At 38.4% G+C, this 56,641-nt stretch overlaps 2 protein-coding genes across 5 annotated transcripts; both read right to left on the reverse strand.

Moving 5' to 3' along the window:
* Positions 1-318: 318 nt before the first annotated feature.
* On the reverse strand, positions 319-14,609 carry LOC122975635 (NACHT, LRR and PYD domains-containing protein 12-like). The gene is made up of 6 exons (XM_044344160.1): positions 14,247-14,609; positions 9,228-9,519; positions 4,739-6,596; positions 3,260-3,433; positions 2,351-2,438; positions 319-330 (listed from the first exon to the last, which is right to left on the reverse strand). The coding sequence occupies exons 2-6, from the start codon at positions 9,505-9,507 to the stop codon at positions 319-321; spliced, it is 2,412 nt and encodes an 803-aa protein (XP_044200095.1). The 5' UTR covers positions 9,508-9,519; positions 14,247-14,609.
* An 18,275-nt stretch (positions 14,610-32,884) lies between these two features.
* Positions 32,885-56,111, reverse strand: cradd (CASP2 and RIPK1 domain containing adaptor with death domain). 4 transcript variants are annotated; one of them, XR_006400521.1, is made up of 4 exons: positions 55,883-56,098; positions 54,334-54,544; positions 49,283-50,051; positions 32,885-32,897 (listed from the first exon to the last, which is right to left on the reverse strand). XR_006400521.1 is itself a non-coding variant. In XM_044343139.1 (3 exons), exons 1-3 carry the CDS (start codon positions 56,027-56,029, stop codon positions 49,756-49,758), a joined length of 639 nt encoding a protein of 212 aa, XP_044199074.1. In that variant the 5' UTR covers positions 56,030-56,111; the 3' UTR covers positions 49,239-49,755. The 4 variants fall into 4 exon arrangements, 3 of the variants coding, with proteins under 3 accessions (XP_044199074.1, XP_044199073.1, XP_044199075.1); XM_044343139.1 differs by lacking the exon at positions 32,885-32,897 and having other exon boundaries at positions 49,239-50,051; positions 54,349-54,544; positions 55,883-56,111; XM_044343138.1 differs by lacking the exon at positions 32,885-32,897 and having other exon boundaries at positions 49,239-50,051.
* Between the last annotated feature and the right edge of the window lie 530 nt (positions 56,112-56,641).

The raw sequence follows: 56,641 nt of genomic DNA on the forward strand, positions 1-56,641 counted from the left end.
CTCCAAACAGTAACGCCCCTCAGCCACAAGCAATCAAAGATAGCTATATCAAATTATATCCAAAATTCTATAGAAAACCAATCATTAGCCACTGTGCGGTGGGAGCTGACCTAGTGTAGCTCATACTCCCCTGGTAGTTCCTGAGCAGCCAGGAAGCCAGGGTGGCAGAAGCCCATGGTTCCACAGAAGCCCACCACCAACCAGTTCACATTTTGAACAGGTTCTCCAAACTCTGTGACACACCCGCTTAGAAACCAACTCTGATTATTGGCAGCTCTATAGTCAGAAACGTGAAGTTAGCAACACCAACAGCCATAGCTAAATGTATTCCTGGGGCAAGAGCAAGTGACACAGAATCACATTTAAAACTGCTGGCTAAGGATAAGCGTAAATATGATACAATTGTTATTCTTGTTGGCACTAACGACTCACGATTATGCCAGTCAGAGGGCATTAAAATCAATGTTGTGTACATATGCAAAGACAATGTCGGACTCCTTGGTTTCTCTGGGCCCCTGCATAATCTGACCAGTGATGACATGTATACCTGCATGTATAACTGCTGGCTGTCTAGGTGGTGTCCAGCAAATGACATGGGCTTCATAGACAATGGGTGGACTTTCTGGGGAAGACCTTGTCTAGTTAGGAGAGACGGCATACATCCCACTTCGGACGGAGCTGCTCTCATATCTAGAAATATGGCTGAGTTTATTAGTAAACCAAAACCATGGCAACCTCTAGAGTTGAGACCAGGATGCAGAGCTGCAGTCCTACAAGTTTCTCTGTGCTTCAGTCAGAGCAGTTACCCACCCAAAACCACATAGAGACTGTGTCTGTCCCCTGATCACTTAAATCAATTCAATCTAAAATAAACAAAAGAGGGGTCATTCATAAAAATCTAAAAAAAATAAACACAATGTCTGCAATTGCACAACAAAATAGGAGAATGAATGTGGACTCTTAAACATTAGATCACTATCATCTAAAGCCATATTAGTAAATGATCTAATCTCAGATCATCATATTGATTTATTTAATCTTACTGAAACCTGGCCATGTCATGAAAAATATGTAAACCTTAATGAATCCACTCCCCCCAGTCATATTAAGACTCACAATCCTTGAGATACTGGGCAACGAGGTGGAGTTGCAGCCATCTTCAACTCAAGCCTAATTATCAACCCTAGACCTACATTTCAAAAGCCTTGTTCTTAATATCTCTCACATAACCTGGAAAGCTTTACAGCCAATTCTATTTGTTATAGTGTACCGTCCTCCTGGCCCATACTCTGAATTCTTATCTGAATTCTAAGAGTTCTTATCAAACTTAGTCCTTAGTACAGATAAAGTAATTATAGTAGATGATTTCAATATTCATGTTGATAATGATAGTCGTAGCACTCTGTTTATCTCATTATTAGACTCAATTGGCTTCTTTCAGAGTGTAAATAAACCCACTCACTGTCTTAATCACACCCTCGATCTTGTTCTGACTTACGGCATCGAAATTGAGCATTTGATAGTTTTTCCACAAAATCCTATTTTATCAGACCATTACTTGATAACTTTTGAATTCCTATTATTCCTGGATTACACGCCATTAGATGAAAATGTCTTCATTAGATGTCTATTTGATAATGCTGGAAGCAGTTCCATCAGTATTGAATTCAGTGCTATGTCTCAATACTACACAGGACTCTTATGCTAATTTTAGTCCCTCCCAAATTGATAATCTTGTTGATAATGCCACAGGCTCATTGTGAATAACACTTGACTCCACTGCACCTTTAAAAAGGAAAATAATAAAACATAAGAGATTAGCTCCATGGTTTAACTCCCAAAACCACAAATTAAAGCAAACATTGCAAAAATTTGAAAGGATTTGGCATTCCACCAAACTAGAAGAATCTTGCTTAGTCTGGAAGGATAGTCTTAAAACATATAGGAAGGCTCTCTGTCATACCCTCTGCCTGTTACTCATCATTAATAGAGGAGAGTAAAAACAGCCCAAGTTCCTTTTCAGCACTTTGGCCAGGCTGACAAAGAGTCATAACTCTATTGATATATGTATTTCTATAGCTCAGTGGTAACGACTTTAAGAACCAGTCATCTTTCATAACTGCAGAAAAAAATTGTACAATAAAAAATGAAAATATGGAAAAAAGAAAATTGACTTCATGGATGTAAGCTCTGAATGTACATAAATTAGGTTCAGTTGTTAAGCATTAATATCAACAATAGTAACAGACAGTTAGTGAACTGACCCCAGAGTCTTCAGTCTACAGTGTGGACTCTCCAGAAATTCACACAGCTGCTTCACTCCTGAATCCTTTAGCTTGTTGTGACTCACATCCAGCTCTCTCAGATGGGAGGGGTTCGACTTCAGAGCAGAGGCCAGAGAAGCACAGCTGATCTCTGACAAACTACAGAAACTAAATCTGAATAAAGAAAAAATGATGTAGATTAAATCCATTTCTAATCAACTTTACTATTTCCTAATCAATGAGCTTTTCCCTAAAATGAGCAGAGTAACTTTGTCATTGTGTTATTGTAGATCATTATAATGTCAGCCTTCTACAGACATCATCCAAATGTCACCACAACATTCAGACACCTATTCATGTCAACACTGATTCATAAATTGCTGCTGAACTCAGTCAAGTCTGTAATTAGAGGTTAAATATAAAATCAGACATGCTTGACTGAAAACCTGTTCATTATTTATTACATGATCTCCTTCTTGTATTTGATAGTTTAGTAGGTATGTGTAATTAAAACATGTTATTGGTGGCAGTAATCTTTCCGCTTGTCCATAATGACTATGAAGTGGTCTCTTCCTAACACAGCTACACTGCAGGAAATGAGTTTGTAAGTTCAGCCAAAGCTAATATAAGGCTTTGTCTGGTAGACACCCACTTGATTTGTCTCACTGAAAATTACAGAATATTTAGTACAAAATTCCCTCTTTGAGTTACGATCCCTCCACTGCAGCTTAACAAGGAAACACTGAAGAAACAGAAAGATATTTACTTGATATGTGTAACTCAGACTGCTGAAGCCAAATTCTAGTTTAAAATTTGGGAGTCATGTTCACACAGAACAAGACTGTGGATTTTGAATCCCTGAAAAAATTTAAATTCTACAGATTTGTGCTCAGGCAAATCCTGAAAATTTATGAACTAAACATTTGAAACTTCAGTGAAGGAATTGAATTGAATATATAGAAAAAAACTACCAAAGCTACAGCCAGTGAACTGACCTCAGAGTCTCCAGTCTACAGTTTGGACTCTCCAGTCCAGCAGAAAGCAGTTTCACTCCTGAATTTTGTAGGTCATTGTAGCTCAAGTCCAACTCTCTCAGATGGGAGGGGTCGGACTTCAGAGCTGAGGCCACAATTTCACAGTGAGTCTTTGAGAGTCCACAGCCAGAGAGTCTGTCATGACACATATATTACAACATATGTGATTGTGAAAGAGGACACTTTATTTGACAAAACAGTTTGACATTCCCTATTTTGATTAACATTTGCTCTTCACATCAGTGGTTCAGCTCATCATTTTTATTTATTTTTTATTTTTTTTGTGTGTGTGGGGGGGGGGGGGGGGGGGGGGGCATTTTATCCCTTTAATGGAAAGCAACAGTTAAGAGATAACAGGAAACAAGAGGAGAGAAAGACAGAGAATGACATGCAACAAAGGTCTACCACCAGAATCAAACCACAGACGTGGTAATATGGCATACATCTTAACCAGTAGGCTACCAGAGCACTTTTAATCTTTGTTTTGCTTTCATCTTGCAGATGAAGGGAGAGAAAGGAGTTACTTTGAGGTTTCCATGATGTGCATTTCCTGCTACTACTCTTCTCTACACCAACAACAGAGAAAACACATGAGAGTTTCTTTCTGTGACCAACAGAATATAAGAAAGACTTAAAAACAAGACTGTGTAACACGACTTCCATCTTTAAATAAAAAGTTGAATTCACAAGAAATGAAAGGCACCATTGCTTGGTTCAACACACTCACAGGTTTTGTCTCATATGACCAGTAGTTTATGGAGGCTAATGTTGGTTAATGTTAGCAAACTTTAGATATTGTTGCATAACTGACATTACTGAATCAGTTTGCTGATTTGCTGATTCCTCGTGCTCACTATGAAATGACTCAGAAACCATTAAGAAAATAATGATGAAAGCAAATCTCTCTGACTTCAGAAATCACCTTTGGAAAATGATACAGATCTTATTTTAAACTCTTAATCATAATGGTAAAAAACTTATTTGCAGAACCTACTCATGTAATAATAACTTTACTGCAGTCACTGATAAAATACTGATATATGTTGTGCTAAAATGCTGCTGTAATAAAACTTCAACCACAACCTCTGAAGTCCTTCATTTGTTCTACTAGGTTTGAACGACACCTCCGTCACCCAAAGGAAGATAAATAGAAGAAAAAACTGTAAAAATCCAATAATTCCCAGAAAGAAATAGAATAACTGTGTTCATTAACTTAACAACTATAAACACAACACACAACACAACTGAAAAATCAACATTATTTACACTCACAATAAACAGCTCAAGAACATCTGAGATTTAATATAACTTACATATTATTTCAGCTATAAACAAGTAGAGCACTATTTTAACAGTAATAAGAATTTTATATTATTTATATTTGAAGAACTAAACTACTAATCTACATTGATTTATAATGCCAATCACATCTGGACTTACTGAGCATTTCTGCAGTTCCTCACAGCTGGGATCAGTCTCCGTCGTCCCTCCACGGATGTGTTGTACTTCTCCAAGTCCAACTCATCCAGAACCTCCTCTGACATCTGCAGCATGTAGGCCAGAGCTGAGCAGTGGATCACAGAAAGTTTCTTCTCTGACCTGTTCTCTGACTTCAGTAACTCTTGGATCTCCTGATGTACTGAGAGGTCGTTCATCTCCATCAGACAGTGGAAAATGTTGATGCTTCTGTCAGGAGATATGTCCTCAGTGTTCATCTCCTTCAGGTTGTTGATAACTCTCTGGATGATTTCTGGACTATTCTCTTGTCGACCCAGCAGGTCTCCTAAGAGACTCTGGTTGGACTCCAGAGAGAGGCCATGAAGGAAGCGCAGAAACAGGTCCAGGTGGCCATTTTTACTTTTTAGAGATTTCTCCATGGCTCCCATCAGGAAGACATCCAGAGATGGGTCACAGCTATCATTGTTTATGAAGTAAGCTGAAATCCTCTTGAGCAAAGACTTTGGTTTTGATTCCCTGTGTTTGTAGTTTTCTCCCAGGAAGACCTCCAGTACCTCTGTGTTGCTGTTGGTGTAACAGTGGTACACGTAGACTGCAGCCAGAAACTCCTGAATGCTCAGATGAACAAAGCAGTAGACTGTTTTCTGGAAGATCACTTTCTCTCTTTTGAGGATCTCTGTACAAAATCCTGATAACACTGAGACCTCTGTGACATCAAGACCACACTGCTCCAGGTCTTTCTGGTAGAATATGATGTTTCCTTCCTCCAGTTGTTCAAACGCCAGCCTCCCTAGCTTCAGAAGAACTTTCATGTCAGCCTCCGTCAGCTCCCGTGGTCTCTTCTCATGTCCCTCATCATACTTTTGCTTCTTCCTCTTTGTCTGAACCAGCAGGAATTGTGAGTACATGTCAGTCAGGGTCGTGGGCAGCTCTCTTCGTTGGTCTGTAGTCAACATGTGCTTCAGAACTGAAGCAGTGATCCAGCAGAAAACTGGGATGTGACACATGATGTGGAGAATCCTGGATGTCTTGATGTGTGAGATGATTCTGCTGGACACCTCTTCATCACTGAATCTCTTCCTGAAGTACTCCTCCTTCTGGGCATCATTGAAGCCTCGTACTTCTGTGACCCTGTCAACACATGTCAGAGGGATCTGATTGGCTGCTGCAGGTCGGGAAGTTATCCAGATGAGAGCCAAGGGAAGCAGATGCCCCTCGATAAGGTTTGTCAACAGCACATTGACTGATGACTTCTGTGTGACATCAGACACAGCCTCATTGCTCTTGAAATCCAGTGAAAGTCTGCTTTCATCCAGGCCATCAAAGATGAACAAAACTTTACAGTCCTCGAGCTTCTCTGCTGTGACCTTCTGTAATGTTGGATGGAATTCATGGATCAGCTTGAGGAGACTGTACCGCTCATCTTTGATCAAGTTCAGCTCCCTGAACGAAAGCAGAATCACCAGACTGACATCTTGGTTTTTCAGGCCCTCTGCCCAGTCCAGAGTGAACTTCTGCACTGAGAAGGTTTTTCCAATGCCAGCAACGCCATTCGTCAGAACGACTCTGATGTATTTCTCGTGGTCAGGTAAGGCTTTAAAGATGTCGTGACACTTGATTGAAGTGTCAAGGAGGGTCTTTGTCTTGGAAGCTGTCTCAAGCTGTCTCATTTCATGTAGGGCATCACTGTGTATCTCTGTGATGTAGAGCTCAGTGTAGATCCTGTTGAGGAGGGTTCTACTCTCTGCATCAGGTCTTTCAGTCACATGTTGACATTTCCTCCTCATTCTGATCTTATAGATCTTATATAAATCTGAAACGTCCTGCAGACCACTTTCTGCTGAAAGAGAAGAAAAATGTTGATTTGAACATCTATCAGTGTGTTTACATGCACTTATAGAACCAGGTTACTCAGAGAAACCAGGTTATGTGGGTAATCACATAACATGTTAACATGCAGAGTAGTAACCTTGTTACTTTAAATTTGTGTGTACAAGCAACCGATCAGTGATCAGATCCCTCCTCTACACTGACCTTATTATCAAATCATGTCTTTCTTATTTTATCAGTATTAGTGATAGAATAATGTTTGTTAGTCCTGACTTTTTGTTCTGTTTCACTTTGTGTGTCTGAGTCAGAATTTTTCCTCACAGCTTGAATGTGTCTGAATTCAACAAACAGTAAAATGTTAAGTGGTGGAAATCAACTCATTTTGACTTCTAGAGGATACTTTGTGTTAGTTTAAGTTTTAGTTTAACTTTAAATACAAGGATAAATTACTCTGTGTAATGATCTCTCCTTTCATTCAGCTGCTGTTTCTCCGAGCTGCTCTACAGTCTTTTATTAAGTACATGTTATGTGTTTACATGACAGAGAAATTGACATTCTCCAGGAGAAACCTAGCTGGGGAAATAATTAAAATAGTAAAATAATACATTTAGTTTGTACCGCACTTCTCATTCATAGTGAAACTCAAAGTTTCTCCAATCCCCAATCACCATTACAGAAACCTATAATGGTTACTTTGCTGGACCACCTCTCAGAACTATGTCACTGTCCACCTGACAAGAGCTCATTCATGTTTTCCAGAGTTGCACCCACAATCTTTCAGTAATCCAATGACAACCCCCCAAATTACCCACACAGTGTGAAACCAGCCTCCAGGACTTCATGTGTATCTGTTAGAGTTGTGCCCAAATACAAATAGGTTATTCGGCAAAGCACAAATAGTGTTTTGTTTTTTGTTTTTTGTTTTTTAACGAATATTTGTTTCATACAAATATTTTTTAAATTATTTGTTTTTGGGAAGAAAAAACAACATGTTATATACCAATGTGCTGGTCAGTTACATTGCTATCTCAGTCTTTCTCCTCTGCTCTGTTACATCTATCAGCAGGTCTCAACGAGGGGAGTCACATCCACCTGCTACATGACACACTCCAAATTTGGACATCACTCTTGGAGTTTGGGGCGTTCCCCAGAGATAAAGCTGAGCTACTGACACACAAAGTGCTCCCAAGGGACTCTCCATAACCTGTTGTTCTCCTTCTCCTTTCCACAAAGTTAGGTTTTAAAAAATAGGCAATAATAATAAAAATGGGTTTATAAATAGGTAGAGGTCTGTCTGCAATGAGGTGATGAGTCTATGATCCGGGAAATCCAGTTCGAGACCCAGTGTGGGGAGCTCCTTTGTAAGATAGTTTATTTATGAACACTTGTAATACTTTAATTTTCTAAAATTAAAAGCGTAATAAAAAAAACAGGATTTTTAAGCCTCTTTCCACTTTTAGTCAAATACAATACAAATACAAATAATTTTGCTGCCTCAACAAATACAGATACAAATACAAATACTGGGCTCTCTGCACATCCCTAGTATCTGACCCATTACTTTTGAATGCCTGCAATTTGGGCACTTTGTGTTAAAAGGTCTTTATCTCCCACACAGTTTTTTTCTATGCTGACGTATACCTAATCAAATTAAAGCAGTGACTTTAATGTAGTATCAGTTATTTTATCTTAAATTGAATGTGCTGAAGCACAGAGCCCAAAGGACAAAAAAATGTCTAACTGTCCAAATATTTACTGTCTGGACTGTTTCTCCTCACAGATCTGCTGTCTGCATGTGATGTCATGTTTGTCTCTTTCTGTGACTGACCCTCTGCTCCTGACCTGATGTTTGGCAACTCCCTCACCAGATCATTCCTGGTAACTGACAGAGCAACTTTGTGCAGAAACTGGGACCCTCTTCTAGAGCAAGCCCTGAGGGGGACCTGGAGGCCACACCAGCACCTATCTGGCACAGTCAAACTTGACCCAAAAAACAACATGGGGTTGCCACCATGCTGGCTCATTGGGGATTGTTGCATTGACCTTTGGATGGTGAATGAAGGTTTTTATCATGGTATTTGTGAAATGGATGATGTGTGAATTATTTGGTACTGTACAGCAGCAGTGTTGTGTGACCGAGGCAAATTTCGCTCCGGGACAATAAAGTTTTGTCCTGTCTTGTCTTGTGTAACCAAGTGTGAAGTAGTTGGGATAAGCCCAAGAAGTTGTAAAAAGTTAAATGATCTCTTCTGGGGGTTTCCCCAGTGAGGAAGTTCAAGTATCTTGGAGTATTGTTTCCCAGTGAGGGTAAGATGGAGAAAGACTAACAGATGACTGGTTGCAGTGAGCAACAAGGATGTGGCAGGTAAAAAAGGGGAAAAGGGTTGTTGTTTTTTCCATATTGTGAGCCAGTTAACCAAATTTATCTTAGCTTGTGAATCATTAAAGAAATATTCTTTATCCTGCTACTTTTTATTTTCGATGAAGGTGGTACCATAAAGAATGACAAATCAATCTCGAACATGATTTCTACATATTTTTGTTAACACGTTACTATTAATAGAATACTGTAACTGATAACTCATGTAATAATATATGAAATGCACGTACACTGCTTTTCAGATTCCTTCCCCTAACTTACCTTTTGGTCCTGAGTGGGAGTTTTGTAAACGCTGCACCAGATCATTCCTGCTGATCTTTTCTAAAATCTTCATGGTCAGCTGCAGAGCTCTATGATCCTGATGTTTCTGTACCATTAGATCCACTGTGTCCTGCCTTCCTGCTTTCTCCAGCTGAGCCACTGGGATGCCTTTAAAGCCCTCCAGGATGTCATCCTGGTTCAGGAACCACTTGAACTTCTTAAACGCATCTTTGTGTAATTCCTCCAGAGTTTCCCAGAGCTCCTCTTTAAGTTTCACCATTATGCCCCCCTGCTGAAAATAAGAGAAATTTTAAACAGGAAGAATATGTATTCAGTTCTCATCATGACACTTTACCAGTATGACTTCTGTACATGTGCATGTTAAATGTAAATCATCTACTGCTTGAACAAACAGGTCACAATTTATTTTCATAGTTTCAGTCTTTCATCACTGCAGAACTCATGACAATCCACAATATCAAATGAATTCTAGCTGAATACATTTACATCCTCTGTGAGGAAGCAAACAACAAATGTTTTTCAGCCATATTCCAAGTGTGAGGCTTTTGGTGTCTGTATTTCATATCAAATGAGTATATCTCATTTTTATTGTTGTACTTTCGGTGGACATTATCATGTTTTTATGAAGTGCTGCCCTCTGCTGGTATTACAGCACATTTAAGGATAAACTTTTCTATTTTTACCTCACATACCTCTACAGGAGTTCATGAATGGTCGGCTGATAACGCTGGACGCTGAGGGGAGCTGTTTGTCCTGCAAATACCTGAAGGGAAAATAATAATAGAATAATAATTGAATAGATAGGGAAAAATTATTAAATCATCCCCTTAAACATACTGAAAACAGAATAACTTTTGTATCTGAATATTGTACGGCATCCATGGAAGTGAAACAAATTATAAACAAACACTGGAAAATTTCTAGAATGTGACCCAAGTTTGAATCATTTGTCACCCTCTAGACCTCATTTTTGTTTCAAGAGAAGCAGACATGTCAGAGATACTGTTTTCAGTTCTATGTATAAGGAACCTGCACAAATTAACTGGCTTTCTCAAGTGTATGGACATTATAGTTGTGGAAAATGTGCGCACTGTTTAAATACTCTTGATACCAAGACATTTAATTAACCTAATACAGGAAAGAAATATAATATAAAATAATTCATTAGTTGTCTCTCTACATATGTCATTTACATCCTGAAATGTCCATGTTGCTTGATGTATGTAGGCCAAGCGCCTTCTCACACTGAAAGTTGCTGAGCATAAAGCTGCCATTAGAAATGGGAATATGGATTATGCCATTGCGAGGCACTACAAGGAGAAGAACCATGGGTTGGCTACTTCCCTCAAATTTATTGGCATTGAAAGAGTGCGACCCAATCCAAGGGGTGGTAATTTGATTAACCAGCTCTTAAGAAGCGAGGCATTTTGATGAACCGAATACCATTGAACCTTATGGACTTAATGAAACACAGGATTTGAGTTCTTGCCTGTGATATGAAAATGTTAACTTGTACTCTTTCCACAGGTAATTTGGACTCTTAGGGAGAGATGAACCACTAGATCCTCAGGCACTCACCCTTCCCATTTAGTGGTGTAGAGGGACAGTTGTAGGAACGACAGTCTATTCTGCTAAGGAGTTAATTTTCCTAATGGAGTTTAAATTATGTGAGATGGTGTATTCTTGTAACTTTGTAATATTGACCATGTAATGTTTTTTGAAAAATGTCTTTTTATTAAGTCCTTTGTAAAATGTTCACTTGAAAAAGTGAGGGTTGTGATAATTAGTCATGTGACTCAAATGTATTTATCACACTTGTGAGTATTCATGCAATTTTGCTGAACGAACCTGAAAAAGCTACAGGCAAAACGTGTTGTTTGCTCCTAATAAAGTCTCTCTATTTTCAGTCCTGTATCACCTACCAGTACTTCTACAGATGTTGGTAATAAACACTCATCCTGTTTCCTTTGGTTGAGCTAGATGCCAAAATCTGCAAGGAAGTTTATTTATACAGCAAATTCATAGACAAAGGCAGTTTAAAGTGCTTTACACTATGTATTGAAGCAGAGCATAATGACTGCCTCCTGTTTTCACATTTCCTGGAGTTCACTCAACTTCTTTCTATCAGCCGAACACCAGGAAAGGAAGCAACTATGGCTGCATCTCACAGCAAGTATTTTTGTTCTACAATTAAAATGTCTCTGAACAAGACATTGTTGAAGGATGAACACTCTTATGGCCTTTCTTGGAATGATCTCCCATCATACAATTTTTTAAAAATTATCTAAATTTTTAATCACAATTTTATGTGCCCTTGCTCACAGTTGGCCCAACATAGGATAATTATTTTCTAACCATCCAATCTCATCACTAGTACTCCTTCAGACATAGAATCTTTAATATAGCTGACATCATGACCGTATACCTAAAAGAGCACTCCATCGATTCAGCATTGCTTTCCTATAACATTGATTCACAATGGATAGTTTATAAACCAGGATTGAATTCAATGCAGCAGAACCAGAGAGATCATGTTTTTTATTTCACACGTTGTTCTCTCCTATCAAAACCTGGTGCCCACATTACCCACAGTGCAATACAACTCGATTCACTAGATTCGGATGTGTTAGTAGAGACTAATGTAAATCAAAATTTTATATTATATTATGGCTGATACATAAATGTTTAGCTGGTCATATGTATACTTTTAACTTCTTTTTACACTGTTTTCATCTATATAAATGCATTTTTATTACTAAAAAAAGATCAGATAATCAAATTTGTAGGTAAAATCTTAATCTGCAAAGTCAGTAATTTACTCTGTCAGATACATTCAGTGCAGTAGAGAGAACAATATTCACCTAAGAAATGTATTGGAGTAAAATTATAAAGTAGGAGGAAATGCTGACTAAAAATTGCCATCAAGTACAATAAAGTAACCATAACCATTGAGTAAATCATCTCCAGTACACGTGGTTTTCATTCACACTCAATGAACATATAAACCATCTCCTTCGTCATTATGACACCTTGCAGATAACTGAATCTGAACTGCAACATTTCCAAAAACATGTTTTGCACTCTTAAGCTCTTCTTTCCTGCTCACACAGACAGACAAGTTTAAATTACTGTCTGTCCAGAATGACGATAAAAAGAAATATCGGCAAACCTTTAGAAAATAGTTTCTCAAACATGAAATAAAATCATTTCAGATGTGAATATTTTCAGAGAGGCAGAGTTTAACTTACTCTACATATTCTCATCTTACCTCACCTCTGATTCTTCTACTTCATCAGTCTCTGTTACAGTGAGACGCCCTGAGACTAAACTCTGATAATCAGTCCTGTGTGCGTGTAGGCTGCTGTTTCCTCATAACTGATAACGGATGATGATGAATGTTTCCTCATATTTAAGTTCACAGTCTGACTGGTCTGATGGCAGTTCACTGTGAGTCGACCATGGTTTGACGTTTCCTGTAAATCCACCATCTACAGTGAAGTAAGGAGGAGCCAATGTTCCAGTACTGATTAATGATGCTGATAGTAAGTTATTTCTCTTTGAAACACCTTAAACCCGTCTACTTTAATATGGAAGTACAAGCAGTAGTACTGAGAGGACCTGCTTTGGATTATAATTATAAAGTTATTATGGCAATAATCTCATACAGTTAAGAATGTTGTGAATTTTTATTTATGTAGATCAAAATGACAGTGATGTCCAAAATATACATGTTACACAGAATACACAGAAAAATGGAGTCTGAGCACTTCCAGCTAATTTAGCCTGGAGCTGCTGCGTCCATCAGAGATGAGGAGCTACAGAGGTCTGCTAACCTCACTTCTTTCTAACTCCACACCCACAGATTTTTTCAATCTTCAAACTTGTAGTTTTCACTTTACACCGACTCTGACTTTCACACATCTTCCTCTGGAGAAACAGAAGGCTTTAATCAATGCTTTTTTCAAAATTATTTTTTGGCATTTTGCCTTTAACAGTCAGTGGAGAGAGACAGCTTGTATGTCTGTATCAGTGTGAGTGAGCCATGTTCTGAGCATTAAAGAAAGTATGACAATAATGCATTTAGAAATTGTTTCTTTCCTCATTGAAGTCAAGTGCAAGAGGTAAATTTCCACAACAACACAAAATGGACGTATAAGTTGATAGGACAAACATGTTGACACGCAGTGCCTTTTTTACATAGCAGCCACTGAGCAACATTAGCTTCAGTGTGGAGTGGTGTCTTTGTCCATGTCTACAAATATGAATCTCTTTAGCTGTTCCACTTTATTCACCAGCAAGTCTCTAAATTTGTAAAACCAAAACAATGAGTTCAAACAGTGTAAATAATGTGTAATAATTTACTATGGGTTCATCACTACGTGCAACCTTTCACATCACATGTACAGTCCTCATCTGATCCTTTGCTCATATAAACATGTCAATTATACAGATATGGATTTAATGATTATTTCATCTCATGCCTTCTCACCAGTGCAACTGTTCAAGACCTGCATGGTAAATGCAACTCAAATCATCTGAGACTTTATCACACAGACGACAAAAGCTCCAGTATTTTCTGTTGTTTTCATACTTTTCAAAATAGTTTTCAAAGGTTTTAAAACCTTTTTACTGCCGTTAAAAAATGCATCTTGCTCCTTCTTTAAAAATAAATCTTAACTTACAACATTTAATTATGTCCTAAGTATCCTTATTACCAGAGGAACATACTCATTTATTTACCTTTTTCTTTCAACATTTTATTTCCACAGATGTAAACAACTTGTGGATAATAATAATAATTTCAAATAAACTTCACAAAGGATGAACAGCAAGGATTGGTCAGACAAGACTGGAAAAAGTCATCTTCCCAAATTCAACCTCACCAGAATGCAGAGACAAAGAGAATCACGTATATAATTTAAAGACCATCAATATGGAGGAATTTTATACTTGAGCACAGATAAATGTGTTTTTATATTTATATTAAATAAAACTCACCAAGCAGGATTCAGAGTTCTTCAAATGTAGAAAGATCAACGATACAGTTAAATTATTCCATCTGACACTTCAACTAAAGGTTGTCTTTGAGTTTCCAGATGAAGTTTCTGCTCTTTAGTCACAGAGAGGAAGATACTGTTCTGACCTCAGCTTCCTCTTTCTTCACCCTGTTGAATTCCCCCAACTTCCGCCATTATAAAGCTATGTGCACCTTTCACAAACCACCACTTCTTGTCATCTTTCTGTGTGTACAGGCACACTTCTAGCTTAGTTTCCACATTTAGGTACACTAAATGTGAGCACAGGAATGAAGTATCAAACCACCTCCAGTAAGATATAAAGTAGAAAACAAAACAGAACATAATTCACCTGTATGGTGGGAGATGTGCTTCCTTCTGCTTCAGCAACATAGGCCTTCTTCAACTTAGTTATTACTATAATTACAGAAGCAAAAAATTAGAAAGTTCATCTAATTTCTATGCCACATCTCATCCTTGATAGTTAAAAAGTCAACTACAGCACACTGTGGAAACCACACGACTGATGCTGATGTGCATAGAAAGATCTGACCTCCTTTTTGCAGAGTGAAACTTTCGCATGAGAATTTTTGTTTACCACACATGAAGAAATGTTTAGTACATGTTGTACTTCCTGCCTTTGTCACCTTATCATTATTGTCTATATTTCCTGTAAAAGCAAAGACAAATGTAACCCTTGTTACGATGTAATAACGGAACACAGGTAAGTAATAGTCAATAGTAATAACTGGACCAGTAACAGAAGACACTAAGCTTTTAAGAGCCAGTATTTTGAACATCAATAATGACACAGACAGCAATGGTTTGTGGCCACTTGTTATTTCAAGCTGAAAGGTCAACATGTAATACAACAGCTTTTTGGAAAGAACAATGTATGAAAAATAACAAACTAAAATAATAAAGCCAGCAAAATAAAAATAAAAGATACGCTTTCCCAAAGTTAGTACTTATTGTGTTGGGGCCCTTTTCTGACTGTCAGTGTATCACTATTTATTTTAGTCCTACCGCACAGTCCATGAGAAAGGAGAAACCAAGGAACCCTGCACGCATCTCAGGTTCGATACCAGTGGTTCAGTTCGGCTCACCACCCAGTTCACACTGGGAATCTCTGGGTCTAGGGATCTGAAGCGTTGTAGGAGTCCGGCAGGAAGTACTGGCTGCTCCCCTTTTTCTTTATGTATCACCAAAAACCTGACTGACCTGAGTCAAAGTATGAATGAGCTTTACAGCATTTCACCTAGGCAGACCCATGAAAATCATCCGGCCTCTCACACTGCTTTACAATCCAATGGATGACAAAAGATTTTATTTTCTCTATGTCCCAACAGCACTCGAGGTAGCCAGTGTGGTTTGTTTCATAAAACAGGAAGTTATAACAGGAAACGGATCGCCACTAGCAGGTGGGAGGATGACTTGAGAAAGTGGCCATAAATAACGTAGCCGGATACAATTAATTATTTTGTGGTGTCCCTTGGAGTAGATGGAGCCACTATGAAAAATTACAAGAGCACTGAATCCCACCAGTATCTTCACATATTACTCATCAAGTAAAAGTTGATCTGATATTTCTGGCCAGCAGTCCAGTGCACTGGGCCTGGGTACTGGTGACAAACCAGGGACCAGTAGAGACAGCAGGGTGCTCCTGGACACTGGCCAGAGGAAGTCATGCAGCCACACAGCTTCAATTCTGTGGAAGGTAAGAAAGTAAGATGTTGTTTTTGTTTTGTTTTTTTAAATCTACAATGATTGTCAAGCATATAGTACAAGGGCATAGTGCTCTATTTGAAAGTATAAACTCAAGCCACGTTAACTGATAATCTTTCATAATATACAATTATGAGGTTAAATTAGGTTAAAAAAGCTGTTTTCTTTGTCTTGTCTAATCAAAAAATAGAATATTACCAGAAGACTATTGACCCATGTGATGTTGCATATGAATTGTTTGCAGCTACTTCAATTCAAATAGCCTCTAACAACACTGAAACTGTGTGATAATGTACAATTTATATCATTTGTACTAAAAACATGTTCATATTAAAACAATGGAATAAAATTAAACTTGTAATGTGGGTAATGCTAACATGCTATTTGTTTATCAGAGAACTGCGAGAATGAGAATCATGGAGAATCTGTAAGTATATAGTCAAATCTCATTTTGGTAGAAGGAGCAGGTAAGTGAGCTATGTCAAATCTCTACATCAAAACATGATATATCCAATATGAAATTCCAATGAGAAGTTGAGGGAGAGCCTGAACCACCTGAAGTTGCCTGTAAGAAGCCTGTTCTACAGATGTTGTAACGCTCAGCTCAGAGAAGAGCCATCCCAGCCAGATTCCCTCCCACATGGTGGGCATGATGTTCCCACCACCTGCCAGAAGCGTCTGTTATGTTACAGTACCTTTGTTACACTTGACCTGAGCAAGTCTACAACAGTGGAACACATCACCAAGGAGCAGAGTGCCTCGCATATGTGGCGTGATGCTTGTAAAATTCGCATCACTGCCAGCTCTGCCAAGAAGGTTCCAGTTAGAGCCGTCCTGAGAAGTTCCTCCAAGAGCTAGCTTCCCAGGAGCTCGAAGGCTGCAGCTACTCTGTCAGTCGCAGAAGAGCCATGGCTGTTAGCAAGCCCTGATGGAGTGTTGAACACTGAGGAACTGTTAGAGATCAAGTGTTCAGTCTTGGGAAAATCCTTTGAGTCTCTGGAAGACCTCTTCAGCAGCAAGACCTCAGATGTGAAGATGGTGGAGGGGACATTTCAACTCCAACCACATGGGCCATGTGGTTATTACATGCAGGTGCAGCTGGGCATGTTCTGCACAAGGCTGACAGCATCGAAGCTGCTCATCTGGACCCCATCACAGCAAGTCTTGCTCAGTGTTGCTTATGATGCAAATTCCTGTGCAGAAATGGTGCCAAGGTTCAGGGCTTTCTATTTTAAACATATGTTGCTTCATATTTCCAATGAATTTCAGGCAGGCAGGTTGTCACTGAGTGATGGTACAAGCAGCTTTGTGAAAGCTAGATCCAAACCCACCGTTAATATCTGCTCTGTAATTCACTCTCTCTCATCCTATTGCAGATACCAATGAAGACCTCTGGGCCTTCTGCACCTCTGGAAAGTAGAAAAGAATTAACAGGTCAAAGCAATTTAACAGTAATTTCATTTTAATTTATGTGTGAATGCTTGTGTCATCAATTAAAAAAATCTACACACACTAATGTCCTAGTTTGGTGCTGGTAGTACCATCATGCTTATGTAATGCTTATACTAATATTCCAGCCATGTTGCCTTTGACCATCACCTTGAGGTTGGTATGAGTATTACATCTGTGGTGCTGTTTTTTTGAGTGTGCAGTACTTTCCCCTTTTCTGTATTTATTTTACCAAACTAGGACACTGTTATGTATTGATTTTTCTTTCAACTGATAACTCGAACATTCACAAGAATGTGAATGAAGATCAAATTAATGTCACCGGTGTTGTTTTTTTCTTCAAAGAAATGGTTTCACCTGTATATAGTATATATTTCTGAAAATTGTACTGTTGTTATTCAAAGTTTTTTTAGCACTCCATTTATGGTGTTTTGAAGAAACACTTATACACATTCATAAAAAACCTTCCCTCCCTTTCTTTAAATCAGAAAAACAACATTCTCATTTAATAATCATTAATTCATTTTAGTTTCTTCATTCTTCATGGTATATGTGTAATAAGCACAATGTTTGTTTCTACAAAAACAACACACTCTTAATTTAAAAATGCAGTTGATGAACTGAGAGAAAATGTCTCCTGTTGTGTTTTAGCAGTTATTCCTTTTCACAACATTAGGACAGGTGCAGATGAAAATGTGACACTTTTTTTGAAAACATTATCATTAGTTTCTCAACCGATTAAATGAACCGCAGAAACAAAATTAAAATTGTGATGCCAAAAGTGATTTAATACAATACTTTCGTTCAGCCACTAATAAAAGGCAGCAAGTGCCGGTATAGAGCAGAGAGAGAGCTTCAGCCCTGAGTCTTTGTAGAGAGTGGGGAGGTGCAGAGAGTCCAGTATTTGTATTTGTATCTGTATTTGTTGAGGCAGCAAAATTATTTGTATTTGTATTATTAGTATTAGACTAAAAGTGGAAAGAGGCTTACAAATCCTGTTTTTGCTTTTATTACGCTTTTAATTTTAGAAAATTAAATTGTTACAGTAAGTGTTTATGAATAAACTACCTTACGAAGGAGGTCCTCAAACTGGGTCTCGAACTGGAGTCTCTCAGATCATAGACGACTGTGCTGATTACTGAGCTAAAACTTTACTCTTCACCTCTTAACAAATATTTTTTAAAATATCTGTATGAAACAAATATTCATAAAAAACCCACTATTTGTGCTTTGCCGAATAATGTATTTGTATTCGGGCCCACCCCTAGTAGAGAGGTTCAGCACATTGTGTTCCTTGGTCAGCAGTGGTGGGCAAAGGCATCAGGGGGAGACTTGATCTGTAGCTATGGTCGATCAGTGTGCAGTCCTCCCACTGGGTCCCAACATCTCTCTTGGAGTTTGGCAAATCCAGATCCATGGCTTCCTGCTCCATATTGGGTGTATCATTGTCATTTAGTAAAATAGTAAATTAGTAATTAATTAATGATATATAGCCTACAAACAAATATAATAATTTTCCCGCTGTAGACTACTGTAAATGAGACATTTTCATTAACTAATTATCCACAATGATGGCAATGTTCAGTGAGCTTCAGCTCCTCCCATCAGGCCCACATCTTCAGGTCTCCAGCTGCAACAGTAACAGAGCGAGGAATTCTTTTATCCCATCAGCCATCGCTCTCTATAACACACAGCAGCACATAAAAACTCCTGGTACTCACAGCAGTACTGTAGTCAGTGCTGCACAGTGGAAAGTATGGTATTGTGTATGTTTCTGGGCTGCATTGTGTCTTCTTTCACATTGAATCTTTGTACTCCAGGAGCACTGCTGGACGCTGCTTTGTAGTAGTTTAGTGTGTTTTATGAAGGATGTGCGCCATGTGTGGACTATGTCTTGGATTGCTTTTTTCTTCTTAGTGTGTGTGTTTCTTTTATTGTTTATGTTAAGTTTCGGACACACACTGCAAACCAATTTCCCTCTTAATCTTAATTTTTCTCTATATTTTGACATTTAATAGATAAAATGATTAATAGAGACATCTCTAACTAGATTTACTCTCCTCTCCTCACATGTTTTAAAATGTCTTTTTAATGTATTTATTTCTCCTTGTTGTGTGTGTTCAGTTCAGGAATAAAGAAAACACAGAAAATCTAAAGTTAGTAAATTTCCTGGAAAGAACCAAGTACTTTAGCAGTAATTTATAGGTCAAATAAAGACAGTGTTCAGTTGGTTCACTTCCAATGAATGAATTCCAGTTGCTAAGCTAGCATAAGCTAAAGTCTTTTAGTCAGTTCACAGCAGGTCAGACAAACATGCAAACATGTTTCATCTACAGAAAAACACACAATTCAACATATATGAGAATAAAGTTTCCAATAATAAATGACTGATGAATAAATATGAACTTAAATAGACCAAATTACACAGACAATTCTTTTCTGGAAACTAATTAAAATGAATAAGAAATTATAAGAATAATGGAGCTTTAAAATAAAGTGTAACCAAAAACTCAGATCCACAGAAACAAAACAATGATCACTGATTCAATCAAATATGGTTCATTTATACACAAAGACAGAAAAAATAATTACAATAAAAATAGATGTTATACATGAAGCTGAAGCTTGACACAGAATAAAAACACTGCAAGTTCATTTATTTCCACAGATGTTTATTAGAATTTGGTCTTTGTTTCCCACCATCATCATCCCACCACCCCCCCTTCACAAGTCTATAAAACTTCTCAAAACCAACGTTACACAATGTTTTACACAAAACTAACAAACATACAGGAAGAAAATAAACCAGTAAAACACACATAAAATTCAAATTTAACATATGAAACAAAAATTATTAGTAGATCAGTGGATAATGAAAAAAGGTAACGTCTGCACACTTACTCCAAGCCACAAAAGTTTAATAATGGCAACGTTTTGATCCCACTTGGATCATCGTCAGGCCAGATTGTTTAAAAAATGGAAAACACACCCATATTTATACATCATGACAAACTCTATGGTTAAACATCCAAGAATTCAATAAAGTACACAGAAAAGTAATACAAAAGCTACTACAAAATATCAAACATTCATCTTATATATAAACATTCAATCAGATTCATCATCCCATATATCAAAATCTACATCACCTACATTCAAAAATATATTTTAGTAAATGACAAGAAAGAGAGAAGAAACCTTAAATTTCTGTACAGGAATGAAGTCTTTACACCCTTCTATAAAAAGTTAACTAGATCAAAAAAAAGAAAAGACACACCTCAACAGTTTATAAGTTTTAACATTATTTTCATTATTTTCAAATATATATACAGAGTCCATTTGCATCATTATCACTGTGTGCAGTGTTGTACAAAACATGCAAGATGCTGCACTACTGTAGAAAAAAGATGTAAATGATGTGATTGGATAGGGCTGGATCACATGATCTCACCTACAGGTTTAAATTATATAGTTATTGTTAAAGCCACCTGATTGGCTGACCAGTGTTTACTTACAGCCTGATGCAAATGACTTGTTAAATATCGTTATGAGATATAAACTATTCATTTTGACATCATATTTTTGCATCATCATCATCAACCTTTATTTAAACAGGGAGGGCCTTTGAGAGCAAGCTCTCTCTACAGGGACGAGTAGCTACACTACATATAAAAGCTCATGAAAGTTACAGTAAACATCAGCAACAAATCATATATAAGAACAATAGAAACAATAAAAGTACATATAAAAACAATTAAAGCCACAAAAATAACAGTATCAACAGATTATACAACAGCTGCTTTCAGATTTAAATTGATTAAAAGAGATTAACTCGTCTAATTTTACAAGCTTCTGCAGATTGTTCTAGTTGTGTGGAGGAAAGTATTTAAAAGCCAGTTTCCCAATATCAGTACTAACATGATGATTTTTGAAGACTTAATAGTCTTTGGGACCAAGTACAATGTGACAATGATCTATAGTTAAAAAGACATTTAAAAGCATATAAAAGCTGGATACCTTTAATATCTACACACAGAGCAACTCTGAAATGTCATCTGGAGCCATGAAGAGCCTTTAAAAGTAATCAATCAAATCTTTACAATCAATCCTAAAACAAACAGGTAACCAGTGAAGTGATGATAGAAATGGAGTAATATGATCTCTTTTCCTGCTTTTAGTTCAAAGTCTGACGGCAGCAGTGTTCTGTGCTGGTTTTATACATATTATTTGAATATGTTTTATTGGTGAAAACAGGACTGGACCAGCTGCTGATATGATCATCAAAACTTAGACTGGAATCAAAAAATACAAAGTTTTTCACCACAGAACCAAGATATGATTTGACCTGCATGCAGGTTTTCTGGACCAATGATAAATTCTTTCACAATTGAACTGAATGAAATTTGTGGACATCCAATCTGTCACATCTGTCACATCTGGGCCCGTATTTATCAAGCGTCTCAGAGCAGGAAATCACTCCTAACTGACCAAAAATGATCAGAGTGACGCATCTCTTCTTCTACTTTTAGGAGAAAAAGCCTTTTATCAACTTTCCAAACTTGGTAAATGATTCCTATCTCTGCCAATATTTCGGAGCTGCAGGAGATGGAGTTCAGGCAGAGATATTCCCTGAGAGGAGAAATGTTTTGGGAACGCTTGATGACACTGAGCTTATTAAAAGATTGTTTGGACTAAAACAGAATCATTAGTGAGACTGACTTTGTGTGTGATGCAGAGGAGAACACATGATGTTTCTACACAACATCATTTAAATAAATACAGAACGTCCTCACAATGTTACACTTTATGGTAACGGAGAAAATGCAGCTGTGCAACAGTGACGATTCTGTCAGAAGCAACAATGATGGAAGTCATGAATCAAACTTTGATCTGGCTTAATGCACGTCATAAAGATAATGAGCATGACGAGGGTCCTCAGTTACAGCCCACAAAAAACTTTGATTTACACACAATCATGTCAGCTGCATAATGAAGGATATCTGAACTTCATTACAACAGCTAAAATATTTTATAGGCTTATTTTTTATTGAGGCTCCTTCAAATAACAGCAGAGCTACAGCCTGATATTTGAGAGAGGAGGATGCACCTGAACAATATATGTTTCTATTGTTACGTTGTATTTACCTTCATGTAGAGAACACAAGTTAACTTGGAGTGTAGTTGAAAGAGGAATTGGACAGTGGAAGAGAAGATGTTCTTCATGGAGAGGGTTTGCAACATGTGTGCAATATGTGCAAGATACAGCACTATTACAGGCTGTGAAACCATGTGGCTGAACCAAGATCATTTCACACAGCTGAGTCTAATTACCTGTTATCTTCATTAACATATAGGCTACATTTATCTCTCAGGCTTTCTTTACACTTTGTAAACATCATCTTATAATGAATTTTGGCATCATAGTTTTGTTCCATAACCTTGGTAAGTTACCTGCCTGGTTACCTGCTTATACACATAATATACCAAATTACCACTGTTTCATATTTCCAGCTGAGACTGTGAGAAAACTACAACACGTCATCATTATTTCTACTTTGCTGCTCTGACTGTGGTAAAACAGCCACGTCTCACTCTCTCCCAGGAGTAATCCTTCTCCTGCTGACAGTCACAGTAAATTCTCTTCTGCTTCATTAATTAGTTTTAGTCCTCGTTAACTCTCAGTGTGATTCTGAGACGCTTGATAAATATGGGCCCAGGGTCAGAGTCTGACTTATAACACCTGTTTTTAATCTTTTCTGCATCAAACAGCTCATGTATAACACATCTGTAAAGTGCTGATTCAACAAAATCCTGAGATAACTGTTCAGTTTGTAGTCAGTTAAGAGACTTAAGTGAAGATGACAAAATCCAGATCCAGACTCCGGTCCAGATGGATCATCAGGATCCAGCTGATCCTCTCTCAACACACACTCCTGGATGTTCACTCACACTCTGAGTCTGATTCTAACAGAGCTTGATAACTCCATCTGATGAGAGAAGAAGAAACAACAGAGGTTATAAATCAGTGTTTAGTGAGACTCACTTCATCAGCTGTCAGTCAGTGATGCAGCACATCCAGTATAAAGAGAAGCAGGGACTTCAGTCCTGTTCAGACCAGAAGTGGAACAGCTGTGCAGCGTAGCTCTTAAAAAGACCAATATCTAAAAGTGTATTAACATAGATATGGTGAAAAACTGGTTAGAAACTAGATGAAAAGGCATATTCTGACACAGCCTCTGGCGGGTAAACACAGACGCTGATGCATGCACAGACTAAACCTTTCTAATGACTATTAGGTTAAATTGCAGAATTTGAGCACCATACAACATGGGCAGAAACTCAGGGATATGCAACTACATCCTGGTCTTATTGAGTGGGTGATGGACTTCCAGAATTCCAGGTCAGATAAGCTTCTGAGCAGCACTGGAGACCCCAGTTAACTGGTCCCTAAATGTTCCTCTTTACTCGCTATACCACGGATTTCCAACACTGCCTCATGAAAACAACTTTAGGTAACACTTCATTTGAAGAGGGTATACATAAACATTCATAACACCTACATACGCACTATATGACACCTGACATAAACACACATAACCAGTCGTAAATGTTTGGTTCAACTGGTAATAAACGGTTATTATGTCACTTTCAGTGTCATATTGACATCATCCTCTATGTTAAGTGACATAGTTGTCAGTTGACATACTGATATATTATGACACAAGGGCCGGGTCAAGGTATAGGCCATATAGGTGGTCGCCTAGGGTGCCACCTTGTCTTTGGCCGCTGGTCGCTAAATAAATTGAATAAATAAAAAAATAGATGAATAAAAAATCACCCTTGGACGCCCCTCCTCATATTTTGCCTTGGGAAAAAATACAAATACACAAAAAAATAACCTTTGCTCCCCTGTTCCTCACAATGTTCCATCTGCCCTACATATCTACTGTGTGCACTGAAAAACAGAGATGATGCCTCAGAGACACACAAAGTCCAAACCTTCAGGTGTACAAGGAAGAAAATGGACAAAAGAGGAGAAGGAAAAGAAAGCCCGTATACAGGTATGTCATCTTATGTTAACATTAAAATGCTGTTTTGTGTGTAACGTTAGACGTTTCATCTGTAGCAGCTAGCTAAGTAGCAATAAAGCTAATGATGATGCGATAGCTGCTGGACTATAACATTACATACTGAAGGATATCAGACTGAATGGTAAACCCCTGTATGACACTGTTTACATCAAAATGTGATAGTTCTTATAACAACTGACATTGTTTTGCGTGTTCCTCATTAAGTCAAAATAATATAACAAACAGCCAATCATTTTAGCCACAAGGTGGAGCTCTAGTGGAGCTAAACTGAAAGTACCTCCATCACTAGCCACACACTGCATTGAAATTTTCTCCCTGTAGGATATGATCACTTGTGAAGGTACAGTATGAAATGTCACAGCATCAATTCCTGCAGATTTCTGAAGTTTATCAGAAAAGGTTTGATAGAATATGAGGATAAAGTGGTAGGCTACAGGCTAGATTTTTATGTTATTATGTATTATTATGTCATTACATTTTCAGTAAATTATTACATTATTGGGTGCTATAAGCACCATTGCTCGGTTCAACACGCTCAGGGGTTTTGTCTCGTATGACCAGTAGTTTACGGAGGCTAATGTTGGTTAATGTTAGCAAACTTTACATATTGTTGTATAACTTACATCATTGAATCAGTTTGCTGATCCCTCGTGCTCACTATGAAATGACTCAGAAACCATTAAGAAAATAATGATGATGAAAGCAAATCTCTCTGACTTCAGAAATCATCTTTGGAAAATGATACAGATCTTATTTTAAACTCTTAATCATAGCGGTAAAAACAGTGTCTGGTTAAATTATTATTTGCAGAACCTACTCATGTAATAATAACTTTATTGTATTTACTGAAACTGTAAAATACTGATATGCTGCTGTAATAAAACCTCAACCACAACCTCTGAAGTCCTTCATTTGTTTGAATGGTTTGAATGACACCTCCGTCATCCAAAGGAAGATAAATAGAAGAAAAAACTGTAAAATAATAGTAAACTGTAAATTACTAGAAATAGATAGAATAACTGTGTTCATTAACTTAACAGCTATAAACAACCAACTGAAAAATCAACATTATTTGCGCTCACAACATTTGAAACAGCTCAAGAGCATCTGAGACTAAATGTAACTGCAATGTTTCCCCTATAACAGTACAGGCCTGGCGAGCTGCCAGGCCAAAAAATATTTTTTTAAATGCCAGAGAAATAGAGAACGGAGAAATGTGTGGCTGCATGCTAATCCCCCCTATCCCGCCAGGCCAAACCACTGAACCTAGGGGAAACACTGAACTGACACATTATTTCAGCTATAAACAAGTAGAGCACTATTTTAACAATAATGAGAGTTTTATATTATTTATATTTGAAGAACTAAACTACTAATCTGCACTGATTTATAATGCTAATCACATCTGGACTTACTTAGGCTCTCTGTAGTTCCTCACAGCTGGGATCAGTCTCAATCGTTCCCCCAGTGATGTTTTGTACTTCTCCAGGTCCAACCCAACCAGAACCTTTAACATCTGCAGCATGTAGACCAGAGCTAAGCAGTGGATCACAGAGAGTTTCTTCTCTGATCTGTTCTCTGACTTCAGGAACTCTTGGATCTCCTGATGTACTGAGAGGTCGTTCATCTCCACCCGACAGTGGAAGATGTTGATGCTTCTGTCAGGAGAGATATCCTTACTGTTCATCTTCTTCAGGTTGTTGATGATTCTCTCGCTGATTTCTGGACTATTCTCTGTCCGACGCAGCAGGCCTCCTAAGAGTCTCTGGTTGGTCTCCAGAGAGAGGCCATGAAGGAAGCGAACAAACAGGTCCAGGTGGCCATTTTCACTTTTGAGAGATTTCTCCGTGGCTCCCTTCAGGAAGACATCCAGAGATGGTTCACGGCTATAATTTGTTTTGAAAAAAACAGACATTTTCCAGAGGAGAAAGCTTAGGTTTGATTCCTTGTATTTGTAGTATTCTCCTAGGAAGCCGTTCAGTACCTTAGTGTTCCTCTTGTTGTAACAGTGGTACATGTAGACTGCAGCCAGAAACTCCTGAACACTCAGATGAACAAAGCTGTAGACTGGTTCCTGGTTGATCCCACTTTCTCCTTCGAAGATCTCTGTACAAACTCCTGACAACACCGAGGCCTCAGTGACATCAAGACCATACTGCTCCAGGTCTTCTTGGTCAAACATTATTTTTTCTTTCTCCAGTTGTTCAAACGCCAGCCTCCCCAGCTTCAGAAGAACTTTCCTGTCAGCTTTTGTCAGCTGTCGACTTGTCTCATGTCCCTCACCATGCTTCTGCGTCTTCCACTTTTTCCAAAACCTCTTCTTATATCCCTTATCATAGTTGTGCTTCTTCCTCTTTGTCTGAACCAGCAGGAAGTGTGAGTATAGGTCAGTCAGGGTCTTGGGCAGCTCTCCTCTCTGGTCTGTAGTCAACATCTGCTCTAGAACTCTAGCAGTGATCCAGCAGAAGACTGGGATGTAACACATGATGTGGAGAATCCTGGATGTCTTGATGTGTGAGATGATTTTGCTGGACAGCTCTTCATCACTGAATCTTCTCCTAAAGTACTCCTCCTTCAGGTCGTCAGTGAAGCCTCGTACTTCCGTTACCCTGTCAACACATGTAGGAGGGATCTGATTGGCTGCTGCAGGTCGGGAAGTTATCCAGACGAGAGCTGAGTGAAGCAAATTCCCCTCGATGAGGTTTGTCAACAGCACGTTGACTGATGACTGCTGTGTGACATCAGACACGACCTTCCTGTTGTTGAAATCCAGTGAAAGTCTGCTTTCATCCAGGCCGTCAAAGATGAACACAACTTTACAGTCTTGAGACTCGAGCTTCTCTGCTGTGACCTCCTTTAATGTTGGATGGAAATGATGGATCAACATGAGGAGACTGTACTGCTCATCTTTGATCAAGTTCAGCTTCCTGAATGAAAGTGGAATCACCAGACTGACATCTTGGTTTTTCAAGTCCTCTGCCCAGTCCAGAGTGAACTTCTGCACTGAGAAGGTTTTTCCAACACCAGCGACACCGTTCATCATAACGACTCTGATGTATTTCTGTTTGTCAGGTAAGGGTTTAAAGATGTCGTGACACTTGATTAAAGTGTCATGGAGGGTCTCCATCTTGGAAGCTGTTTCAAGCTGCCTCATCTCATGTTGGGTATTAACCTTTTTACATATTCCCTCTGCGATGTTGAGCTCAGTGAAGATACTGTTGAGGAGGGTCCTTTCCACTTTATCAATTCCTTCAGTCACCTGTTGATATTTTCTTATCAGAGAGATCTTATAGTTCTTATATTCTGAAACATCCTGCAGACCACTTTCTGCTGAAAGAGAAGAAAAATATACATTTGAACATCTATCAGTGTGTTTACATGCACTTACATAACCAGGTTACTCAGAGAAACCAGTAGAAAGGGAAAGTAGAACAGCTGAATGAAAGGAGAGATCATTACACAGTGATTTATCCTTGTAACACAAAGTATCCTCTAAAATTGTAAATAAGTTGGTTTCCACCATTTAACATTTCACTGTTTGTTGAATTCAGACTCATTCATGTTGTGAGGAAAAGTTCTGATGTCACTGCCCACCTGACAAGATTTCATTCATGTTTTCCACTGTTAGACCCAAAATATTTCAATAATCCAACGACAACCCCCCAAATTACCCGCAGTGTGAAACCAGCCTCCAGGAAGTACTGTATCTCTCAGAGCCGCCAGTGTTTGTTGGTCAGTGGAGGAGATATTACCAGATTTACCGTGGGCATCAGGTCATGTAGTTATGTCTGGGTCATTATATGATTGTTTAGTCTGATTTCATGTGTACCTGTCCCACTGATTATGAACCCTTATAATTTGAGCACTATGTGTTAAGAGGTCTATATCTCCCACACAGTTCTTTTTATGTTGACGTAAACCTACTTAACTTAAAGCTGAGACGTCAATGTAGTATCAATTATTTTATTTTACATTGAATGTGAACCTGAAGAACAAAAAAATGTGTAACCATCCAAATACTTACCATCTGGGCAGCATGGTGACTCAGTGGTTTGCACTGTTGCCTCACAGCAAGAATGTCCTGGAGTCCTTTCTGTGTGGACTTTGCATGTTCTCCCTGTGTTTGTGTGGGTTTCCGCCGGGTGCTCTGGTTTCCACCCACCATCAAAGACATGTATGTTAGGGTTGATACTCTTGTCAGTGCCCTTGTCCACTGGCACTGGTAAGAATTGGTCTCCGGGCGCTGCCCCTAGAGTATAGGATGGGTCAAAGGCAGAGGATGAATTTTGTTTCAATGTATGTGAGTGCTGAGAAATGACAATAAAGAAATCTTAATACAAAATTCTGAAAAATATAAAACACAGGCTGTTTCTCCTCACAGATCTGCTGTCTGGATGTGATGTCATGTTTGTCTCTTCCTGTGACTGACCTAATGTTCACCAACTCCCTCAGCAGATCATTGCTGATAACTGACAGAGCAACTTTGTGTGGAAAAGGAAACCCGGGACCCTCCTCTAGAGCAAGCCCTTAGAGGGACCTGGAGGCCACACCAGCACCTATCTGGCCCAGTCAAACTTGACCCAAAAAAGCAGCATGGGGTTGCTGCCATGCTGGCTCACTGGGGATTGTTGTGTTGCCAGTTGGATGGTGGATGAAGGTAAAGGTCTTGGTGTTCAGACCCCAGACCACCTTCATATTCACTTGAATGAGAAAGTGTGTTCACACTTTTGACTGATACTGTAGGTCTGCTGGTCTCATTGAACCAGGACCTTTACAAGTACTGGGTTGATTTCACAGTTCTGCCAGTGACACACAAACAAGCTGCTGTATGTTTATTTTTTAAATGATGTACTTATTTTAAGGATCTCAGACTTTGGGTATTCATTAATTTTTTGTTTTTATCCTGAGTACTTTATGTACTTACTTTAAGTACTTTACTTTACTTTTACTTACTTTAAGTACTTTCTAAACGTCCAGTGACACGTTTCCATCAGCAACACACAAACAAACTGCTGTATGTTTTTTTTTGTTTGTTTTTCTTAGTGATGTACTCATTTTGAGGATCTCAGAATTCAGAGTATTTATTGATTTTCAGTTTTTAGTACTTTTTATCACGTAATTTATTAGTCTTATGATGTGTAGTAACGTTGAATTATTGGTACTGACCAAATTTCCCTCTGAGACAATAAAAAAAAAGCACAATAAAGAATGACAAATCAATCTCTAACATTATATTTACATATTTTTGTTAACACATTACTATTAATAGAACACTGTAACTCATAACTCATGTAATAATGTATGAAATGTATGTGACACTGCTTTTCAGATTCCTTCTCCTAACTTACCTTTTGGTCCTGAGTGGGAGTTTTGTAAACGCTGCACCAGATCCTTCCTGCCGATCTTTTCTAAAACCTTCTTGGTCAGCTGCAGAGCTCCATGATCCTGATGTTTCTGTACCATTAGATCCACTGTGTCCCGCGTTCCTGCTTTCTCCAGCTGAGCCACTGGGATGCCTTTAAAGCCCTCCAGGATGTCATCCTGCTCCAGGATCCACTTGAAATCCTTAAACTCATCTTCTTTTAATTCCTGCAGAGTTTTCCAGAGATCCACTTTAAGTTTCGCCATTATGCCCCCCTGCTGAAAATAAGAGACATTTTAAACAGGAAGGACATGTATTCAGTTCTCATCTCATGACACTTTACCAGTATGACTTCTGTACATGTGCATGTTAAATGTAAATCATCTACTGCTTGAACAAACAGATCACAACTTTGGTTATTTTCATAGTTTCAGTCTTTCATCACTGCAAAACTCATTACAACCACATTATCACCTGAATTCTAGCTGAAGACATTTACATCCTCTGTGAGGAAGCAAACAACAAACTGAAGCCACGTTCCAAGTGTGAAGCTTTTGATGTCTGTATTTCATATCAGATGAGTATTTCTCATTTTTATTGTTGCACTGTTGGTGGGCAGTATCATGTTTTTATGAAGTGCTGCCCTCTGCTGGTATTACAGCACATTTAAGGATAAACTTTTCTATTTTTACGTCACATAATCTCTGAACAAGACATTGTTGAAGGATGCTCCCTCTTACTGCCTTTCTTGGAATGATCTTCCATTATACAATTTTTTAAAATGATCTATATTTTTTACAATATATGTGCACTTGCTCACAGGGTACATCCCTCCTCTTCCTCTTCCTCTTCCTCTTCCTCTTCCTCTTCCTCTTCCTCTTCCTCTTCCTCTTCCTCTTCCTCTCTCTGTGGACATGAACACATTCTTTATAACACATGACATTAGTGGTGGCCAACTGACAGCTCACAAGTTGATGCAGCTCTTTCCCTCCATAAACAGTCCAGACTGTCAGTATTTGGACAGTTACACAGTTATTTGTTCTTCAGGCTCTGAGCTTCAACACATTCAGTTTAAATAAAATAATATATATTATTATCACAAGGGTTCAAAAGTAATTAGACAGACACAACAATGTGCCAGCAAAGGCAGAGAAGAAGAAGAAGAAGAGTGCAAACTAGTAAACATGGATGTAAACAATGTAGGATTTAAAATACCAGCTTCAAAAATTGGCTTTGCAAATGTTTCATGAGGAGGGAAATGGATTCAACACATTTGTTAGACCACAAGGATTCACACAATGTGTTTTGGCTCCTTTAAGCTTCTATGAGACATTAAAAGTCAGGAAAAATAAGCAGGAGGCAACTGAGCAAAACAGAAAAGTCCACTTGTGAAAAATAACAGACTGCTGCTCTTTAGTCTTGTGTTGTGGTGCTGAACAGAGAGCTCTGCTAAATATCTTCATAATGCATCTTTTCATTTGTGTTTCTCTCTCTCACTGTTTCTGCTATAATCTCTCTCTCTCTGTGTCAGTGTCATACAACAGTTTTACACAATTGACTTTTCCCAAACGTTAAATGTCAGACTCAGTTTCCTCTGCTGCAGTGGTCAGTCTGCAGTGATAAATCAGCTGCAGCAGGCTGTTTGTATACATTTACATTACTTCCTCCCATATTTTGTGTCTTTGAACAGGAACACGTTAAGACACATTTTACCTTCACAAAACCCCGGTGCAGTCCTTTAGTAAATAAGGAGACACAATGTGACTTGTTACTAAATCCTTAGTAAATATCACCCTGGGTTACCTGCTACTACTTTAGATTGTTAGACTGGAAAATCAAATAGCAACAGCAGCCCTGTCTCTGTCTCTGGTTAACATGTACATGAAGATCTGTTCTAGATTACAGCTGAATGGAAGCTAGTTCATTATTTCTTTCCACTGTGTTTCCTTCATATCTACACAACAACCTTAATGAAACCGTCTCACTGAATCATCTTCAGGTCAGTTTACAGTAGAAACAGTCTCTTACTTTGTGTCTGAGGGTCCAGGTTCATTACTGAAGTATAGAGGTTCTTCTTAAGACCGGTCACTCTTCATAGACAGACAGCTGGATATCAGAGACTCTGCTCCGTCCTCATCTTCCTCCAAATCCTTCATCTTCTGGAGTCTGAGAGGTAAACCAGCAACACTGGAGACACACACACATACACAGTATAATAAACCCAGTCCTTCCTCTCAGCTTATTCAATTCAATTCAAATTTATATAGCGCCAAATCACAACAGCTCTGTTCACATGGAGCAGGTCTAGACTGTACTCTTTATTTTACAGAGACCCAACATTCCTCCATGAGCAGCAGCAGGAAAAACTCCCCTTTAACAGGAAGAAACCTCCAGCAGCACTTGACAACCGGTTGGGTTGAGAGAGAAAGTAAGAGGGAGAGAGACACAGAGAAGCATAAAAACAACAACAACAACGATGATAATAACAGAAATATGACTAATAATAATAATAGCAGGCGAGGACATCAAGCAGGAACACATCAACGTGGTGTTCCCGCAGCCGTGGTCTACGGAAGCCCGCCGGCCATAACTAGCTAGTAGCTTCTTAGTTTACATGAATTTAACTACAACCATGTGTGTTTTCCAGCCATCACAAAGATAAACTTTGACTCTGATTTAAATCCAACAAACAGACTTCAGATAAACATCTGTGTGCTTCTTAACTGTGACTTCTCTCTATTTTCATCACTGTGAGGACGCAGAAACCAGGAAACCAACAAAGGAAACAACGTTTGAAGACGTCAACGCTGTGATTTCATATTTTTCTGACACAGTTTTATCAACTAAACAATTAATCAGAAAAATAATCAGCAGATTGATCAATAATGACAGTAATCATTATTTACAGCTCTAATATTAACACTCACCCTGCCTCAGACTGTTTTCCTCCTTCTGCTCTGTTGACTTTAAAATGGAGTCTGACTGAATACTTTCACTTCCTGTGTTCCTCCCTTCTTTACTGGAAGTCACGTGTGTGTGTGTGTGTGTGTGTGTGTGTGTATATGTGTGTGTGTGTGTGTGTGTTTGTGTGTGTGAGTGTGTGTGTGTGTGTGTGTGTGTGTGTGTGAGTGTGTGTGTCTAGAATCACTTACAGTTTAAAGTGTGAGCAGTGAATTTAATTTAAGAGCTTTGTGAAAAGTTTTCTGCCTGTTTTCTTGCTGTTAGATACAAACAAACAGACATGAAGACTCCTCATTGTGCTAAAAACTGTTATTTTCTGTGTCATCAGATGAAGTCAAACAGATAAATCTGCACCTACAGTCCACAGGGAGACTAAACTAGACCCTCTGACAGTGAAATAATGATCATAATACTGTAACACTCAGGCTGCATCACCAATGTTCTTCTGACAGCAACAACTATCAGACTACCTGTCCAATTCCTCACCTCAGTATACATAAACACAAAGAAAAAAAACAAATCTATTTATGATCAGTGTTAATATATATAACAGTCTTGGTTGTAGGTTTCTATTGTAACCAAAACATCAGTAATTAAATGAGGTTTCTACTATGACAACCAGTACTGCCACCACCTGCACATCATCACCGTTCAGCCTGCTGATGTGTTGGTATCTGCTGTGGCAACAGGTGTCATCAGGTCCTCCAGCAAGTTATGCTGAATCTATCTATGCTTCATCTATTCATTATTCTATAGGCCATAAGTATTTAAACCCTGCAAGACGCTTCTAAGAAGGTTAATTGCATATTAAACACACAGCATTAGACCAGACAGTTTCATACACGCTACAATGACTCACCAGCAGCTCAGCTTTGATGTTTGTTTGTTTTTTTTTTTTAGCACAAATACTGTCATAAACGGTACCATGGTGAAATGTCAGGAGGTTATAAAAGTATGAAAAAATAGATACCACCCCAGCCTACATCAGATAAGATCAATAATAGTTTAAAAAACAGGATCTAAATCAATGCAGCATAACCAGAGATATTTTTTATTTCACGTTCTTCTTTTCTGTCAAAACCTGGTGCCTACATTACCCACAATGCAACACAACTCCACAATGCAAAGCAACTCGATTTAGTCCATTGTACAGATTCAGGTGTGTCATGCTAGTAGAGACTAATGTAGCCTGGAGCTGCTGCCTCCAGCAGAGATGAGGAGCTACAGAGATCTGCTAAACTCACTTCTTTCTAACTCAATGCACGGAGAGAGAGACAGGAGTATGACATGCAATAAGAGTCCCACAGCTGGGAGTTGAACCATGGTCGTTTTGTTTATGTTTTATGAGCCTTAACCATCAGACCACCAAGGCGCCCCAACTTGTGCTCTCCAACACCTGCAAACACACTATGATGTGTAAAACCCTTTAACCTCCATGTTATCTACATTAGCCTATCAACTATCAATCAAGGCAGAAACATCAATGAAAATACTCATCTTACATGTCACAAACCTTGTTTTATGTTTTTGAACCAACAGTACTTGTTAGTGACTGAGTTTACTCTACTCGCTCTATATATGAATTTAACAGGTCCAGAAAATTATCAGCAAAAAGCTCAGACAAATAAAACCCAATAAGTTTTCAGTAACAATAATTACAAAAACCTCACACAACAAACAGCTCATAATATAATTTAACTGAAACTACATTCATTAAATGGAGCTTTGAACTCATTTAAAAACTTTCATTACTTAACAGCTCTCTGCTAAAACACACGATGGAGGCTCCATGTTGTTTTTTAAGTGCTCTGATAAAACAATGAGAAAAAAATTCATGTTTTTGGTTTAGTCACAAAGATAACACTGAGGTGTAGACAGACTGAATGTGAATCACATTTACAGCAACATCACCAACATCACTCATTTCATAGCCAATCAATCAATTGATCAATCAGCCACCAAGAAAACTGACAGACACATAATGTAGCGACGGGAAGAAAACATGGAAAAATGTCCCACTTATACAAAACATCAGCAGATACCAGTGTGAGGGAGAGGAAGCAGGTTAAAGGAGTGTTACACACTCTGCATAAAGAAAGTTCACTAACCAAGACCACTCCTTCTAGAGTATGGATTTAATGGTTTATTGGGAGTGTGATGGAAGAGCAGGGTGAAAAAGAGGAAGGATAGTTAGAGGGATGGTTGGAGAGGGAAGGATGGATGGGGGGAGGGAGAGGGTCGGGGGTGTGAGGATGCGGGGGTGAGGGGGTAGGGGTCGAGGGGATGAGGGTCGAGGGATGGGGAGAACGAAGAGCAGGCGGGAAAGAAGGGAAGGAGGGAGTGGATAGGAGAGCGATAGATGAAAGGAGGAGAGGCGTCGACGTCGGGGAGGTAAGTGGGAACAAGGGAGTCGAGACTCAGGGTGGGGGTGCTGTCTTGATGATCCGGCATCTGTACGAGACCCCCAAAGAGACTTCAACCAGAGAGGTGAGAATGGGATTTCTTTATGTTATCCAGGTCGTGATGGATGTAGGTATGATAGGCAGGGGATGACCAACGGCTGAGGATTTTGATGATGTTGTCGGGAATACCTTGTCTAGAGGTGGTGGAAGCGGCTCCAATGCGGAATGAGTGTCCTGAGAACTGGTCTGGGGATATTCCGGATCTGGCAAGTACTGAGCGCATGTGGTGATGGAACCAAAAAAGTGTTGCTACCCTTCCCGTTTCTGTGATGAACAGAGGGTCTTGAGGGGAAGCTCGGTTGGCTAGTCTTGTATTGATGTACTTGTGGATGGGTTTGTAAGGACTTATGTATGAATCTAGGCGGAAAAGGTAGATGGGTTGAGGTTGACCCGACTGGTTGGTCTTGCTGCGTTTGAGGTGGTAGATGTGTGTGTCTGAAGAGTGGAAAGAGATGTCGGACAATGTGGCGTGTAGTGATGGATCAAAGGAGTGGGAGGGAGCTGTGATTTCTGAGCAGCGTAGGAAGCCGAAAAAGGCTAGTAAAAACATGGACTCCAGGGCTTTGTCTATGTGGGGAGACATGTAGCCTGTGCATAGTGTGTGAATGCATCGGGCCAGAAGGTCCAACGTGAGGGGAGAACGTTTTGGTGTGGGGTGCGGTTCCGCCTTGCGGAGACCTTTAATTAACATATTAATATGAGAGTGGGACAAGGCTGGGCATGGTGCTCCGGAAATCAATTTAACAAAGAAATTGACTCCACTGAGGTAAGTCTATATGGTGGAAGACTTGATCTTGAGCTGAGTGTGGGAGAATGTAATGAAGCAGGAGAGGGTAAGAATGTCCAGTGAAGGGAATGGGAGTCCGTGGGAGACGTGAAAGGCTTTAAAGGAATTCCAGCCGGTGAGGTATGAAGATAGTGTTCGAGGGGCGACGTTGTTGATGATGTTGTCCCGTGAAATGGTGACCAGTTGTAGCTATAGAGAGAAGGTGTGACAAGAAAGATCGGCCCTGAGGGATGATGCGGGTGGCGTAGTTGAAATGGCCCAGCAGAGAGAGTAATTGACGTTTGGTGTATGTGTTGGCCATGAGAAAGTTTTGAATGAGTAGAGAAATGCAGTGGAGCTTCTCAGTAGGCAGAGATGCTTGGAGTGTAATGGAGTTGAGGGTGATGCCGAGGAATTCCAGGGATGTGCTTGGGCCTTCTGTTTTTTCTGGAGACAGGGGAACGCCGAGATCGGTGAATGCGGAAGTCATTGTGGTGAGACCATATGACGGGGGCGAAGACGGTGGCGGTGGCGTGACCGTGAGGAAGTCATCAAGTAGGTGGATGACATACGGGAGTTTATAATTGTTGGAAAGAATCCAGCAGAGGGCTTCGGACAATGAGTCGAAGATTTTTGGGCTGCTCTTGCTGCCGAAGGTTAGACGCACGGCAAAATAGTATGCGCCCTTCCAGGAGACCCCAAAGAGGTGCCAGTAGTCGGGGTGGATGGGGAGGACTTTGAAAGCACTTGTGATGTCCACCTTGGACAACCATGCTCTTTGGCCCGCGAGGCGGATGAGGGAAATGGCGTGGTCTATGGTGGCGTATTGCATGGAAAAGTCCAAGCTGGGAATCAGGCTGTTAATGCTTGGAACAGTGGAACCGTGGGGGGACGAGAGGTCGATGATGAGCCTCTTTTTCCCCAGAGTACTTCCTGGTTGCCACTCCGATTGGGCTGACTACAGCTGTTGCTTTGTTGCATCCGTCCTCCCTGGTAGAGGACAGGTCTCCCTCTCCTGTCCGTGCCTTTGGGGAGGGGGCCGAGGATGGACGGGTGATCTACGGCAGGTTTGGGGGTGATGGATGGTGGGGGAGCCGCCAATGGCAAGTGGTATGGCATGGCTGGGCTTCGCTTGTCTGTTACCGAGGCGTGAGACGGAGAGGGTGCATGCTGCAGCGGGATGGGAAGGGGCGCCGCACATTTCGCAGTGCAGAGAATCGCGAGCTGCAAAAACTCGGCAGTAGAGCTCGTGGTCCAGCGTTCCCCAGTACGTGCCCTGGTTGAACTGTTGGAGGCGACCGGCGGCTTGGGAGGTGAAGAGGATATGATAGGAATAGAATCCATTGCCGTTCGAGGTCCATGATGTGAGTAAGAAAGTTTTAAGTTTAGATGCTGATGTGTCACAGGGTACTTGCAAGCTGAGACAAAGGGGAGAGGAGCAGATGTGGTGTGTCTAAATACCCTGTGGTGCGGAAATGGGATGCGTACAAGGCGTGGTCTTTGGTTCCCGAACTTTGTTTATAAGTCTATAAACTTCATAAAGAATTATAAATATATAGACACATAGTTTAAGAACAAAATGCTGTGTATGTTTTTTTCATTTATTGTGATTAAAGTTTCCTTTATGTGTTCGTTCTCTTTCAAACTGGTTCAACTGGATGTAGTGCCGGCTCATAGGTCCAATTCAACAGTAACATGAGAGAAACTCTGTCTTTATCAGTAATGAACTGAAGCCACACCCTGCCTCACACAGCTAGAAACCAGCAGCTGATGTGAAAACATTTCTAACACTTCCTTACTTTCATTTTTGTTTTTGCAGCAGGACTTTTAACTGAGAACTGTTTAAAACTCACACAATAGTACAGTATTGCAGGTTTGTAGACTGGGTTGATTTTACACTGCTGGTTCCTGGACAGAGACAACTGAAAAAAGTAAACTTCCCAAAATACAGAAAAAAACAACCTCACTGAAAGAGGAGAAGCAGAAAGAGAATTCAGCACAGAGTCCTTAAGATGTAGAAAGATAAACAAAATATCATTATTATTATTATTATTATTATTATTGTTCTAACACTGAAAGTGACCATATTAAGGTTATAATACCTGAACACTGAAACTAAAACAATGAGTTCAAACAGTGTAAAAGGCTGATTGGAGCTGAGGGGAACTGCAGAGTCTGCTAATAATTTACTGTGGGTTCATCACTACGTGCAACCTTTCACATCACATGTACAGTCCTCATCTGATCCTTTGTTCATATAAACATGTCAATTATACAGATATGGATTTAATGATTATTTCATCTCATGCCTTCTCACCAGTGCAACTGTTCAAGACCTGCATGGTAAATGCAACTCAAATCATCTGAGACTTTATCACACAGACGACAAAAGCTCCAGTATTTTCTGTTGTTTTCATACTTTTTAAGATGGTTTTCAAAGGTTTTAAAACCTTTTTACTGCTGTTAAAATGCATCTAGCTCCTTCTTTAAAAATATTTTTTTTCTTTCTCCTAATGTTAGGTATACTAGTGAGCCCATGGGGGTGAACATTCTTGGCTCCGTGTTTCCACTGCTTGCAAAGCACCACAGAAACTCTCTGATGCTGATCTAGAGGCAGGAGAAGTCATGTCAGTGACGGGGCATAAATGTGAATTGTATCTGTAATCTTACTGGCTCTAAAACTACAACTAGAGAAGATGCTGGAGCAATATCCTTGCTTCCGGCACTGTGCAAATAAAACACACCTGTCCAGAGTCAAACAACCCTGTACCAGCAAATAAAAGTGCTAACATAACTGAACACCACTTCAACAATTGCATAATTAATGGCAATATTCAGATAAATGTTAATAATCACCCCATCTTTAAGCATGCTTTTCACTGTGTCTGTGTGTTGCTTGGCAACCATTCTGCCAAATGTCGCTGAAGAACTACATTGCTTGGCGGAAAAATGATTATTTGTTATCAATAAATTATTATTTTTTTGTTGCTATGTGTTTATTCTATGAAACTTTGCCAGGTATATGTATTATCTGTTTTATAAAAACAATAAGCCCCAAGAGGCTGTGATTTTGGAACAGCTAAGGTCCGTTGTTAGGCACTCTGCTCCTGTATACCACAGCTTCTTGGGGCTTATTGCTTTAACATATATATACAGTCACATCAACTAACACATACATCTTGGAGGTCTGTATGCATCATCAAAGCCATGGTATTTTCACCAGTCAATAGAAGAAAAGAAAGAAATATAACAGCCCTCAAAGCCAACAATGTATAATAACATCAGTTTATTAAGTCTACATTAAACATAGTTGATGTGCTCCTTTATTTGAAGGGCTGATTTCAGTCTGCTTCCTCTGCATTTACTGGAAATTCTCTCTGGTTTAAAATGAAACTGAAAACCTGATAACACAGAGATTTCTGTCCATGAATCCATGTTTTATAAACATTTTCTTACCTCTTACTACTAAGTTTAAAGTTATTTCCTGTGTCTATAAAAGCCTCTGATGTACATATATTTATGAATTCTTAGGTTGAAATGAATCCATGTAATGTATTTTAATATTTTAATTTATTCATCACATTCTGTAAGGCTTGTAAGGCTCTTACTTCTTAAATGTTTGACTTAGATGTCTCAACTGGATTTTAGAAATACAGAGCAACCACCTAAATGTTTGACTAGACAGCACATTTGATTTTTATTACATGACATTTAATAATTTAAGTAATTAAAGTTTATTTATAAAGCACCTTTCAAGGTTAGATGTCACAAAGTGCTTCACAATGAAAGATGAAGACAAAAAGAAAATGGAGACACAATATAGAAAAATAAAATAGAAATAGATCAATAGAACTCTACTACTCAAAGGTAAGTCTGAACAGGTGTTGAGCTGCTTTTTAAAGGCGTCCACAGATCTTAAATCCAATAGGAGACAGTTCCAAAGTTCAGTCAAAGGCTCAGTGTCCTTTAGTTTGGAGTCTGGAGAGAACAGCAACCAACTCTGATCAGACATTAAACACCTGCTGGTAACTCACTGCTGACCAGTGCTGGAGAGGAACTGACTACATTTACTCAACTACTGTATTTAAGTACAGTTTAAATATGATGATGGAAAACATCTAATAACTGTGTGCCACCTTTGAATTTTTTTCACCACCAACATCCAGTTTGTAATAATCATAATAATGCAAACACAAGAGCTTTCATCAGTGGGCCAAAGGCTCAGTCACCATTGTGTTACCTCATTCAGCGATAGATAGTGACTGTAGGAGCCATTTATGTTGATTGTTGGCATGTCATTTGTTTAGTTATAACTTGCAGTATTATTTTGGACACTGGGTGGTGGTCATTAGATGCACAGGGTTGTATATCTAGGGGCATAGGTGACAGGAAATGGGAGGCACAGGCAGGGGGAGCACATACAGTTCTTACCAGATCGGGAACAGACGCACACTACAGCTGGCAGGATAGAAACCCGGTATGTTCATGACATGTACAAAGACTTCAATAAAACAACAAACTAAACGGCAGCCAACGGACTGGAAAATCTGTTCTTGAATCTGCGTAAGATCACTCCTAACTTAACCTACCTGTGTAGTAATGGTAAACTGGAAAAACAGGAAAAGAAAGGACATCAAAAAATGAAAATTGCCATTACAGTGACTAAACAGACATTTATTTAATGAAAATCCTCACCATTATTACTTTAAAGTCCTGCATTTGTAAAATCTAAATCTTAAAAGTAAAATTAAGTAAATTAAATGTAGTGGAGTAAAAAGTATTTATTTATTTAAGTATGTATTTATAAGTATAAAGTATTATTAAAATGTGTGTACTCAGGCAAAGTACAAGTATCTGATGATTGTAGTAAAGTACAGTACTTGAGTAAATGGATCAGTGGAAATAAAGAAAACAAAGATGATGGTTTGATGTTTTACTTCAACACTGAATCTAATCCAGCTGCTGCAGCAGTTTTACAACCTTAAAGCTACTGAAGGGGAAATATAAGGTGGAAACTGGATTAGAAGAGGTTCATAAAATGTCAAAGCTTCCTGTTTCACAGCTGATATTTATGTAGATTTATTGGAGTTGTGTCCATGTCACAGGTTTGAGCCCAGCTTGTCTCCCTGTGAGACTAAAACACACTGTTGATGCAGCAGCACCACCTGCTGTCCAAACCAACAAACTACCTGCTGCTGTCCACAAGAATACATTACAACCACAATCAATATTTCATTCACTAACACATGAAATATCATCCAGAGTAGAGCTGCTAACGGTTGTGTTTTTAATATTTCACAATAAGTTACATGAAATATTAAGTTACTAAAGAAAAAGGAAATTACAAATCAGGGACGAGCTGATAATTGATTAATTATTAATAAGTACTTCCTGTATAACTGTGAATGAAGGAATATACACTCAGCGAGCACTTTATTAGGAACACCACACTAATACTGGGCAGGGCCTCCCTTTGCTCCCAAAACAACCTCAATTCTTGGTTGCAGGATTCCACCAGATGTTGGAAACATTCCTTTGAGATTCTGGTCCATGTCGACATGATTGCATCACATCACTTCTGCAGATTTGTCAGCTGCACATTCATGCTGCGAATCTCCTGTTCTACCACATCCCAAAGCTGCTCTACTGGGTTCAGATCTGGTGACTGGGGAGGCCACTGAAGTACACTGGAGTCATTGTCATGTTCATGAAACCAGTTTAAGACACTTAAGCTTTGTGACTTGGTGCATTATCATGCTGGAAGTAGCCGTTAGAAGATGGTAAATTGTGGCCACATGGTCAGCAACAATACTCAGATAGGCTGTGACATTCAAACCATGATTGATTGGTATTAAGGGGTCCAAAGTGAGCCAAGAAAACATTCCCCACACCATTACAGCAGCACCAGCAACCTGGACTGTTGACACAAGGCAGGTTGGGTCCATGGTTTCATGCTGTTGATGCCAAATTCTGCCTGAGATTCATCAGACCAGGCTACGTTTTTCCAGTCAACAGCTGTCCAGTTTTGGTGAGCCTGAGCCCACTGCAGCCTCAGATTTCTGTTGTTGGCTGACTGGAGTGGAACCCGCTGCGGTCTTCTGCTGTTGTAGCGTCTGCCTCAAGGTTCCACGTGTTGTGCATTCTGAGATGCTTTTCTGCTTTTCAGTTGTAAAGAGGTTATCTGAGTTAGTGAAGCCTTTCTGTCAGCTCCAACCAGTCTGGCTATTCCCCTCAGATCTCTCTCATCAACGAGGCATCTCCGTCAGCAGAACTGCAGCTCACTGGATGTTTTTTCTGAGTGTTCATCTTCTGGAGTCTGAGAGGTAAACCAGTTACACTGGAGACACACACACATACACTGCATAATAAACCCAGTCCTTCCACTCAACTTAGTAACTTCTTATTAGTTTAAATGACTTTAAAAACAACCATGTGTGTTTTCCAGCCATCACAAAGATAAACTTTGACTCTGGTTTAAAGCTCTAATATGTAATTATTCCACATTAAAATGTCTAAAAACAACTAGACCTATGTTATATATGTTGTTGAGTTGTGTACTTACATTATCCCAAATGTTTCCAACAGTTTTCAAACCCAGAAAAATCTGTAAATTAATCAAAGTAACGGACCGTTTCATTTGGTCGCCTGTCGATGGCGTCATACCTCCTCTACCAAAGAGTAAACACGCACCAGATGCATACGGCGGCACTGTGTTTGTCCGCTACAATGGCTTCTACCAAAGAGTAACTTACACACATACAAGATAATACATCGGTGTTGTGGTTGTTCCACACAAACTGTTATAAATGGACTTTTATTCAGTTTTAAGACACATTTTCATGATAAATTTAGGTGGTTTTTAACTATATCTTTTAGCCGGAAGAAGGATTTTAGTCGTTGGACGTCTGGATCTTAAGTTATCAGAGAAATAAACTGGACAAACGTTAGCAGCAGCTCGGCTAACAGCCCCTCCAGGAAGTCCGGTGGTCGCCAAACATCGTCGGAGAAACACTGATTTTTTAGGTGAAACAGCTTTATTCAGTGTTTTTACCTGTAATCTCCGGGTCTGTTTGTTCTGGAGAGGAGGAGACCTCTGCGGGTAAAAACATCCTGAATGATGAACACTGGAGTAATCCTATCCCGCTGAAGCTGCTTATTTAACGACGAAGACAACAACTCCCATGATCCCTTGCTGCTTCACACCGTCATCACACTCCGTCTTTTGTTATTGTTTTGATTGAGACGCCTAGCGGCTGAAATTACATATTGTGCGTTTAAAACCAACAAACAGACTTCAGATAAACTTCTGTGTGGTTCTTATCTGTGACTTCTCTCTATTTTCATCACTGTGAGGACGCAGAAACCAGGAAAAGAACAAAGTAACCAACGTTTGAAGACATCAACACTGTGATTTCATATTTTTCTGACACAGTTTAATCAACTAAACAATTAATCAGAAAAATAATCAGCAGATTAGGATGATGCTCCATCGCACGAACCCAAGCACTCCACTGCTTGGCTAGCCAGCACCTCACCTGACTTAAATCCTATTGAGAACGTGTGTGTCCTTCTCAAACGTGAGATCTACAGTGAGGGAAGACAGTACTCCTCTTTGAACAGCATTTGAGAGGCTGCAGTCGCTGCTTCAAAAAAAAACCGCCAGACTCCCTGGATGGAGAGCTCATGGCAGTTACTGAAAAGAACGGTGGCTACATTGGTTATTGAATATTTTTGAAAGGCCAAAAATGTTATTTAATTGTCATTTTATTTTACTTATTTGTTACTCTAAGAATTGAGAATAAACAAGTAAGTTGGGAAAACTTCTTTCTGTAATTTAGTTGCCTAATAATTGTGCACATTATTATATTCCCCTTAAGAAAGGCAAGACTCACTTTTCCCTTGGTAAACATTCAGGTTTGAGATTCAATAACATTTGGGATTGACTGAGAGCATTGTATTTATTCAACAAATACAAATTAATACTGAGTAATACAGTTTGCCTAATGATTGTGCACACAGCACGTAGCACCGGGAGATTCAGAGACTTTGAACATTAATAGTAATGTGGTATTAACACTCAACTGCTCTCTACATCTCCTGTACTGCACTACTATGGAAGACAATAAACATTATAACATGTATTTCCTTTTTAGGTAGGTATGTACAGTCTTAATAATTGAATAAAACATATTAAAAGGACAATTAATATGCTTTCTTTAGTTTAATTAAACTGAATGAATTATTTTTCATTGGGACATGAGTTTTAATGCCACATGAAAATCAAACTACGACAGAAAACAAAGTGAAGAGATTTAAGATGTTTCATTGTTGTCCAGCAGAGAGCAGCAAAGACCTGCAAACACTAAATACACAACTGCTGTCAGTGTTCATGAGGAGGCGCAGGGCAGCTTTATTAAATAAAAATGATTATTTAATAGAAATTAAAAAGTAATGTCTAAATAACTGTCATTTAACCAGTGATTTTCTTTTCATTATGACAATAATAATAAATAAATCCATACATCATTTTAGAATACATATAAAATATAATACATACATAAAACATATAAACACATATAACAATATGTACTGTATTTCAATGTATTTATTTCTTTGATTTGTTTTCATTTAGATATTTTAAATCTTCCATACATGTCTGATAAACCTGTAAAACTGGAAAAATAGAAATCATTAATAGTTCTGAGTGAAGATCTGATCAGAGTTTATTTCTCCAAACATCTGTTTGGTTTCACTTCCTCAGTCTATTATTGTCCTCCAGGCAACATACATAACACAAAGGTTCCTACCTGCATAACAGGTTGTGCAGCTTAATGCTACAGTAATAATAATACTAATATCAGTCATAACACTTTCAGTAGCATTAAAGGTTAATCACCATTCAGAGGTTTTATTTAGTTGCCTGTTTTTCTTTAAATATATATATATATATATATATATATATATATATATATATATATATATATATATATATATATATATATATATATATATATATATATATAGCACTTTTCTAGGTCAGACGTCACAAAGTGCTTCTCAATGAAAGATGAAGATAAAAAGATAATGGAGACACAATATAAGAACAGTAAATAAAATAGAAATAGATCAATAGAAGTCTACTACTCAAAGGTAAGTCTGAACAGGTGTTGAGCTGCTTTTTAAAGGCGTCCACAGATCTTAAATCCAATAGGAGACAGTTCCAAAGTTCAGTCGAGGCTCAGTGTCCTTTAGTTTGGAGTCTGGAGAGAACAGCAACCAACTCTGATCAGACCTTAAACACCTGCTGGTAACTCACTGCTGACCAGTGCTGGAGAGGAACTGACTACATTTACTCAACTACTGTATTTAAGTACAGTTGTGAGGTACTTGTACTTTACTTGAGTATCTCCATGTAATGCTACTTTCTACATGTCAGAGGGAAATATTGTACTTTCTACTCCACTACATTTATTTGACAGCTTTAGTTACTTTTCAGATGAAGATTTGACACAATGGATAATATAACAAGCTTTTAAAATACAACACATTGTTAAAGATGAAACCAGTGGTTTCCAACCTTTTTGTCTTTTGACGTCTTACAAAAAGCAGTGTGTAGTCGGGGTCACATTTCACATGTCTATGAGTTGTTAACAGCTCCACCAAATAGTGATTTTTCCCTCTAAACTTCTCACATGCTTTCATTTCAATAAATGTTCAAATGATCCAATATTTCAGCAAAAATCAAAGATTAGAGAAAAAGTCCAAAAACTGAAAACAGATTTGTGTATCAGAACTTTGTTTTTTCTTCTTTCCTCTCCCATTAATCATCTCACCACCCCTCAGATTTATCTGCTGACCCTTTGGAGGGCCCCACCCCTAGGTTGGGAACCACTGGACTAAACTAGCTAACTGTATATAAAGTAGTGTAAACTAGCTCCACCTCCAGCAGCTACAACAGTAACATGCTGCTCTAACACTGATGCTTCACTATTAATGTTCAAATCCAAACATGATATTTGTCGACAATAAGAAAAATATAGAAAATTTCTAGACAAATCCATTAAAAACACATCATCTGCTTACAACTACATTATAGTGTGTTATAAACCATCTATTAACTGTTTATACATTGATTATTGATGATCAATATGGGGGATTAAAGTCAAGTGTCACTAAAAAATGGAAACAATCATTTGTTGGTATTTTTCCAACATTATCCGACACTCGGAGAAAGAAAAACTCCACAAAAAAAATAACTTTGAACAAGAAAAAGAAAAGACAAGAAGACAGAAAGATGAAGTCTCGGATCATAAAACAGTTTTATTTTTATCTGATTCTTTTTACACTTAAAGAAACTTTGAGGAGTTTAAGAGCTGAGTGTGTTGAACTGTGTCAGTGTTCCTGCAGTCGAACAATAAAAAGTCTCTGCAGGCCGTCGGCAGCAGCAGCCTTCAAATATTTCCAGAGTTTCTTGGAAGGAGCGAGGATATAAACCTCAGTGTTCACAGCTTTCTGAGAAACTCACAGGACTCACATGAGGACGACCACGCTGCCGCTTCCAGTCACGCACACCGACAAACTTTATCTGCATGTTTTTACTCAAAAACACTCAATTTACTCACTAATTTACCCACAAGAGAAGTTTAAAGAGCGAAACTGAGGAGCAACGACATGTAAAGTTTAATTTAATTTAGTTTAATTTGGACTTTTACAAACTTTACAACAAAGAAAAAGTCACTTTAGTGCAGATAATAATGTGATTTTAGGTTTAAATGGTTGTTTTAGAGCATATTTTTAGACAAACGCGCTCAAACTGGAGGTTTTTTTATCTCGTCAGTCCACCTTAAACACACACACACACACACACACACACACACACACACACACACACACACACACACACACTCAGAAAGCCGATCCTCTGCAGGCTGTTGAGGAATTAATGAAGTATGGTGAGAGCAGCCATTGTTGTGTTTTCTGAGGGTTTTTCTGGTTTCCAGACACAAAGAGCTCCTTGAAGGTGTTTCACTGACAGACTTTAATCGTGTAATTCAGGTCAACTTCCAGGAAAAAATGTGGGATAAAAAAAAACAAAAAACAACAAAAAACAAAAAAAAAAAAGAAGTCGTCTCAGACAGAAGCTGAAGTCTGAGAACAAGAAGGAACATGTGGAGGTTCAAACACAGGAAGAAGGAAATGAAAATAAAAACAGAGGAAATCACAGCGAAGCTTGTTCTGATGTTTCAAACATTCAGGATGTTTAATCTCTTCAAAATGATGATTTGATCAATAAAAACAAACCAGAAAAAAAAACACAAAACTAACTAAACTAACGATGACTCATCATGGATTCGTCTCCATGGTGACGTGTTGTTGTTGTTGTTTCATTTCTTCTTTTGTCTTTTTGCTTTCACACGTTTGAAAACAAGTTTTATATTCACTCCATTAAATTCTGTATTCTTCCTGCTTCATAATAAACCTGCAGATTATTTTCAACATTAATTAATTCATTGTTGTTTCATTTAATGACAGAAAACTGTAGAAAAATAAACTTTTATAATTCTAGTGAGACTGAAAAATATCTTTGTTTAACTGGAAATAAAGTTTCTCCTCATAACAAGAAATACTTTATAAATAAATACTTTTCTTGTTATAATGATGTTTTCTCATAATAGTCGATGCTTCATGCTGATAACAAACATCTGAGTTGTTTTCAGCAGCTTTTCTTTCTGTGTTTGATCTAAAACAAAGTCAGACTTGATCGATTCATTCAAACGTTCACGAACAACAACAAATAATGTTTCCATAATATGATGTAATCAATATTTACTCTCAATATAAGCAGAAAACACCACAGCTGTTTATATAAGCAGCTCGTCTTAATATAAGTTGTTTTTCTTGTTATACTGAGACACATTATGAGGATGTAATAATGGTTATAATGGTTATAATGGTTGTAATGGTTATAATAATGGTTGTAATGGTTATAATGGTTATGATGGTTATAATAATGGTTATAATGGTTATAATAATGGTTGTAATGGTTATAATAATGGTTGTAATGGTTATAATAATGTTATAATGGTTATAATAATGGTTGTAATGGTTGTAATGGTTATAATAGTTATAATAATGGTTGTAATGGTTATAATAATGGTTATAATGGTTATAATGGTTATAATAATGGTTATAATGGTTATAATAATGGTTGTAATGGTTATAATAATGGTTGTAATGTTATAATAATGTTATAATAGTTATAATAATGTTATAATGGTTATAATAATGGTTGTAATGGTTGTAATGGTTATAATAGTTATAATAATGGTTGTAATGGTTATAATGGTTATAATAATGGTTGTAATGGTTATAATAATGGTTGTAATGGTTGTAATGGTTATAATAGTTATAATAATGGTTGTAATGGTTATAATAATGGTTGTAATGGTTGTAATGGTTATAATGGTTATAATGGTTATAATAATGGTTGTAATGGTTGTAATGGTTATAATAGTTATAATAATGGTTATAATGGTTATAATAATGGTTGTAATGGTTGTAATGGTTATAATAGTTATAATAATGGTTGTAATGGTTGTAATAATGTTATAATGGTTATAATAATGGTTGTAATGGTTGTAATGGTTATAATAATGGTTATAATGGTTATAATAATGTTATAATGGTTATAATAATGTTATAATGGTTATAATAATGGTTGTAATGGTTGTAATGGTTATAATAGTTATAATAATGGTTGTAATGGTTATAATAATGTTATAATGGTTATAATAATGGTTGTAATGGTTGTAATGGTTATAATAGTTATAATAATGGTTATAATGGTTATAATAATGGTTATAATGGTTATAGTAGGTGAAGGATGTTCATGTTGCTACTCTGTCAGAGGAAGAATCGGCTCTGGGGAGTTTTGTCGCAATCAAAGCTTCAACTATTATGTCATTATAACCAGAAAACTTTCGTCATAAGTTTTCTGGTTATAATGGTTATAATAATGGTTGTAATGGTTATAATGGTTGAGAAACGGAGCAGCAGCATCACACAGCTGCAGAAACATCTGCTCTGCAACAAGAGAGAAAAACAGTCAGAAAGCTTCCAGGTCTCCGTCTGCAGTAAAAAACACACAAAGAAGAAAAACTTGTTTTCATACAGAATCATTTAATGTGAAACATTTATAAAGACATTTCTGATGTTTCACCAGACATGTGAGGATGATACCAGCTGGAGATTAAACTGACTTCCTGTGATCATTTCTACATGTGCTGCCTCATTTTATCTTCATGTTTATGATGTTTGTCGTTACTGTGAAGCTCTGAACGACATCACTGATCAACTTCCTGACATTTAATCATGTTCATCATGTTTACTGTGTTGGTCCGTCCAGCAGTTGTTGAGATATTTAAGTAAAACATTTAAAAAAGCAGATTATTTTTGAGGAACAGTTGAACTTTAAATAACAGGAATGAGCCTGAAAGATCTGATTGTGTGTTAGTCTGCAGCTATAATCAATATCTTTATAGTAACAGCGGATCACATGACAACGCTGCTCTTCAGTAAAAACACGCAGCAGGACGCGGAGCTGCAGGAGTTTCAGAGCTGGAGGTTATTTAATGTCTTGTATGTGATCTTTGTGCGTCAGTCTGTGTAAACGTGGATCACAGCAGGACGTCCTGCAGGACGGACGGATGGACGTCCGCGGCCTGCAGACTCTGCAGGAGTCTCTGCACCGACGCTTTCTTCCCTTCGGCTCGTCTCCACTGCAGCAGAGCGGCCAGCGTCGCTCCGTGAGAGCTGAGCGAGTGATCGGCCCGACAGCGAAACAACGCCTCCGCCGACAGACCCAGATCCAACAGCACCGCCTCCCACTCCGAACCCAACCGAGACGCCAGCCGGGACAACTCCCGGTCCGAAGGAACCCTCTGCAGCACCGAGTCAGGAGGACGCCACACGTCTGCCGAGACCAGAGAGAGAAAAACATTCATCTCACAGTCTCGGAGCTCTGAGCTGAACTCTCTCAAAATTCCTACTTTTATTTTGAAAATTTTCAAATATCAGAATTACGACTTTCTCAAAATTTGGACATTTATCTCAGAAATTTGCTTTTACTTTTCTCTCAAAGTTACGACTTCAATCTCAAAATCCAGACTTTCAACTCAAAATTCCTGCTTTTATTCTGAAAATTCTCACTTGTTTGATCTTAAATTACTGTCAGAATTACGACTTTCTCAAAAATCAGACATTGATCTCAGATTTATCATAAAATTTGGACATTTATCTCAAACATTTCTCAGTTTTTACTTCAAAGTTACGACTTTAATCTCAAACGTTATGACTTATATCTCAAAATTCCTAATTAAATCTCTGATTCACAACCTTTTGTGAAATTTGGACTTTATTCTCATAATCCAGACTTTTATCTCAAAATTCAGGTTTTAATCCTAAATTTTTGTTTTTTATCTCTAAATTCTGACATTCGAGACTAATTTCATATCAGTGTCTGGTTGACAGTCTCAGTGTGTTTCTGCTGTAGTCCAGTGAGGTCAGAGGTCAGTCTGCTTCACCTGTAACCACGCCCACCAGTGATGTCACACAGCAGCCAGGTGAGAAGTTAAGAAGTTAATGCGCTATATGTAATTTCAGCCGTTAAGGCGTCTCAATCAAAACAATAACAAAAGACGATGAGAGATGTTGTGAAGTAGCAAGAGGCATCATGGGAGTTGTTGTCTTCGTTGTTTAACAACCAGCTTCTCCTGGTTCCTTCTGTTCATTGTTCAGGAGGTTTTATCTCCTCTTCTCCAAAACAAACAGATTAAAACCAGTAAAAACACTGAATAAAACAGTTTCATGTTTCTGCGATGTTGCTCGTTAGCCGAGCTGCTGCTAACGTTTGCTCAGCTTGTTTCTCTGATAACTTAAGATCCAGACGTCCGATGACTAAAATCCTTCATCTGGTTAAAAGATTCAGTTAAAAACAACCAAGATCTTAAAGGTTTATCGTATAACGTGGCTTCAAACTGAATAAAAGTCGATTTATGACCGTTTCTGGCAGACGAGCACAACGCTGATGTCTGCATCTCTGCTACTCTCTGATGCCTGACAGGTGACTAAATGATGGATTTCTTTGGTTTGAACATTGTTGGAAACATTTGGGATGATAACTCAACAACATATATAACATAAGTCAAGTTGTTTTGAGACATTTTAATGCAGAAATGTTACATATTATATCTTTAAACCAGTGAAAGAGCAGCAAAGACAAGAGAACTTATAACACAGGCTTCATTTCAGGATTATTATTGTTATGTCTTTTATATACAGATCTGGACATTCATCTTAACTCCTGAGTTCTGTGTTTCTATTCATCACACTGAATAATAAACTGTTTGTTCTGACGTCGTCTCTTTAGTTCTGAGTATTTCATAGAAAGCCAGCGGGGGTTGTGCTGTTTGGTGTTCATTCATTGGACGACAGCATCAACAAAAAAACAACAGAGAAACTACTCTCAGCTCGTCTTCTGTCAACACATGTTGCAATCTGTGTGTTTTCTTTTAGGTCACTGTTACACAGGAAGTGTAACCAGGTTTCTCACCGCTCGTAACCTCCATGTGTGGTTAGTCTGATGAAATCCGTCCCGCAGCACGAGGACGCTCACGCTTCGGTCAAAACTGGCTGAATAACAGCTTCACGCTACGATTACTGAGCCAAAACAACACGGTTACACGGACAGCAGTTCGTCCATCAGCTGTTTGACGACCTCACATGTCCAAAGATCTTCAGTTTACCAGAAAATATTCACATTTAACCAGCTGGAATCAGACAATTTGTTATCAGAATAGTTGGTTCGACTGATTGTTTCAGTTCTTAATATCAGAAACTTTCATCATTTATGCTGCTGATGTTATTCAATGATATCGTCTCACTACTTCATAATGGTTTATTATAATTATCAAGGAGTTTCTATGAAGTTTGGTCTCATTTTTCTACATTTAAATCAATAAGGAAACAGACTATGAAGTAAACATTTCTACGGTTTTTACAGTGAAAACAAACTGTCTCTGTTTTGTTGTATTTTATTTTTACATGTTTGAGCTTCTTTTACGTGTCCTGATTCGTCTCGTTGGTTCTGTTGAATCTGTTCAACGACCACCGTCAGTAAAATATGTTAGAACAAGAAAACATCTTTGTTTTAACAGGAAAACCTTCTGGTCATAACAAGAAGCTGAGAAAAACTGATTGTTGTCATGTTGGCGGCGTTACGCTGCTGTAATACAGTAATTATATAATGTTATAACAACACTGAATCATAAAACATCATCAAAAATATCATTAAAACAAAAGAAACTGCAAATGTTCTTTATTGGCAGCAGCAGATTTACAGTATAATAAATCACTAAAGATCTATTATTATTATTATTATTATTATTATTATTATTATTATTATATTCTTTATTTACTGAACTGGTTGACTCTGTTGTTGTTTGTGGAGGTTCAGACTCCTCGCAGGCAGCTTTAAACTCTACAAGGATCATAAAAGTTTAGCAGCGGTGAAGCGTCACGATTCTCAGAAGCGCTTCCCAACTTTCAGGAAAGTTCTCAGAAACTCTTGAAACAAGACGAATAGTCGCTGCGCTGGAACCGAGAACAGTGAAAGATTCTTGGAAGGAGCTGATTGGTTTTGTTTGTTTAAGAGGGAAAGATTTCAGGACTCAACGCAGAGCGGAGGACGTGTTGAGGAGAAGTCTGTGTGCGGTGCAGAAAGCTCGGGTTTATGTAAGATAAATAAGAGTGAGCTGATGACGGTTCCTGGAAGCAGCTCCTGCAGCTCTGATGTCACAACTCCGACAATCAGTAACGAGACTCGCTGTCAGCTGGAGTTCAGCCGCCGCTCGTCTTTTCCAGGTATTTTTGGAGCTGCAGGTGTGTCAGCGCTGCCATGTTTGGAGGCATGATGACATATCTCCACACAGAGGGGAGGGGGGGGGGGGGGCGCTTGTTTTCCAGCACGGGCCTCCCTGCTTTCCAGGAATCCTGGCAGCTGCAGCCTCTCCTTATTAAAGCTGCAGAGCCGGATGTTTGCACATTTCATCACATGCTGCTGATCCAGATAAAGCTGCTAAAGCTCCTCTGGCTCTCTGTGTGCAGAAAAAAACTTAACACACCTCAACAAAGCTGAGAGATTCTTCTGTTAACATGCAGCAACTATGAACATTCACTTCTGTAGTGAAGTACAAACTTGTACTTTAGTTGAGTATTTTCATTTGAAGTTTGGTCACAACTTCTCATTTGAGGGTTTTTCTGTATTTTTACTGTTTTCTGAAGACGTCAAAACTATGAAACAACACATACGGATTCATGCAGCAAACAGAAAGGTGTTCAACAAACCAAAACATGTTTCATATTTTAGATTCCTCAACACTGTTTGTCTCCATCACAACCAGCTTCATGAGGTCGACTGTTGTTCTTAAAGGAGTTTCAAACATCTGCTGAGCTGCTTTTCCTTTGGACTCATCAGACCAAAGTCCAGGTTTCTACTGGTCTAATGTGCTTCCTGGTGTTTCTCTTCTTCTTAATGGTCTTCCTCAGTTCGACCATGAAGGCCTGATTCACAAAGTCTCGTCCTTTCCTGGTTCAGTCCTCATGTGAGGACCAGTTTCATCACAGCGTTTGATGGTTTTTTGCGACGCCACTCGAACCTTCATGTCTTCAAGTAATGATGGACGTTGTTTCTTATCTGAGCAGTTCTTGTTATAATCTGGATTACTGCAGCGGTGGAACAGAGCTGTTCGCTGCGTACCAACATTAACTCGGCAGAAGAAGGGAAGAAATTCCTCCAGTTAACCTTTAACGAGGTTTATCTGTTAACTGGAAACCATCCAGGTGTCGACATCATGAAGCTGCTTCAGACATTATCAACAGTATAGAGCTGTGATCAATGTAAACATTGTTATTACATGATTCCATACGTGTTGTTTAATAGTTCTGATGTCTTCAGTTTTGTTCTATAAACAGTAAAAATAAAGAAAAACCCTTGAATGACTGATGTATGTAATAATATATCAGTCTGACGGACCAAACCACTGCAATACTTTAACTAACCTCATAATACTTACGTACTTTTACTGTGGTAGGATTTCTCCTGCAGGACTTTTACTTGTAAAGGAGTATTTTTTTGACATCGCTGTATTAGTATTTTTACTGAAGTAGAGGGTGTGAATACTTCCTTCAGATCTCACCTGCTGCTGTCTCACCTGTGGCTCCAGGTGCGTCCTGCAGCTCCAGCACCAGCTTGTCTCTGACCCAGCTGAAGTCGTCCAGGGCCCGCAGCAGGGCGGGGAAGGCCCGGGGTCCGCGGCCCGGCAGCAGCTGCAGCAGTTTCAGGGTTTTCTGTCTGTCGGTCGGCTGGGACTCGATCTCCTGCACCTGAGCGTCCGTTAAAATGTTCTCCTGGTACAGAAACGGAACGATAGTGTCGCTGACCAGCAGCTGCCCGGACAGCTCCAGCTGGTGTCTCCGCAGCAGCTCTTTGTGTGCCGGCTCCATTTTAACAAACTATTATCCGTTAATACTTTAAATCATATTCATTATCTCAACATCTGCTGTTACCGACACAGTTATTCGTGTTATTGTGTTGTGATCGTTGTTCGTTATTGTGTCCGACTGGAAACACACAAGTGGAACCAAGTTTGGCTAACGCTAACCATGTCATGAGAGCCCTCTAAATCTTCTATTTTTGTAATATTCCTCAATAATTAGAAAGAAATTTAATCTATAGATTGATTATGAACCACTCTTCAATTCGGCATACAGTTGATACACCAGGATACATCATTTATTAAAAAATCTTAACGTTTTTACCGACTACATCTAGTTTCTACCGCGGTGACCGGTAGCTAGCAAACAGCGTAACTCACTAAGAAAATGAATGTTTTTGTTTAATAAAGTGCTTTTGTGGGATCAAACATATCCCGAATTAACAAAGTGACTCGAAATTATTCCAGAAACTCATATTTAAAGTTCTGTGGTCTCTTTATATTTAGTCGATTAATGAGGATTTCTAAAATATTTAGATTTTTAAACGGAGTTTGGCTCAAATGTATCAATAAGAAGTATTTGGTTTCTTTCGACTCACAATCAATTCGGCATAAATTTATTAAAGTAAGCAACACTTCTTACATGAAAAATAATTTAAATGTCTCGTACTGACCACCTCTTGTTTCTATAACTGTCTTTCCGGGGTTTGCAGAAACGTCATTAACGATGCTAAACTTAACCTTTGCATGAAATTAACTGCATTTTGGTGAATAAAATATATGCCGAATTCACCAGAATATCTACATATGTTTAAAAAAGCTTATCTTTTAAGTTCCACTACGTGTTTCTAGTTGACTATCAACAAGGTGGCCGCAAAACTGACGTTTTTATTAATGGAGGTCTGTGCAGCGGTCATTCAGTAGAAAACATCTGTTGGTGCAAACTCAGTTAAATAGACATTAACACAGCTGCATTTATCAGATAATTACACTAATATTCAGTTAAGAATAAACAGAATCCAACAAGCAACAATTCTTACAAGAACTAAAACAAAACTTGAGGTTTGGTGCTGGCAGCCTCCTGCTTCTGCTGCTCCGAGTAGAAACTACCAAACAACGTGAGCCGGTGATAAAATACACATTTTTATGAAATAAAGAGCTACTTGGTGGATCACATATATGCCGAATTTACTAGAACACCCAAACTTTTCCTAAAAGCCCATATTTTCTGTTATCCCAAGTTACTATTTACCAGTGAATGAGCAAATCTAAAAGTGGAAGATTTTTCAACGGAGATCTTCTTCCTCTTCTCTGAAGCCTCTATAAGAAAAAAAAAGCCTGTTTGGTCCCCTGAAGGCAAAAGAAAACCTTTTCTGAGAAATGTTTTGGAGTCACACATTAACTAACAGTGTCAAAGAGAGTCCCAGTTTACTCTGACATTTCTGGATCCTGTAAACTGGAAATAATAATAATTGTTTATATGTTTTACATTCCTGTTGATCTGATCTGATCTGATCACTGTCAGTTACAATAATACATTTCACTTTTTTGTGTGTTTTTGGCTCAGAGGATATAAAAGGAACTAATCCAGAAAGTTTGCACTTTTTGGAATGTAGAGAATCACAAAATAACATTAATGGTTCTGTAAGACTAAACTTCCACTTATTAGTCTTTTAACTACTTTTAACCTTTTTTCTTTTCCTGGCAGAAATGGGCTTCTTCTTCTGGGTTACAACCAAAAACAACAGGAAAAAACACCTTAAATATCATAACATCCAAATTTTAAAAAATAATAATTAAGGAATCATAAACATAAAAAAAGTCCAAATTTTGAGCTAGTAAGAAAAATTTGGACTTACTTTGTCGTACGTTGAACCTCTTTTTAAAACCTTTTCATTTTCTTCTCCTGGCAGAGAAATGATATTTCATCAAACAAAAGAGTGAAAACAAACTAAAAAGTTGTTGAAGGAATCTTTAACACTGAAAATACTTTTTAATATTGAGTCAAAAA

Source organism: Thunnus albacares, chromosome 23 (genome assembly GCF_914725855.1).
Source record: "Thunnus albacares chromosome 23, fThuAlb1.1, whole genome shotgun sequence".
Lineage (NCBI taxonomy): Eukaryota > Metazoa > Chordata > Actinopteri > Scombriformes > Scombridae > Thunnus > Thunnus albacares.

What these genes read in the sequence shown, in the direction of transcription:
- cradd (XM_044343138.1), bottom strand. Translation starts at nt 56,029, where the DNA reads ATGTGTGACTCCAAAACATTTCTCAGAAAAGGTTTTCTTTTGCCTTCA. An exon ending in TTAGATTTGCTCATTCACTG is followed by an intron (nt 54,545 to 55,882) that starts GTAAATAGTAAC and finishes TTTCTGTACCAG; the next exon opens with GAGAACATTTTAACGGACGC. An exon ending in CACAGGTGAGACAGCAGCAG is followed by an intron (nt 50,052 to 54,333) that starts GTGAGATCTGAA and finishes TGGTCTCGGCAG; the next exon opens with ACGTGTGGCGTCCTCCTGAC.
- LOC122975635 (XM_044344160.1), bottom strand. Translation starts at nt 9,507, where the DNA reads ATGGTGAAACTTAAAGAGGAGCTCTGGGAAACTCTGGAGGAATTACAC. An exon ending in CTCCCACTCAGGACCAAAAG is followed by an intron (nt 6,597 to 9,227) that starts GTAAGTTAGGGG and finishes CTTCTCTTTCAG; the next exon opens with CAGAAAGTGGTCTGCAGGAC. An exon ending in TGTAGACTGGAGACTCTGAG is followed by an intron (nt 2,439 to 3,259) that starts GTCAGTTCACTG and finishes TTCTTTATTCAG; the next exon opens with ATTTAGTTTCTGTAGTTTGT.